This window comes from Stegastes partitus, unplaced genomic scaffold (assembly GCF_000690725.1).
Source record: "Stegastes partitus isolate 25-593 unplaced genomic scaffold, Stegastes_partitus-1.0.2 Scaffold131, whole genome shotgun sequence".
In the NCBI taxonomy this organism is placed as follows: Eukaryota; Metazoa; Chordata; class Actinopteri; family Pomacentridae; genus Stegastes; species Stegastes partitus.
In genome coordinates, this window is record NW_007577862.1 from 290,551 (window position 1) to 362,639 (window position 72,089).

At 38.5% G+C, this 72,089-nt stretch overlaps 2 protein-coding genes across 2 annotated transcripts in view; one reads left to right on the forward strand and one right to left on the reverse strand.

Moving 5' to 3' along the window:
• The first annotated feature begins 806 nt into the window (after positions 1–806).
• On the forward strand, positions 807–59,480 carry lmbrd1 (LMBR1 domain containing 1). Its single transcript, XM_008278741.1, has 16 exons — positions 807–879; positions 2,644–2,820; positions 3,877–3,940; positions 17,133–17,230; positions 18,519–18,586; positions 20,251–20,339; positions 25,917–25,990; positions 33,416–33,541; positions 34,498–34,650; positions 37,638–37,702; positions 37,860–37,962; positions 41,692–41,796; positions 41,880–42,029; positions 43,343–43,418; positions 57,592–57,683; positions 58,090–59,480. The coding sequence occupies exons 1-16, from the start codon at positions 814–816 to the stop codon at positions 58,198–58,200; spliced, it is 1,617 nt and encodes a 538-aa protein (XP_008276963.1). The 5' UTR covers positions 807–813; the 3' UTR covers positions 58,201–59,480.
• Positions 59,481–64,771: 5,291 nt separating this feature from the next.
• The window catches only part of adgrb3 (adhesion G protein-coupled receptor B3), a 110,694-nt gene continuing 103,376 nt past the window's right edge, over positions 64,772–72,089 (reverse strand). The window contains exons 25-31 of the mRNA XM_008278742.1: positions 71,671–71,842; positions 71,274–71,369; positions 70,378–70,417; positions 68,135–68,811; positions 67,952–67,987; positions 66,998–67,102; positions 64,772–65,687 (exon numbers count right to left, since the gene is read on the reverse strand). Of these exons, the coding sequence (XP_008276964.1) occupies positions 65,499–65,687; positions 66,998–67,102; positions 67,952–67,987; positions 68,135–68,811; positions 70,378–70,417; positions 71,274–71,369; positions 71,671–71,842 (1,315 nt within the window). The 3' untranslated portion in view covers positions 64,772–65,498. The remainder of the gene's footprint in view (positions 65,688–66,997; positions 67,103–67,951; positions 67,988–68,134; positions 68,812–70,377; positions 70,418–71,273; positions 71,370–71,670; positions 71,843–72,089) is intronic.

The following is a 72,089-nucleotide window of genomic DNA, read 5'->3' on the forward strand; positions in this document are numbered from 1 at the left end:
CTCGGCGAAGTTGGTGGACATTTTTGGGGAACAGTACTACCTTGTTGGACATGTCCATAAGAACAGAACTTGTGTCGGTCGTACTATGCCGTCTGAAACAATTTTCTCACGACAAATGGCGGCGATGTGAACATTTAAGTGCCTGACTAGGGCCCTATCTGACATGCCAGCATCCAGCATGCCAAAGGCCTCTCCTTGTCTTTGTCTTGTCATCTGTGACATTGTCTCATTTGAACAAAGCCACCATTTTAAGTTGGCCTTTTATAGTCACTGGTCAAAAGAGCGTCTGTGTGCTGGTCACGCAATCTGATCATTGTCCTCTAATGCCAAACCTGACTAGCATGTGGATTAACTCAATGGTTGGGAATGTGTCACCAGTTGAACAGCTTTTTTTTTAAAAGCATTTTTTCTTTGTGCCTAAATGGTTACATATAACCATTTTCTTACCATGTAGAAATCAGATCTTTAACTGTAGCTCTAAGTCATGAAAAAAAAGACCAGGTTCATATTTTTGTTCAGAGTATGTTTAGCCTAAATGTGCATTTTGCTAAAGCCACCATCACTATCCTGTTGCGTTGTTGGTGATACACCGTTTGTGTTCATTTCACCTCTTATCACAGTCGTCCTTTTCCCACCACCGGCGAGGATGTTCAATCCCTGATTCCCTGAGGATATCAGCTCACATATGGACACATTAACTACAGTCCACATGACATGATCATCAAGACGTCTGAACTTTGCGCAGACGCAGACGTCTTGGCCGCGTGGTGACGTCGACAGGACCACGTGGGTTTGTTATTGCAGGAAGTGAAGATGGCGGATCAGACGTTACTCTCCGAGTCTGTGCTCGGATGGTCTATTTTCACCATTATACTCTTGGTAAGCGAGCATAAAGTTGTGTTAGTATGTTCGTAAAGTAGTGTAGCGTTAGACGGTTGGTTTGAGACGCGTTAGCAGGCGGACAGGTGGCTTAAATACGGAGTTACCCGGTGCGACATGGCTGCGGCGTATTAACGTCAACACTGGCTTTGGATTGGTTTTAGCTAACATTAGCCGTGACACACTTACAGGCGGCTGTTCTGTGAGAAGCGCTCAGTGTCGTATTTAATACTTTTTAAAATATATATGTGTATTTCATACTGTTGAAACAGTGTCAATATAAACCACAACTCCGTTTTAGAATTGGGGACGTTGCATTATTAAACAAATGATCTCGATTTCGTTTTCTTTATGATAGCACGCAGCTGCACTGTGTCGTAGTTTGTTTGTTAGCTTTCACCACAAAATAATTTAAAGCTGCTGAGAAGGGGAATGGGCGCTATTCACCTTTTGACTCTGATGTGTAACCTTGTTTTTTTTTTCTTCAATTTGTGATCCATTTACCAGACTGATAGTTCAGTACCAGGCTGCTGTCTTCAAGTTGCTCAGCTCGGTAATCTGCGGCCCAATTTAGCCCTCATTATCTCAGCTGTCATTTATAGTCACATGGCTAAATAAGTCAGAAGCCTTCCAGAAGAATGCCTGGATGCCAATAAAGTGCTCTGGTTCTCTGCCCGCCACTAGCAACCCCTTTTATTTGAACAAACCTTTCAATAGATCTTATTTGGATGCAAAGCCCGCGTCATTACCTGGCAAAACAAGCAGCCAGAGGCTTAAAGCTGCGGGCCTTTAATTGATCCTGTCTGTGAATGGCAGCCCTTGATCTGAAGGGGCAAGTATTTGCAGTGTCCTCACTTCTTCCAGCTTGTGTGCCTGGAATATAACCTTGTCATTTTGGATTTTGGGGCCCCTTTTTTTGCATGTTTGTCAAAAAAGTTTCCTGTCCATTACAATGTCAGTCCCTCCATTTTGCCTTTTAGTGTCAAACAGCAACAAAATAGATTGCATTCATTAAATCAACAATAATAATAATAATAACTCAGCACTACATGTCTTTCCAGTAGACATGTTATTTCTACTCGTATAAAATGTCCACTTTATGTTATTTCTTCTCAGTTCTTAACTATCTAAATGAGAGTGTGATATAATCAGATCGGCGGCTCCATATCACCTGTAGTCAGGCTATTTTAAGTATATTCTAAGTATATAATCCCCTACTTGTTGCGTTAACACTTGGGTTTCAGTACTTTTTATATATATATTTTTTGCAGTCAGGAACACACACACACACACACACACACACACAGAGCAGTTTTGAACAAGCATAATATAACACAATACTGTGAACACAGTGTGGTAAAGTTCAATTAAATCTAAAACTGTGATAGGGATCAATGAAAGCTACTCAAAGGTATAATTTGTTGTATTATATCTATGTGTGTTGCTTGATTCTTTTGTGGTTTAAGGTGTTAATTCTGTAGTTATTTCTTTCTTTTGAATTCAGTTAGTCTCATTAGCTTTTCAGAGTGTATGTGGAGATGCAAAGTTAAAAATAACACTTTAATCTCCTCTATGTCATTTGCATCTCGTGTCCTGAATATAATCCCTTAGTTTTAATATTAATATCGCGGGCTTTACATTTGATAGATCTTCTCACTGTTAAATAAATTGTTTACCTACTCCTCGTTTTAGGACAGGAGGAGCAGGACATGATGATATTATTCACTGTTTGTTTTATCTTAATTACTGCTTGTTTTCGTTTAGGTAATCCTGGCTTTCTGTTGGATCTACATTCGGAAGTTTCAAAGTCGACAGGAGAGCGAAGTTGTCTCAACTATCACAGCAATATGTGCACTGGCCATTGCCTTGATAACTTCTGCACTTCTGCCAGTGGACATATTCCTCGTTTCATTCATGAAGTACCCCAATGGCACCTATAAGGTTAGTATATCTTCTGCTTCATCCCAAAATCAGTTTGTGAAAGTTGACAGTCTTTCCTGAGGGAGCCTTTGACTTTGCTTTGTAGTGTTCTTAGACATTGTTTTTGTGCGTTCTGAAAGCTGAACGCATATCTTGGTCTAACTTTTTTGGTGAAGTTGTTTCATTCGATTATATTGATTTGAAGATTTAGCAAAGTGTGTAATGATGTCTTCATTCGAACAGCAGGCAATTTTTCGCTTTGTGTGGGTCGTGAGCTGCTTTGATTGCTACGGGGTGTTTGTTTTTTGTACCATGTAGTCATGGTAGGCTGTGCATGTTAATTCATTAGGAACATAATCCTTCACTTACTTAATCAAACATTTCTTGGTGATTACACTATCCTAAAAAAAAAAAAAAAAAAAAGAACTCGCACAGAGGCACGAAAGGAAGTTTTGGCTGTCTGCCGAAATATTCATATTAGTTTTTAATGCGAAACAATCATTTGAGCTTTTCTCAGTGCTGTGAGAATTATGACACCGCACAAACTTATGAAAATCACACAAACATTTTCCTTTAGGCTGCTGATGTTGAAAAAAATCCACAGCTTTTAATCTCTTGCAGTTTTTCACAGTTTTTTTTTTCTTCTTTTGTCATTTGGAGCCTCATTGTTCAAGTTAAATGCAAACATTTGAGGGGAAGTTTCACACATCTACATATGAATAAAAACAGATTTAGAGAAAGGTCTGTCTGCTTTAAGCTATTCCCCTCAGTTTTGCATCATTCGCTGTTTATATCAGAATTCAGTTTGTGAACCTTGATAAACAAAGCTGTTAGAGCAGTACTATAGCCTACATACGTTACTAACCTGTTGGGCATGTCCTAACCCTGTCCACGGTATTGGACTTATTTATCAGTGGATTATGGTTTAATTTTTACACTGTAGTTTATGCTTATTATAGTTGTTTTAATGAACTTTCATCCACTTGATGCCTGTTTTTGTTAATTGTTCTAAATATGTCAATCCTTTCATTGATGAGCTTCATTTTTACAATGGACTTTTCTCTTGGTTACATCCAGGAATGGGCAGCAAACAATGTTACGAGAGGTCAAATTGAAGACACTGTGCTGTACGGATATTACAGTAAGTGCACTCTCTTAATGTTAGTTTATATGGATATTCATAGAACAAAGTGAGAAAAGTTATTAACTAGACACAATGATTTACTGCAGAACACTGAAGAAATTAATCTTTCTGTGAATTAGTTATTTAGTTTTAAATGTTGGTATTGAATTTGGCTGTTTTTCATAAATTATTATAAGTGTGCTACGTCATCCTCCTGAGATAATAACTATCTCCTCTTTGAATTGATGGTAGTGCCAGTTCAATTGTATTAACACCTGGGGCCTGACTCACCTGCCTAGAAATCCTCGAGGGTTAACAGTCTGACTCTGGGATTCACGCTGGCTCTTTGTTTCCCACAGTGGTGACTCATTCACACAGGATATCTCTATAGATCTTTGTTGCAACTTTGGCTGCACATCTTATCTGCTCCAGAGCAGTTTCATTCAGTATGTTCCGTATAAGTTTACGGTATATAGGAAGCCCATATAGGCTGATTTTAGAGATACTCCAGCTTTGATAAAAGACATTTCCCTCTAATCAAAAAACAAAAACAATGATTTGAAATGGATGGCACTAATGGTATATGTTCCACTTTACAATGTGTTTCTCTTTCACTCATTAACACACACACACACCGGTGGTGGCAGGAAACCATATAGGGACCTATTGATGACAGTTATGTTAAAAGTTAGAGTGAAAAGCCCTTTTCACAGGTTTATGTTGTTAGACAAAGCTGGTTGTTTTTCATAGTAACAACATAATAACATATCAAATATGTCAAACTGTGTTTCTGGGCAAATTGCCCACTTTGGTCAATAAATTAAGTTCAGTCTGCGAGCAGGTGCCTTACATTAGTCAACTATAGCAGTCAATGATAAATAACATTTCTTTCTGTTGCTTATTAATTGTGTTTTCATATGTTTGTTTACATAACCTTGTAATTCTTTTAAACCATATGATTTTAACATTTTAAGTGTTTTTGTTTTTTACTCAATTCAGATATTTGTTTATTGTCAGTGTGTTTACATTAATAATATATTTTCTTTGTTATGCTTTTGTATCTGTGCTGCTCTAATAGCAGCAATTTCCCCATGGGGACCAATGTTTCATCCTGTATTAAGTGTGCTGCTTTGCATCTGTTGACGTTGTATGAGGCTGCTTGTTTGTTACTAAGTCTTCTGCCTTCTTGTGAAGATGGGAAGGGCAGAAGAGGAAAATCCTGTGTGTACAAGTTAATAACCATGTTTCTAAAACTGGTTAGTTAGAGTAACACATAATAGTCTATCATTCTTACAGGTTGAAGTAGACAGTTGTGAGATTTTTGCAGCAGTAGCTGTGCACTGGGTGATATTTCCTTTCAGAACTTCTTACATTTGCCTTCTTGGCCTGTGATGAAGCAGGTAGAATAAGTTACAGTTGAAACCAGAAGTTTACATACACTGTATAAAAGGACACATAACTGTTTTTTTTTTTTCTCACTGTCTGACTTTAAATAAGACTAAGCTTTTCCTGTTTTAGATCAGTTAGGATTACCAATATTAGTTCTATTATTGAATTTCCCTTCTGGGATAAATAAAGTATTTTTCATTTCATTTCATTCATTAGCTAAACGTCAGAATAATGACAAAGAATTTTTTTAGAGATTTTTTTTTTTACTCAGTCGAAGTCAAAAGTGTGCATACACTAAGATTACTATGCGTTTAAACTATTTGGAAAAGCCCAGATGATGCTGTTACAGCTTTGGAAACTTTTGATAGGTTAATTGACAACATTTGAGTTAATTGGAGGCAAGCCTGTTGATGTATTTTAAGGCACTCCTCAAACACACTGCTTCCTTTTGTGACAACATGAGAAAATGTAAAGAAATCAGCCAAGATATCAGGAAGAGGATTGTGGACTTCTACAAGTCTGGTTCATCCTTGGGTACAATTTCCAGATGCCTGAAGGTTCCACGTTCATCTGTTCAAACAATTGTATGCAAGTATAAACACCATGAGAATGTCCATCCATCATACTGCTCGGGAAGGAGACGGAGAGATGAAGTGTTTTGGTGCGAAATGTACATAACAAGACCTTGTGAAGATGCTGCTAAAGCTGGTACGAGAGAGTCATTGTCCACAGTGAAACGAGTCCTGTACCGACATGGGCTGAAAGGCTACTCAGAGAGGAAGAAGACATTACCCCAAAAGCAACATGAATAAGCCAGATTACAGTTTGCAAAAGAACGCAGGGAAAAAGACCTTATTTTTTGGAGACATGTCTTGTGGTCTGATGTAACTAAAATTGAACTATTTGGCCATTATGGCCATTGTTATATTTGGAGGATAAAGGGGGAAGCTTGCAAGCCTCAGAACACCATCCCAACTGTGAAGTACGGGGGAGGTAGCATCATGTTTTGCTGCAGGAGGGACTGGTGCACTTCACTAAATAGATGGCACCATGTGGAAAGAACATTATGTGGAAATGTTGAAGGAACATCTCTCAAGACATCAGCCAGGAAGTTAAAGCTTGGGCGCAAATGGGTCTACCAAATGGACAATGACCGTAAACATACCGCCAAGTTAGTTACAAAGTGGCTTCAGGACAACAGAGTCAATGTTTGGGAGTGGCCATCACAAAGACCTGATCTCAGTCCTGAAGAAAATGTGTGGGCAGAGCTGGAAAGGTGTATGCAAGCAAGGCGGCCAATAAACCTGACTCAGTTATACCAGTTATGTCAGGAGGAATGGGCTGAATCCAGAAAACTGTTGTGAGAAGCTTGTGGAAGGAAACCCAAAACATTTGACCCAATTCATACAGTTTAAAGGCAATGCTACTAAATACTAAGGAAATGTACGTAAACTTCTGACTTGGATGAAAGTAATAATAAAAAAAAATCTCTAAAAAATTTCTCTGTCATTTTTCAGGTGTTTGGTAAATAGAACTAATTTTGGTAAACTGAGCTGACCTAAAACAGGAAAAGCTTAGTCTGATTTAATGTCAGACAGTGAGGAAAAAAAAGGTTGTGTCTTTTTATAGAGTGTATGTAAACTTCTGGTTTCAACTGGATATCTCTCCAATTTTGTGTATAAAGTAAAGGCAGTAACAGTAGTCATAAACAAAATGATATCATGGCATGGTTGTTCCTCATGAAAACTCTATCGTCATAGACAAAAACATAATAATTGTGGGCTTTTTGCCGACACATATATTGATCCTTAAAGTGCCTGCACACCCACAGTCTAACCTGCCTAATTATGTCTCATCTGATTGCTTGATGCGCAGACTGTGCTTGATTCATGTTTGTCCTAATCCACTCTTAGTTTTGTTTCTCACCTTTACTGTTTTAATAGATGAAGTTTGTTGGTTTGCCTTTATTTCGTCTTCCAAATACTACAAATTAGGGAAAACACACACAGTGTGCATAATAGGGAAATCTACAATGAAGAAAAATATGAATGCAGCATGCTCTGCTTTTCTGACTCCACACAATTCCATTGTTAATTGAAAAGGGTATCATTTAGCCAATTGTGTACAAACGTTTTTTGAGCTTTTCCTCTCGTGACAAATTCTCAACCACTGACTTAATCTATGCTCTCGCCAGGTGTGACGTTAAAGGGAAATGATCGGATACCGTGACCAGTAGACAGACACTCCTTTGACCAGTGACTGCAAAAGGCCACCTTAAAATGCAACTTTATTCAAATGACATGATGCCACAGATGCAAAGATAAAGACGAGAACGAGCTGTTTGTCACACTGCGAGCTGGCATGTTGGATAGGGCCGTAGCCAGGCGCTTGCATGTCCACAGTTCCACCAATTGTCATTTTAAGAAATAGTTTCAGACAGCATGATTCAGCAAACAATTTGCCACACGATGCTCTGGGTGTACGTGACAACACGAGCCTGTCCCCCAAAATGTTCGACAACTTCTCCAAGCCCCGCAGGAAGAGCGGGGCAGCGTTCCACCAGCCTGCCTCAGAAACATGATTAACTTTGTGTATTGCAGATGTGTTATTCGTTACTGACTCGTGATTTCTTGTCTATGACCTCACTCTCCATCTGCCCATTATCATTTCGAATACAGTGCGTACTTGGTTGTCTCAGAGCATCCATTCTGTTTTTATAGATGCTGTGTGTTGGAACAACAAAAACTCATTCCCCTATGTTAAAGCAAATGGATAGAATTTAATAAAATATCACATGCTGTGTTTATATTTTTTGCTCAGCGTAGTTTTCGCCGCAGAAATCCTTCCACAGTATTACTTTCCAAGACAATCACTCCCCACAGCTGTGCTTTTTCTTTCAGCAGACTAGTCTCGACTTGTTTTGCGTGTTGTAATCGCCACATTTAGCTTTTATTCAATATAATTAGAACACTTCACTGGCACTGACATTTGGTTTTAGGCTTGTAGCATACTGTGTTGCACCATTAGCAGGTTTTTCGAGCATTCAGTGAAGCATCTTGGACATATCCTGCCTGATTCTCTTGCTATGAGAGCAGGTCTAGTCCCGATGGATCCGTCCATAATTCCACTATCTGTATGTGGTTGCATTTCACGAGGACAGCATCCAGGCTATTTGGCAAATAAATTCTAAACTCAAAGCTGTTGGTCCCACCGAAATTTCTTCATGATTGTTATATTTAAGGATAACGCAACTTTGTTGTCTTTGTTGATAGCAAAATCAGTCATGCCAAAGACACTAGATCTTGGGTTTTCTAACAGATGCTGGCTTAAAGTGCCTGTCAGCAACACTGTTATGTACCGTCTGTTAAAAAATGCCAAATGCAAGGACGACAAGCTGTCTCCTTGCCTAGACAGCCCAATCAAAGAAACCACTTCCACTGGCATAATGACATCAGAAAATTGGCTTTCACAGAACATGAACACTGCACGTGCAATCAGCATTCAAGGGGCCACAGTATATTTACCTCTGGACGCACAAATATAATTTAATACGTAAGATTGATTTTCTATTTTGCTATCTATACGTTGTATTAGACATCCCCCTAAATGGAAACTTTGCTTTATAAGGATTTAAAAAATGAATAATTCAGGAGGCTTAGTCTATAGTGCAGGGCTGTGTTTTGTCGGTAATTTAATTCATTTAATGGCCAAACTCCCTGGCAACCGTGTACATGATGCAACAGTTACACTCAGGAAATTTGTCACACATCAAAGAAAAAGCACATACGGTTGGTTTCGCAATAGGTTTAGTAGGTATATCTCTGGTTGAAACGTTTGATGATGAAGCTTCAGGCACAATCTCTGTAATTGCATTGCACGACAGCTATAGATAGTGTGCGTAAGGTAGCACCTTTTACAGGATTGTCAGGTATAACAATCCAGTGTTTGCGTTCCATTCACAATAAAAAGAAATGGCATTATTTTGTTGTCTAGCTGGAAAAGCTTAGACATACCAATAGTATGCATTCTAGGAACCAGGGGAAAAGCTTGAAAGTTTGCTACTAGCTTCAAGCATGTACATGTGATCGTGGCTCCGGGAGTATGTGCTGCTGAAGAATCATCTACTTGCAAATTTGTTGTGCTTGTAACCTTTGGCTGTTGATAAGGAAGGATTTGTGCTTGTAAAACTGCCTAAAATACAGAAATACAGTTCTGATTGATAATGCGCTCTGTTCCTTGGAGCGTGTTTTTTGGAATAAAGTTGTCGTGCATTTTAAGCATTGCAGATGTATTCCAAGCTTAGTGATGCAGAGTATTGACCCATCATTTATTATGACACGTTCCTTAGTCCATTGTACTTGTTGTTGTGCTGGGTTTTTTGCTATGGCAAAATTAATATGACTGTAAGTCATATTGTGTGAGATTGTTTTGCTCTGCAGTGCTCTACAATTTATGATTTTTGTAAAAAGTGAAATGGGATTCATGATGTTTTTTTTATGTGACTATTTGTCTCTGTTGTGATGATTTTTTTGTGAAGATGACAGTGTAAGAGGGCTTTCTTATGTCTCTGAACAAAGTCACACTTTGTTGAAGGCTGCGTTCTTAGACGAAACAGGAAAAGAAGATGAATTTAACTTCACCTGCATCGTCCGTTTTACGACTGTGTTTGTGATGTTTATATAGAAGTCAACAGACTCATTCCTGGATTTTTTTAAGGGGCATTTCTGTATTATTTGCCAGTAGGTGGAGACCAAGCTCCATGTGTCTTGTATGCACAGCTTCTTTACAAATCTAACCTTTAAAGCCGAATTCCCTTTAAGGCCACATTTGACAGCAGTGTCCATTTGTCTCTTCACAAATGGTATAATTACAGGGTTGACATGGAGATTTCTATTTCCTGTGCTGAAGCATGTTTTTCCTCCAAAGTAGACTCTGATTTGTATTCAGCAGTGATCACAGTTAATAGGCATGTGCATGTCCAGTGATTCGAGGAACTCTGCATTGTATACTCGATCTTTGAAATCATTTGATGGCTTTATATAGTGAAACATCCATTGACAAGGATATTGCACCCGTTTGTTGACATTCTGTCACTCCAGATATACATGCGTTTTGCCTGGACACGTATACTTAAACAAAACCTATAGCTGGCATGGTCAGCATTTCTGCAGCAGGTGTGAACCCACTTGTTTGATGTATATTTAAACTTAGGAGTTTGCAAGTACAGTGTAGTCACTGTGGAGCCTTTATCATAAATCACAATTCTATTTTGTAACAAGATGCTATTCTTTATTTTTTATTAGGAATCAACATTGTTATGTGGAGTCAGTGGGAGTAAATGACATTGTGGCATTTATAGGTTATTTTGCTTCTTTTCCCTCTTTAATCTGCGAGTTTATGTTAAAGCTCACAGTTAATGCTGTGAAATCTCTGTTTCTCTTTTTCCTATAGTGGTGACACTGCATAAAGTTACCTCATAAGTAGGTCAAGTAAATGCAATTCAGTTATGTCACATCTTAAACAGATACAAAAACTTTCATTTATGAATGCACAAGTGTAGTTATTTGCATTCTGAGACATTTTAAGCTTAGACCCAAACAGGAGTGATGAAGAGATCACCGCTCTGTTAGAATACATCTGTAGTGCCAAAAAAAGCAGAGATTGAAACGTTATTTAATAATCCTGCAGTTGTTCCCAACTTTGACACGGTGTAATATGAGGTACAGTGCACCTTTCACTTGACAAAGGGGACGGATGTCTGTAGCAGAAACACCCACTTCCTTTTAAAGCCCAAATACATTTTTGTGATCTTTGATGAACCCTGAGTTTGAAAGCTTAGCCTTTCAATCTCAAGCCTCTGTCCATTTATACATTTCCTTGGACTGCTCAGTACTTCAAAGCAGTGGTGCATAAGACCCTTAAGCAACAGGGCAAAATACCCCTGGGCCCTTTGAATAAATCATTGGCTTTCTCCCTGCCTTTTTAATGCCATTTGTAGAAGAGAAGCTAGAGAGGAAGCCGTCCTCTTGTAAATACACTACAATCACTTTGTTTTGTTTTGTTTTTTTTTTCCTGTGATTTTCGTCCACCTACACGTGCTTACTGAATTTTATTGGAGAGTGGTAGTAGCCTCGTGCTTCTTTTAAGAGCATTTTTGAAAACATTGACAAATTGCAGTTTTATTTTTGAGGACAGCTTTATGTGATACAGGGGGCCTTCAACAATAAGAACATAGCCGAGCAAACACATGAAACGAAAAGCACTTTTTCTGCCTCTGTGTGCAAAAACCACAACCCATAGCTCTTTTACTTCTACCTTTGTCTGCTTTGAAACAGCTCCACATTTAGACCAATGGAAATTTAAAACCTGCATTTACCTATTCATGTTGTAAGCCTCTTTTTTGTGATATACCAAAGCCTGATACACTCAGTTTTGGACACTGATAATTCAAGACTATTACATTAAAACAAAGTGTTTCTTTCAATATTACAACTTAAAATTAAGTTATTGCTGCATTGTTTCTAAATCATCTTATTATTGGCATTTCTGCTTCAGTTGACAAGTACACTACTAATACCATTATAAATGAAGAAATTAAAAGTGGCTGATAATTTTGACTATTTCAGTGTAGTGGTCAGGCTCTTACCAGTGAATTGTTTTAATTTAATTGGCATTAATCCTAGAAGAAAGTAAGTGCTTTTGCTTAATGCAGATGCCTCAAGCGTAATCCTCAGTTTTCTATTTTTATTTCAAATAAAGCTGCACTCTACGTACGAAGCAAGCCAAAACATAAAGTCAGTAATATTAACTTAAATAGCACCTTTTCCACTGTTTTCTAAATATGTATATGCAATAATTAGGTAACACATTATGAATGCTTCGTTTACTGTTAGCCTTCCAGAAAGCAGACAAGGTTGATGAAAACTTATTCTGACTGCAGCCACTTTCTTTTGTCATGTGTATTCAGTTTCATAACATTCTCTTTCCTGATTTCTTTAAATCGGTTAATAGAAATATGTGATTTTCCCTGGAAAAGCTCTCTGAAGTAGCACCATGAAGTATCAACAACTTCTCACAAACTCCTTTGCATGCATGTATGTCTGCAGACACATGCTTTAAAGAAAGGAATGAATCTCCTCTTCTCACCTTACAGTTTTTTAAATATTTAAAATAGAGGTCAAACACATGTTCTACGTAACACCTGCAGGTTTCCAAAGACTCCATTTGAAGTTAGGCGTTGGGTTGTCTGCTTCCTGCCATTAGTTTGGAGTGGTAGTCAAAACTAGCGTCTGTCCCACAAACATCCCAGTTTATGCAAACATGCTGCAAATACACCACAGAAAATGGGAGTCAGCAGGAACACCTTCATATTGTATTTATTCTTAAAGCACAGTATAATTGACACACTTCGACATTGGAAGAAATGCAGTATGTGTCAGTGTCATAATAATTTCACTCTTTAATTAAAAAAACAAACAAAGAAAACTCTTAACCTTGTAGACATGGTAGGTAAACAAAGCTGTGTTCCTTTCCCTGCCACATTTATGTCTGAATAGGGTTGAGTTGTCTGAATGTTTGTGTTGCCACTGCTATACATTCCATGACAGTTATGTACAGAAAAAAATACTGCTAGACCTTGGATGAGCTGTGTTTGGTTTTGCTGTCAGCTAATTTAAATAAGGTATTTGCTAACAATCACTTAACCTATATCTCTATACTTACGGAACACATAGACATTGTTAAAACATTAATTTCCTACCATGGATGCAATGCAGACTGAACTATTCTGCTGTTGAGTGATTCTGAAAGCTGTTGTATTATTAAAGAAATGCACATTCAGTATAGAAACTGAATATATTTATATCTTCCATGAACATACCTCGCTTTTTCCTGAATTAAATGGGTAAAAGAACAAGTCCGATACCAGCTGACAGCAGTAAGCTCTGAGAGTCCATCAGCTAACAAACATCTGTTTGCTCGCATATCCAGCAGAAACAGAGCTGCACATGTACTGTATTGAGTCAGAGTCCTGCACATACCTGTCAAGTGCAAGTCTAATATTCATTAGTGTTGTATCTCATGTTTGGCCCTCCAATAAGGGAGCCTCCGTTGATGTTTTCCGGCAATGAGAGTGCAAGCTCGAACTGTCATAGCTTTCAGCAGGTGTCTGTACTGACAGATATTTTCATCTGTCTCAGGAGTCCTTTGTCCGAGACAGTGTTTCTGTGAGAAATCTCCCCTGGCATTTAATTTTCACAAAAATGTAATACATTTTACTTCTCTGAAAGGTACAAGAGTCCAGGTGTTAATGCCCCTGTAAACAGCCACAGTAAGGTAAGGACGTGGCTCTAATGTTCCTCGTAAAGCCTTAGATGGTGCTTAATGAATGATAGCAGGTAATGGCGAAAACTACAAATAACCATGGAAACACTGAGAGGTAAATAACTATTACTTGCGCTGATGACCTCACATTCTCTCCCCAGCTGGCACTCTGGCTTTTATAACTATCGATCCTTGAATATAAGGTTTTTTTTATTTTATTTCATGCTTGCCCTATGAGTAAACTGGAGTCTATTGTGTACTATATATATGAACACTACAACTATACAAAGGGTTAAGGACGTTTAATTATTTAGTCCTCTACTCTGTCACAGGGATGAATGCGCTAAACTTTTATCCCTGGTCAGGCGTTCTTCCCAGTAAAAGATCTGCATAGAGAGTAATGGATGATTCATGGTAATGCAGTATGACCTATTCTCTCAGTATGTTAATATTCATGGTGTTATGATTAATTTTACCCATTGCTTTAACCTGCAAGCATATGCCAGCGGCTGCATACTGTGCATGGCTTGCATTTATTGGCTCCTGGCATCATCCTAAACTCAGTTTGTCTGGCTGTAAATGAGTGTAAATGGATACCTTAGTGGAGCAATGAGCATGTGTTTATTGAAAGTAATGCCCTGTCACAAACACAGCTGGCTAAAAGCAAACCTCTGTAACAGTGACATTCATTTGTCTGCAGCAGAGAGAGCCTTTTGTGAAATATAGTTCATTTCACAGGGGGGCATGTTTGTACTTGCTCGGGGCCATGCATTCTTGACTGATATGGAACACTTGTTTTCCACATGTACATTGAAGCCGAAGTGTGCTACTGGTGTTATGGATTAAGTGGTATCAGGAGCAAGTTTTCCGTTGTATTTATTTTTTAAATTATTTTTCATTCAACATCCACAGTTGTGTAGTTTATCATGCTATAAAGGCACTGCTTAGGGCTCTTGTTTAGTTGTTTCTTACTTATGAGTAGACCCGACTCCTTTCCATTAAAGATTTACACTCTCATGTTTCATTTTGTTTGATTTTGGTGACTTTAAACTGAGATTTCACTCATGAATATAAAACCTGTGCAGTCATGAAAATTCTTTCTAAATGCAGGGAAACTGTGAAATTGATGTGGTTTTGGTAACCTGCTTGCCTTCTTGGACATTTCTTTTAGTTGCAACTTGTTCTGATGATTCACATTATCACCTCAAGGTGGTATTCAGCAATGGCAGCTACGTTGCTGAGCACATCTTTGTGACATGCTTTTCTATGAGTTATTTTGTGGTTGTCTGGGCTGTCTGCACCGACATCCATTTGCCGCAGAAAGAAAAGCCCCCAGCTTGAAATAGCATCTTTCTATTTAAGTGTTTTTGCCTCACCTCCGCTCTATGAATTCCTAATGCATTTGAGTGTTGGTCTTTTCTCTAAAAAAAAAAAAAAAACTGATGGTACAGGAAGAAACAAACAAACAGACAGAAAGGCTTGGATCAGAGAAGAGTGAGGTCTTTCTCCAGGGACAGGTGTATTGCATCTACCTCATAGAAAAGGTCACCAGCTTGAGTTGATGAAACCATTTTCTGATGCAGATTACTTTTTTTTTTTCTATTTCAGCGGTCAGCATTCAAATGGAACTGATTATTTTCTGCTTTGTAAGAGAAACTCTAAGCAATATTAATGACAACAATGGCAAGAGGATAACGTGTTTCCTGTCTAATTGAACCAATTGTTCAGCGCTCTGGATCATAATCTGAGCAGAAACAACACAGTCCTTAGTTCACTGAGAACACACCCGGTGGTATTATCAACAGACTTCTACATGTGGTACACATGATAAATAAAGTCTGTATAGAGACTAGATATACTCCTTAATTGTTAACAGTTGTTACTGCCCTATTTACACCGAACATATGATCTGTAACTGAATATGTTGTGTGGATGCTGACATCTGACCCAGAGATTTTTGAATGTACATCTGGTATCAAAATGCGTTCTCATTATCTTAATTGTGCTCACAATGTGATCCAGACTAAATATGCAAATTATTTATAATGGGCTAACAAACTTGTTAACAAACATGGCACATCATAGATCAAGGCAAACAATGCTGCTCTGTAGACTCTTATTTTGTTTTTCATTGCTCAGCTAATGATAATTAAACTACCTGTAGCTTTTGTCAGGCTTGCTTGAGTTGCCAGCAAGAAGCAGAGTTATTTCCGTCCATACTGGGGAGATAGAGATCACATGTCAATGGCAGGTATAAACGGGGTAATCATGTGGTTTTGGTCTTGTCAATCATAAATAGATGTTGTTAACTGGTTAACAAATGCATAGTAAAATTACCACTGACTTCTTTCTGTCTTTCTTGAGATTGTTTTTCTTTAAAACATAGTTGTTTCCTGTCACAAATCCACAAACATGCTCGAGTTATTGGTCTAATACAATTAGAAACATTGCTCTCCAAACCCATGACCCATTTGCTAGATATGTCAGTGCCGTAAAAGATGAATTATCTGGACCACTACACTGCAATAATTACACATAATGACCAGACAGAAGTTGGTTTCAGAATATACTGCTCCATCTGACTATATGTGCGCTCTGTCCTGATCGCCTACATGTGCATACTTTTTCTCTCTTCTTCTCTGCACTCCCTCTCATCTCTCTCTCTCTCTCTCCATCTTCCTCGCTTTTTTCAGCCAGTCGCTTGAATGACACTTAAATGTCAGTATCTTTTACCGAAAGCAACGCCAAATCACCGAAGCCAGGCAGCATTCAGCCTGCGTCGAGCCCTGGTTATGAGGCAACTAGTGAGGACGGTTTGGTTGACATGGGTTAACCAGTACAGATGTGGGTTCAACTCAGGTCACTGTGTCCGTCTAAGTAGGATGTAACACAGTTACATTCAACCAGCTAAAGCGTTAAACTGGCAGCTTAAAAAAATGGAAACATACTACTACTAATACCATTCTACTTTATCTTAAACTGACAACCATAAACTCTGTGCAGTATGCTGTCAAGAGACAAAACAGGGAGTATCCAGTAAAAAACGAGATAAGTGTGACTGAAACAAAGAATTAGACAAGTTTGTGGACGTTGTATAAACTGGTGAGGGGAGTTAGAGCATATTCTTTACATAAATCAGTTGTGATGTGTACTCTACAATGCCTTTAGCCTGCCAAGAGAAATTCAGCATAATTCCAAGTGGATGACCAGAGGACATCCTACAGTTATATCAAATCTGCTTCAGAGGAATCATGTTTATTGACACTATCTCAAAAATACAGGAAATGACTTTTAATAAAACTGAACATTGCATGCTCTGCGCTTGGCAGAAATGCACTGCAGTGTTTTAATATTTTATATTGCCATGATAGAATATGACATCGTCTGTGCTGGGAGGAAGTAATGGATGTTCAGTTTTGACCATATATGTGGCACAAAAAAAAAAGATATTTTTGACTAGTTTTAAGATGTGTCTTCTTCTTCTTTTGTATCCATACAGCTCTTTACTCCATCATACTGTTCTGCGTCTTCCTGTGGATCCCCTTTGTTTACTTCTACTATGAAGAAAGGGATGACAACAACGTGAATAGGTGTTCGGTAAGAACGCACCTTTCTTCTTCCACACACAGCGCTGTAGCCTGCTTAGATGTGCTGCTGAGAAATTCAAATTTTATTCAGGTGATTCAGGTGCTTCTGACCAATATGTAAATGCCAAAAAATATCCTCAAGTAATTCCAGTTGAACTTTCCAGCCAGCTCGAGGCAACACAAACCTATTTGGTTGCACATTTTACATGACAAAATATGAAAGCAAACGCCCTTCCTTTTTATATTTGTTTTGCTTTAATCTTCTTTTCTGTTTTTTTTTTGTGCCCTGGTGCTGAAAGGCAGAAAGAAATATTTTAATGGATGAAATAACAAATAAATATTCATTTGAAGCTGGAAATAAGTCAATCAATTTTTCCTTGTATAATTAAACTAAGTACGCTAGACTTTGTCCTATTACTCTTACGATACATTAATGTTTGTTCATTTGACTGCATCTTCTTTTTGTAAATATTGTCCTTACTCACTGTTAAGAGAGAAATTGTTTTTGTTTTTTTTACATAATTGCAGGTAAGTGATTTGAAAATTACTGGCTGGGTTTTCTTTTTCTAATTCTGTCATGAATTTGCAGTGCTTTCTCTACTTAAAACTGACGCATTTCCTCTTGAAAATAATTGACCAGTAAAGATGTGGTGCAGACTTTTCTAATACTTCTGGTGCCGTCGAGCAGTGTTTTGTGTTCTGCCATCATGCGCTCACACAACACGTGCACACCCCTGAATTACACGGTGATACGATACACTTTTCTGCTGCACAATGTTAACAAAGGTTAGGAAAAATAATTCAAAACAAGCTAATAGTTGTATCTTTATGAATATTATTAGTTCTTAATCACATTGTGAAAACTTTGAAACACTGCATTCGTAGTGAGGTCTTTATTGTCACCTTGAATGTGGCAACATTTGAAATCTCTGTCTTTTGAAGCTGTTTTAGTGAGTGATTACACCTTTGTGCAATTACTGTAGTGAGCGCCAAACACAAGGTCTCGCATAGTGCCTTTTCTCCCTTCCGTGTGTCAGTTTTGAGCTGACAGAGGCACTTTCTCTCACAGATAGGGAGGTCTTTTGTATTGTTACTTTAAAAGCACCTTGAATAGCACTAAGACTGACATGTTATCTCTACCAGGTCAGACTAGATCTACATTGACTGTGTATAGCTCTCGCTCACTATAGTCCTCAGCTAAATGGAGTATGACCCCCTTTTCCCCTTGTTCACAATGAATATTAATATTTCACTTCATGGCCGTGATTGACCAGTTTAATTTTTTTCTTTTATTACAGCAAGTGAAAAATGCTCTGAAGTACACAATTGGATTTGTCATTGTCTGCGTGGTGCTCCTTTTAATTGGGTGAGTTGGAGACATGGATGGCTTCTTCTGCTTCAGTACACGACAGGTAAAGGGGGTGTGGATATATCATTGTGTTGAGTTAATGAGAGGAAGACCCCTTCAAACAGCTACAGTGCCATTTGTCTGGCCATGATAAGCCATTCAGGAGAAAAAGCTGCGTACCTCTCTCTAAATATAGGTTTTATTCTCGCACGCATGAGTCGAAACTCGATTCAGTCAATTTTCTCTGTGTAGCAAAACACATTCGGAGGGAATATTGTATTCTTTTTGTGACATTTTATATATATCTGCAAACACTGTATGTACTAATGAATATACTCAGCCAGGTTCCATTTATCTACAGATTTCATACTGGTCGTGTTTCGTCTCAACAGCAGAACATAATAGATTTCCTTTGCAGTTGTGACAGCAACATGCCTGGAGTTCGGCCTATACAATTGAATGAGCTCTCTCAACCATTAAATGGTACGCGGGGAGAAGGTTTATCTGGTTTTGGAAAATAAAGGACACATGACTATACTTTCTCTTAAAGTTTGAAAGTTAGGACATTTTATAGACAGAAGCAATTTAGCCCATCTTTCACCTCATGAACTGGAACTATTGTCGCTTTGTTCTGGCAATTGTTGGTTTGGTCCTTTGATTTCCAACAACATGATAGCTTTTATCCTGGACAGCTTTTCTGATACCTGGAGACATAGGGCTTTGTTTGGCGACTGTTCACTCCATAGGCCTTTGCTTGATGTTACAAGGTTTGTTGTTTGTTGTCTTTATACCTGGAACGATGTCTGACTTCTTAAATGGCACTTGATCTTTTGCTGCTTAAGGTTTTTGATTTTGTTTTTTTTACTTTAAAGTTCCACTGCAAATAACATTGCTTTTAGTCCTCTAGCTTTATGTCTAGCCTTATAGTGCTTATTTTGTTGTGCTGATTAACAATATAACTTTCACACTTTAAAAAGGTTGGCTGGCACCTGCATAGTCCTGGTGCCTTCAAAGAAAAATCCCCCATCAGCTTTTATGTGATTTTTATTTGAGACTCAGACAACACAGTTCGAGCTCTGTCAGAGAACTGGACTCGTATTTGAAAACTATGGCACTTTTGATCATTGCGTTGAAGATGACCAGCGGAATTTTAAAAACTCTGCATTTTAATTGGTGGCCAGGGAAGCACATACACATTAAAAAGATTAGGGTCTGTCTGTCTGATTGATATTATGAACAGCATCTTTTCCCATTTTACAACATTAAGCATTATTCTATTAGGGACAAAGTTTTGTGTAAAAGGATGGTAAATGTAGTGAATTTCTATCCACGTTTTGTTAAAATAGGGTGTAAGCTGTGTTGTCACTCTGTCTCACCAGCTTCTGCAATAGTCTTTTTCTGTGTTTTTTCTGTTTCTCTTGTATTTCTCTTTAAGCATCAGTAATGACACTGGCAGCTTTTTATATGTTGTCTGTGGTGGAATGATTTAAAAAATATATCAACATTGATTTCTTCTCTGTTTTTCTTTATATGTGAAAATCTCTGTGTGGCTCGTAGAGAAAATGCACCAGCTGCTGAAACTATCAGTGCCAGTACAAAGACTAAACTTGATAATGTTCTGTACTAGAAGCATCTAAATGCATTTTTTATCTTATTTCGAATTATTGTGCCATTGCTTTCAGAGCGTTTGTTCCACTCGAGGCCCCACCTGGCCAGAATTCCACTCAGTGGGAGAAGGTACAATACCTTTTTGAGGAGCTTGGAAGCAGTCGTAAGTACAGCCTATTTAGAAAATATCTTCTGTTGTTTTCAATTTGGATGTTGTTTTTCTATTAGTTCTCTACGTGACTTAGATTTTCTTTCTTCCATGTTACGTTTTATGTTATTCTGCTTGATTCATTCTACCCTTTCATCTGTCGTAACCCTGAGTCTTCTGAACGACAAATGTCTAAGTCAAAGTCAAAGTTACTTTATTGTCAGCTCCGCTACACGTGTACACATACAGAGAACTGAAATTGCGTTTCTCTGGAACCCTCATTTAAAAAGAAGAAAAACACAGTTGAAAAATATACATACTAAAAAATATTTAAGCTACACATCCATCCATCCATTATCTATACGCCGCTTAATCCTCACTAGGGAGGCTGGTGCCTATCCCAGCCGACTTAGGGCAAAGGCAGGGGACACCCTGAACAGGTCGCCAGTCTATCACAGGGCCACACTTAGAGACAACACATATAATAAGCTGGAAAATATACAAATTAAACATATAATAGGCTAAAAAATATACAATCTAAACATAAAAATAGGCTAAAAATATACAATCTAAACATATAATAGGCTAAAAAATATACTTTCTAACCATAATAAGCTAGAAATATAAGTAAACACAAAGGAGAACAAAAGACTCTGCGTAAGGCACATATCAAGTCTTTGCTTCCCAATATAGCCATATCCATCATTCTTCTTACTGTATACTTTCTTTTTATTATCTGCCTATTGTTCAACTATTATTGTGTTGCATTAATCAGTATGAAATTTGGTTTTTTTTTCACACAGATTGAGGACATTTTGATGTGATGCAGATGCTAGCAAAGCAAAAGTACACGTGTTGTTTTTAAGATAGCACTAACTGAGGCCATACCAAGTTTTGCACAAGTTAAATTTGGTTCAACTGGGTGAAAAAAAATATGAGTTTCTCCCTATTAAGTGCCTAGAAAACTAGGTAATAGTAACGGTTGATGTGTTTAAACAGATGCAGTGCTTCATGGAGTCAGTGTTGATTAAAGTATGTAAATGTTTGGACGTTTAGTTGCTAAATGATAAGTATCCACTGTTTTAGTCAGACACGATCAGTTCATGAGATCCTAATTACACTAAGATGAAGTAAGTTACAATTATGTTGGAAATTTGACTATTGTACACAAATACCTCTGTACAGGAGTGTCCACGGTCAAGTTTATTGATTGTTCCTACATGCAGCTCGTATAGTCGTTGTTTTGTGCATGTAACATGTACGATAATGGAAAAATGTTATACCATGCCTTTATTTTTAGTTCACCACTTGGCCCTAGTAGTTATGTTGATTTGTATAGATTTCATCCTTCATATTTCATTATTCAGTTTAATAAGAATTACAGCAGGGCAGCTTGGTGATCACTCATTGACAGTCGATGTATTGACATCATGGAAAAAGCTAAGATGGATAACTCACAGTCCAAGACATTACATTTTAATATATAATATTTACAGATCCATTTGTTTTTCCAGCAATACGTGACTTAATTACTCAATAGTTGTATGTACCAGAATTTCTGAAACAGTGACTTTGTAGCCTTAAAGGCAGTGTAAAACGCAATTAGAAATCACATTTTCCCATGAAAAAAAAATCCAGTGTTGACGGTTGACCACACTGTAAAAACACCCTCCTTGGGCATCTTTACTTGTTGAACGGAACAATGCCTGTGATTATGCTCATGCTAATGCAGAAAGGAACATTGCCAAATGTGGACTCCTAACAGTCCTCTGGCCTTTTGCCACGTGGGGATCAAGGAGGAAGTCGAACCATCTGCCTCTCTGCATAATAGTGGACCCCTACATGCTCTCCCTAACCTTCCTCCTTTGGCACGGGGGGAAATTGCTCGGCTGCTGAGGAAATGTGAGGATCATCCCTTTTCTAATTCCCCATCTCTTCTCTCTCCAGATGGGAGGTTAATTGTGTAAAGAAAAGGCACTTTTGCCACGTAACACTCCTGACTGCTTTGCAACAACTGTTCATTAAGGCCACTACATCTTCAGTGATTCCAGCATCACTTTGGTTACAGTGTTCCAGCTATGCCTGAATGTTCTCCAGATCAGTAGCTCCTAATGTTGTTATTCAAGACCATACAGCACAATCTTGTATTTTTGGCCATGCCTCAAGGGGGAGTGAAGTGGGCGGTAGTCCAGCTTTAACTACTAAGAGTACTTGGGCAAGACTCCTAGTACTTAACTTTTCCTGCCTCTTTTCCTTCTTCAGCAGCGAGGAAGGAAAAAAAAATAAATAAAAAAATCTCAAGCTGACTACACATACACACGCATATATCCTATGTGTACGCTTAAATGTAAACCACAGCAGTTATTACTGAAGCTTTTACCATGCCCTACATTGGTTTTAAGGCGAAATCTATGAATAAATAAATGGTTAACATGAGAAAAAGGTTATACATTTTAAGAGATTAAATAGTTGGGTTTTTTTCCCCACTTACAACAGTATCTATTCATTTTACTATAATTTAGCAATTACCTTCCTAAGGGTTGAGCTTCCATAGGATATAATTGTATTTTCATGGACAAACCAAGCGGTCTTAATATAGTCATCAGCACTAGACTTAGCTTTAAAGCATTGTCATGCCACAAGAGTTTACCTTTGAAAAACTAAAAGAGATGTTTACTTTCCAGTTAATTGTTCCTGCACAAAACAGTATTTCAGAGCACACAGCTTTCAGAGTTTATTAGTGAGGTTCTAAACAGGTCACAACCAAAGGAATCCATAGAAGTGCGAGGGGGTGTCAACACAATAAGGATTTAGTTTGCCTTTAATTGCATAAACCTAAATGGATCTGTATCTGGTTTCAGTACCAGTTTGCAGAAAATATGTCTAACTCTGCTAAATGAGATACCACTTTAAGCACATGAATACATTTACAAAACTATGCTGTGAGGTTTTTATTTGGTCTTTAAAGCAATTTTACACAGTATTTATGTTTATTTGGTCTTGTTTTTCCGGAATCTGCCATCAAAATACATAGTTATTTCTGAAATCAAAGCCACTAGAGAAAGAAGTCCCACGTACCCAGCTTTACATTCTCTTGCATGCTTTTAATTAAACAATAATCTATACATATAGATTGCATTTTCAAATGTTTGTGTTTTGCTGACTGAGTTATAAAATGGCATGGGTTGAACAAGATTAAATAAAGGCAGTTGTTTTTCTAAAATACGTTTCAGGCTCTAGATGACAGATTTCTGGTGAGGGCGTTGAAATGATGATGTCGATCTCATCTTGATTGATCTTTTGACACTTTTCTTCTGTTCAGGTTCCTGGTCATCTTTCCTCTGTACTAGAATGCTCTCCCTAAACTATGACATTAAAGTTACAGTACGCCCAAAAGATGCTGATAAACCCAAGCTATTATTCAACCTCATTTCACAAATTATGTACCTCTTTCATCCACACAGTGAGGAAAAAACTACAATGACATCTGAAACTTTTGCAATGTTAAAATCCTCTGCATGCTTTTGGACAGCAGCATGTGGGTAATCTGGCTATTATAGAGTATTCTATGTGCCATACCTTGAACATGCTGCTGTGTCCCTGCTTGATTCTGTCATTCCGCAGATTTAGGAAGCTGGGGCTCAAGGAGCTCCTTAATAAACACCTTTCTGTACAAGTCTCATGCATGAACACAAGCCTGAAGGGCTATATGCAGGGTGAGATAAGAGCTACCTTATTCCATTGCTGGTGGAATCGAAGCTGTACAGATGTGGAAGCGCCACTGATAATAGACAATATTCCCTATGTTTAATCCCCGGAAAATCTGCTCAGGAAACCCAAGAACACTGGCTGCAAACATCTATCCTTCGCTTTGTGTAGGGTTCATGAACAGAATGTTCGCTATGCAGAACATGAAGCTATTGTCTATTTTACCAAGCTCACCACTAAACAAAGGCAGCGAAATCGCAATAAAACACTCGGGAATAAGAAACACGTATTCAAATGTTAATGTTCAGCCCAGCTGTCAGACTTCAAAGTTTTCTTTTTGCATACAATACAATAGGGAGCAGGTATATAATTTATCTCCATTTTCCACCTCTTTGTCCTGCTGCTTGTGAAATGCCTCTAAAAGAAAGTGATAAATGATATAAACAGCACAAATTATACATGCCCTGAATACTGACTTAATATTCCCAATCAAATGCCATTGTCAAGGAGAAAGTCAAGCAGAGAGCCACCTATGCCCGCGCTGACAGGTGGGCTGGGCATTATGAAGTTGCCGGTGAGAGGACGTAGGATACCTGTAAGGGGACAAATGTGTCGCTTTTTGCGTAGAACCCTATGACAGGTGGGATCTTGACAGGGGAGTGAGGCAATCAGTCTCTTCATCAATCCCTGTCGTCTAACTCCAACTCTGACAGCTGGTGTGACACCTACTGTTGCCCTTGCCTGATGGGTGGTCGCCTTTCTGCCTCAATCAAAGGTTACACACATCAAGTCAACCTACAGACGTTGAAAGACCCAGCTGTTTAAACACTGATCGTGATCGACTTGCAAAATGACAATGATGACGAAAAATGTCCACCAGAAGAGTCTCTAGAGGAGGATGGCGCATTCATTAAAAGCAGATATTAAATCCAAGATACCAACATGATGTATTGTCCTTGTCCAAGTAAATAACATTGGTCCTCATTGCTTTCAAGGGAATTCATTTCCTCAGTATTCCCATTAAGAACATTGATACAGCAGTTGAAGATGAGCTGTGTTGTTGGTGTCAGGTGTTCATTCAGTTACGATGCGAGTGTGATCAGTTTTTTAATTTCGTTCAATTGGACACTGTTGGATGTTGTGCATTGTCCCTTATAAACATTGACATTGAAAGGTTCATTGCAACCAAATCACTTAAAACAAAACAAACTCCAGTGTACTGTAGAAACGTAGTGGTTCTTATCTATACTTGAAGGGACTCTCAAAAGACAGAATGCGGAAAGAATGATCTGTGGAAGTAGCAAAACATATTTTGGCTTTTAGGTCCTAGTATTGATCTGGCTCCTACCAAAAATGCTGCATCCTCTATTTGTCATAATGCTCCCAACAGGGTCTTTATGTTGCACCTTCCCCACATCTTCCAAATGCATGTCCCCTTTTGTAATGCATGCTTTCTATGTGAAATCTTTGGTTTCATGTTTGTTTGTTAAAAATAACCCTAATGAGGTCACCCTTAATGAGTTGTACTTGCCATGAAGGGTAAACCAAGGGGAGGCGTTTACAACAAAATTATGTTAAACTTTATCAAATGTTTTAGTTGGATATATAGTCACAAAGTCTCTTTGTTACTGTATTTCGAAAGTTCAAAGAAATTTAGCTGCAGCATTACTCATTTCATGCAGTCACCAGTATAGGTTTGAATGCTCAAAACATTTCAGCCTTCAACGTTCCGTCTGAAAAACAACCAGATGACGGAAATACCATCAAAATCCATCATAGAAAGTAGGCTTTTGATTGTTTGTACTTGTGGCAAAGAGCACATTGATGCTTCTTTCAGAGGTCAAAGCTAAGTCTCTAATTGCTTTCCTGACTTTCCACCTGCAGATGGTCTACCGGCCTTGTCTTTCTCCATCAGCTCCTTGACCTTGATTGGCATGTTGGCGGTGATCACTTACACGGTGAGTTGAGACCAGAGACAAGTGGTTGTTGTGTGTGCTGATTGGAGAAACAGATATGCATGTTAATTAAGTAATTATGTTTTGATGATTTTAATTTTGATTAGACTTGTTTATGTAAAATATTTTTTGAGCTGCTGTTTCTTAAAGTTTTTTTTTGTGCGTGCACGCAAATGTCTTCCTGTCTTATTGGTTAAGATGTACCGAGTGATGGAGTGGCCTTTCAGTATTAGTAATGCCTTGTGATTTTAAACCTCTGGCATTCAATTGCTCAAATTGCTCAGACTGCTGTCTTTTCACCTGAGCAACTGGGACTTTTGCATGATGTATGGCTGCTCCTCACAGTCTTATCAACCACTTATCTGCTGTCTATTTATATATATAGATCTACCTCAGTGTCCATTAATATATGCCTGTATTTTGATTCCCTCAGCATTCTGCAGTTTTTCATTTTTTCCCAGATCAGAAAAAAATTGACTTGTTAATGCCGTCCATTTTTCATAGCCGTTATCTTGGTAACTAGACTGTGAATATTCCCTGGAGGTGGTGCTGCTGGTATCAGGGTGGAGTAACACAGAAAAGTGCCTACTATAATATAAGGAAGAAGAAGGAAAAAACTACTCGGGTATCAACCCAGGGAGTGAGAGTTAAAGTGACAGCCAACCCCAATCTATCCAGTTTCTGTTGAGCTCAAAGAGTCCTATTTGACAAATTACACAACAATTGAATGTGGAGCTCTTAATGAATAATACACAACCTAGTCAAGTAAGTTGTAGAACCAATCTCCCTTTAGGACATATAATCCATCTCAGCTGGGATTTTATCCACTGTTCCCTCACTTTCCTCTCACAGTTCTCTAATACATTTGAGTACATTCGGAGTACTCAAATACATCAAATACATTTTAAAGATGGAACTGTGCTCAAATTTGCACTGGCCCATGTTGTTATGGACTGTGAATGCCCTGTGGAAATCAAAACTCCCACTGTGTCTTTGTTTTTGATGTTCCTTGTTTTGATGAAGTCAATCAAAGAAATAAGGCCTTTGGGCAACAACAGCAGCTGCCCCTCCCTCTTTTATCGTCTCAGACTCAATGCAGAAGCTCTTTTTATCTCTCGCTGTGTACTTTCATCTACTGTATTTGCTTTCTCCTACAAATGGGTAAGCTGTTCCTGGTGGCAACCTACCCATATTTGCAACGATCTGTGTGATTTATCATCTCTTGCGATGTGTTACTACTAAGCTCGATTGACTTAATGGAATCAAAGTGACGGGTTCCATAAGCAGCGGAAACGTTGTCCATGACCCCCGTGTTAATTTATCACTACCCCTTTGTGCAGAACTAGCCATCTACCCTTAATGCAAACAACTCTGTGATGTAGACAGTATATAACACTGCAGCCTGGTGCACTTACATTTAACACCAAGTAAATCAAGTTTAGACTGCTTTTTTTTTTGGTGCACACAGGTTTGTTTTAAATAGAGGCTTCTTCTCTGAGCAAATGCTGTCTTGCAGTTTAACTGTGTTTGGTGTCCATCTGTCCAATTTTTTGCTAAACTAAACCATTGTGTTTAACAGTTAATAGTCACCAATTTTAAATGCAGCTTCTTGTCTTAACTGTCCTGCTGCAGGTGGCACATGCAACAACAGTATATCAAATAGAGCTCAACCTCAGAAAAGATTATACTTAAAATTCATACATAATCTATTTCACTGACTGTAGGTGTACTTGTCATGCTACTAACTCAACTTTTCAAACCTGTGTTTACATCTCTACCCCGTTAATTAGGAAATAAATAAGTAATGAAAGTGATTTAAGTACATAACAAAATTAATTTCGTGTCTCGCTCATCTGCTAATGATTGAAAATATATGCCTATTTACTCTTTACTATGCACATGCATATTCCTTCTGTGTTATCGCCCACTCTGCTTGATTGTACCAAATAGTAATGAGATGAGACTGATCAGGACCATCTCAGAGATCGTGCATCATGCGACGTCCTTTTGCATCTTTGGCTTCATTTAAAACTTGTTTATATTTTAATCTGATTTATATAATGTGTATTTCACTCAGACCACACATCACTTTAACTTACATTCGAAGTTTAGAACTCTGCAGTCCAACTTTGAATAAAACAGGGTATGTAAGTATAATCAATGCTGTCAACAAAAAGGGAAGAACTTCATTAAAAGAACATTTTCAGGACACAAAGTGTGCTTTCTATTAGTTTGTATATGCTTCTTTTGCACAATAGAAATCCCAGATGGTAATACCTAATTCAACAGCAGATACTGAAATACGCTTACCAGGCATAATCGTAGCAGCATCTGCACTGTACACATGTGGTCAAATTTAAGTTCATTAACACTGCAGCAGACTTACCTCAGTTACTTTAATGACATTGGAGTGATAAGTCAAACTTGCTGCAATATGTTAAGAAACCCAAAGAACACTCCAGTGATTGGAGACAGCCTGGGGAGCCTGTCAGTCAACCACAGCAGGTCTTTTCATAACAGGGCATTTGGATGTATACGTATATAATTTTAATTAGTATTGTGCCAAAGGATCAGCGTAGGGCAAGTGTTGCTGTTTCGCCTCCTATAAGAAGACAATTATCAAAAGCTAGCTTTAAAAAAAAAAAAAAAAATGATTCAAGGGTTCTTCTTGCTTCAATTAGTAATGTGTACTAACTATAAGCTATCAAGTTCAAACTTTATGACAACAAATATATATCAGCGAGATCAGCAGCAAGTAAAGAAGCTCCTAGACAAAATCAAAACATAGAAGAAGCTCACCTTTTTTGCGGAGCAGCTGGAAGGGTGCTGCAGGAAATCATGATTTTGATGCACAGTTATACATTTCTAATTTCTCAAGCTATTGCTGTACAATATAGCAAGCCTGCTTTTTAAAAAAATAGATGGATATTTATCAACAGTGAGGACCTTCCTGAAACACTGGTTATGTCTGCTGCACTGTCTAATCTGAGATGTACAAAGCAACTGTCAAGCCCTTAAATGCATACATTTGGTCGATAGTGACCCAGACTAGTGCACTCTGTATAATTGATTTTTTTCCCCCCATTTAGGCCCTTAACTCTCCTTGACTGTTTGTTTTTAACAGTCCACAAGTACCAAAATGTCAATACATTGGTTTCTTATGGTATAAAAACTGAAGTTTAACCATATTATTTTTGTAATTTCAACACAACATGAAGAGGCAGGAATTAAAAAAAGATTTTTTTTGTTCAGAAGATTAGAGCAATGTGTCTTCTTCAGGTAATTACTGCGCATCTGACGAGGAAAGTCCACATATCGGCTTAACCTGAGTCAAACCCGCTGTTAAACAGGTTGGCTCAAGCAATCTAGCCATTATTCAAATTACACATTGAATTATTTATGCTCCATGTGCACCTCTGGGGTATAATCAAATTCCCTAAAAGAACGGTCATCTAAATATAGTGATGTAGATGGCAAATATAACCATTACAGTAGACCCTACATTATGTTTCACCAGAGGGAATGGATGCATTTGTGCAATAAGTGGGTACCACCCACTGTTCTATCAACAAATTCAGAAAAGAATTTATATTTATGAAGTCATGAAAGACATCAGAAAGCAATGGTACACAGGCATTCTAAGTATCTAGATGCTGTGTGAAATACCCAACCCCATGGTCAGAATTTCACAAAAGCATCAGTAAATACTGGCACATCGTCCAGTGTGATCAAAAACGGAGATCTTGTTTTTAAGTCTTTCCAAAATTTCAAAAGACCTTCTTATTTGCATGACATCAAAGCTGAATCAGAGTTATGTGTCCATCTGATCTCTACGTCTTCACTCACTGTCAAGGTCGGGAATTACAAATGTGGCAACTGAACTCGATGCATCTACTCCCATCGTTGTAAGATATTCATCCACACAGTGGCCATGACATTAACATATGAGGTGTGATTACTTGGGGTATATTGCATATGGTATATCCAATTAGAAGTCACTGTGACCTTGCCTAAACTGGCTAATTGTCCCACTCTGTGCAGATGCACATCAGTGAACACAGATATTATGACTGTTGTTGCATTACTCTGATGATTATCATTTGCAATATTTTCATTCTTATGTATGCAATATTTTGCTTGTCTTTCCTGATTTTACAAATATCTATTTTTTGTTACTTTTTTGGTAAAATTGTTTATGATTCACCTTTATTGCCTAAAAATGTGTATTTCTACTGATTAAACATAATGTAGGCTATTATAGTTGTTACATTTGCAAGCTACCTGTCCAATGCTACAATTAAATGGTCCTTCTTTTGGGATATTTGATTGTAGAGGTAGACGCAGAGTTAATAACTCTCATCTCAGTGTTGCAAATATCTAAAATATATTGATATGTGACATGCATTATGATGTGACTGATTGGCTCAAGCTAGTATCCACACTTGGGTTCAATTAGGTTTAGATGAAGACCTTCTTGGTCACATTGTGAATTTTACCTGATGAGGACATGAAGTCAAGATGCTTTATTTGTGCTCAGTAAATCAGCTGTCTTGGCAGCTGTTATGTGTCTTGGCATTCTTTGTTTTTGAGATCATCTGTGGACTATAGAAAAAAAACAAAAAAAAACAAAAGCATCTGTATTTTGTAGATATGCTGTTTTTCTCTAGTGCCCCAGTATGTACAGCAGCCTAGTAAATGTTGACTAAGCCCTTCACCCTGTCTGCGTCACTGCATATCATATTGTGATTTGCATAAACTAAATACATAAGTATGTTAAAATAATACCTAAATATTTGCGATTGGAGTGGCCTCTTCAAAATACCACTTTGCCAGGTCACTCTTCTATTGTACTAACAGTTGAGACATTCAGAATTAAGGTTGGAGCCACTCCAATCTTGGGTGGAAAGGATTAGGGGACCAAAAATACTTCTAGTATTTGCTACATCTCGCAACAAGTTACTTTCAACTTTATACACTTAGCCCCTTTAGACTCGACTTTACTTATAACTATATATACATGACAATATGTTTAAGATGGTGTTATAGTCTCTGTGAGAGAGGGACCAGATGAATCCATAATAAACTGTAAAGTGTTCTTGAAACAGCGTGTCTGATTTCCTGAAGATTTAATGAGCCTGACCACGAAGCAGATTGATAGTGTTCAATGCTACCACCATTCTAAGATGGCTATGGTGCACCTGTCAGTACTGATTAGATAAACTAAACAAAATCTGGGAGAAGTCTATCTTATGCTCGTTAACATCACATTAATCATGATTTACAGCCTAGTTAGTCATCCATTTCTTAAATCGTGATTTGAGGACTAAAGCCGAGGAGTGACATATGCTTGGAACCTCCTCTCTAATGCGGAGTATAAAAGAAACATGCTAGAGGGTACAAAGCTTAGATTGTTTTCTATTGCCTTTTAGCTCTCAGTGTAAACTACATATTTAGGAAGTTCCTAATGAAATGCCTAAATTAAGTGCTAAAACGCAGTGTGCAAATGCAGAGGAAACAATTAGCACTCGTCTCTTTAGTTGTCAACAAGTCGATATTGTCTTCCGTTGTCACTATTCTGGGTTTATGTAAAAAAACGGAAGGCACCATTTATGACCCCTAATTATTTCTAGTATAGCCAAACACACTAACAAGACTGCATCAGGCTTGTAGCGCTTATCTTGTTCAACCCCTGAAACAGCGAAAACCATCTTATTAATCAAATGGCAGGGGACCCAGATAGTATAACACACTGCCAGATTTGCAGGATTAATATAAATGTATATATGTTCAACTTAGCTTCATTGTTTTAAATTAGCGAAATGATCTATAACAACTCATATAATGAGTAGTCGTTGTTGGATATGTTATACTTGATTATCTCTTTATCAGTAGGTATTGAGAATGTAGGGGGAAACTGCACTCCCTCCTCCTTTTTTTGCACATCACGTGGCAACAAAGAGGAGGCTTGTGTAGGAGACCTATGTCCAACTAGTTTCTCTCTTCTTCTCTTCTTACTCGGCAGACACATGACTCCCTCTGAATGACTCGTAACTCCCCCCTTGACCAACACACATGGAGTCACGCATACGCTCTCATCTACCTCACTAAACAATTTATGTTTATTATTGACCATGGGTGGTTTTAAAATAACTTTAATGAGCATGCACCTTTATGTGTGAACTAAAACTGTATACTCCGGTAGGGAGGACACCTGTGTTATATATATATATATATTTTTTTTTTTTTTTCCTTTTATATTTCTCTCATGTAGTTGCACATTTGAGGGGAAGGGAATGTTTCTCTTGGGATCTGGGACAGGTTTTCCTTTTATGAGTGTGTTTGATATTCGGGACATGCTCCGGCCTTAAGAGCTCCATGATTCATTGCAGGAGGCGACATTCGCCCGTAGCAGATATCCACAGCAGAGACTAATAATAGTGTAGCCTGACTTAGTATCCCATGCGGCTCTCTTAATGCTACCTAACACTCAGAAACTAGTAAAAGTTGTTTTAGAGAAATATGGACTCTGACGTTTTCCCCACTTGAAAAATTGAAGAAAGAGGGCAGCATCTTTTGACAGTGCTGAAAGTATCTTCGCACAGAAGGCCCCTTTGTTTTATTATGAACCCATAAAATGGCACTCGTCCAAGTTGGTAAAAGAAAGACAGCACAGTGAAAGCATTGGCCTGTTGCTCTTACTTTCATTTGTATTGATTGGTCGGTTTTCTGGTATTAAAGATGTCCTTCATTTTTAATTAAAGTTCAGACATCTCTTGGGTGATTGAAGCCACTGATAGCTCAAAGTGCCTCTTGATTTTTTTTTTTTCTACATATTCTCTCACTGTCTCTTTTTTGCTGTCCCTGAATGTGTTTATCTCAGTCTTTCTGTATTTGTGTCTGCCATCTTTTGTTTATACACTTTATCAACCACTAATATAAAGAAAAGTTAACGTATGTTCATTAAAATCCAGGTCATACAGAATTGATGGCACCTTAATGCCCCCACCCCAAATCCAGATTTTTCTCCCTAAAATTATACTTGTAAAAAATTCATCAAATTCTGGATAGAGGATAGTGCTGTCACATGGGGGCACTGTTAAGCTGTAAATGCATCAGGATGATATAAGGCAGTGATATCCACACAAAATGGTTGCAGCAAATTCTCCAATAAACCTCAGCACAATTATAGATTCCACCATTTTAATCTTTTTTCCACTACCAAAAATGACATAGCCTGGGAGGCCAGGAACTATATGATTTGCTGTGTGTGTTTGCTTACCCTCATTTGACTGTTGACATGTTCCACATTGTGATGAGTTTGCCATCAGGCAGGAGTGGTTATGTGTGGGTGGGTGCACGTGCCATATGTGCCTTCCCACTCTGACAATAATGTGCGATTATAATGGTGTTTTTCGCTCTGTCTTTCAGGCATATGGTATGTCTGTTCTGCCTTTGAATCTGATAAAAGGCACAAGGAGTGTGCTGTATGAACGCCTGGAGAACACAGAGGACATCGATGATGTTGAGCACCAGATAGAAAAGCTGAAATCCAAGGTGAGTCGTACCGAAGGAACACACAATGTGCATGTTACATAAACACACACATGTAGTGCAAACAAACTACAAGTCATGGAGTAACATGAAACAAAACCTAGAAGTCAAAGGACATATAGTGTAGCAATACATTTACAATACCTGGATCAATACACATATTAGATCATTTGAAGACAGTTTTTTATGCTTCAGTTTCGACACAGTGTGCACAATCATGCATTCATGAAGACATCCACATGCATAGCCTCCAGCTGATCAGTCCCTCCTCCTTATCTTTTTTGTTGCCCTTCTTAGTTTGCATGCTGTTATTTATGGTTAGCATTGTCCTTATCAACCAGCCTCTCAAATACAGGCAGTACAAACAGGGAGGCACAAGTAAAGACATCTATTAGTTGCTATTTGTTGCCAGTAGCTACACCAAGTGAAGCACAAAAGACCAGCACATTTGTCATTGCTTCTTTGTCTCTTGCCTCGCTGTATTTACTGACAACCAGGTGTGGCTACGTTAAATGTTATATACAACAGAGGTAGCAAGAAAACCTCAACTGCCACACACACAAAAGAGTTAATAGTTGAACAGCAGCACTTATTAGAGACTTGAGATGGACAAATAGCAACTTTATAGCTGAGTATGTAATACTACTGATTATTTACTGTCAGAAAAATGTCACCATAATCTTTTGACCAAAGTGTTTTAATGCTGCATATATCCATCCACTGGCATAAATAACTATAAATGTTGAGGTAAATGTCAAGCAATTTTTCTTAATGGATATTTTTGGCAATCACTGGGAAGGTCAATTACATATTTTTCTTTTCCAGGATTTTGCAGTTTAAGTACCCTCATAAAGTTTCCTTACAGGTCATATCAGAAGTGAGCTTGCATAGAACATACATGCACATGTGTGGTTTAGTGGTTTAATTAGTTCCATTGTTTTGCTTTTTTCTCTTTCCAGTGTAAAGATGGACGTCCTCTGTCCTCAAGGGACAGAAACAACCTGCAGGAGTTGGAGGGCAAACTACAGGTCCTCCGGCGCAGGGGGAGACACCTGGAAATTGCAGAGAGAAACTGCTGCACTAAAGTGGGCAGTGCTCTCAGACCTTTCAAGGTGAGTCTCCATTATGGAATTGGCTCCCATTGACAGAAGTAAAGCATATGTTCGATGTGGACGACATTCTATACAAAGACAAATCATGTCAATGTCTATATATTGGATATGAGCTAACGGTTATTTAGCATACAAGTGGTCTGACCTTGTCACTGCTTTTTCAATTCATGTTTGAGGTCAGAAGGTTAGGCGGCACAACATGCTGTTGCTAATTGTCAGATTCTTTAATAATAGTTGTGTAATTAAAAAAAAACTTGAGTTTGAGCCCCAACTACTTCCTCCTGAACTGCTGCTTTGTGCTCAAGTTCTAATCCGGACTGCTCTAGATTTACTTTTAGTTCTACTTTATACAACCGCATATTTACATGATTCCCATGGGTAGTCTCTTCACCTAATTTACTCTGAAGTCTCTCAGGGAGTCTCACATTTTTCAGGCAGGATCTCATGGTTCCCAAGGGGCAGACCAAAGCAACCATAAACTTGTCTGTAATTTTACTTTTTTTGGGTTGGGCAACAAATACCTCGACCTTGTATATATGCAAGTTTAACGTCATTGTCCCCATATTCAGGTTTATCTGAGGGGGTTCAGAGAGGAGGGGGATTATAGCACCACTTGTTTAAGACCTAAAAACAGTGATGCTTTTGGACATGTTGGTTCCAACAATTGCATTGGCATGTAACAGGCAAACATCTGCAAATGATGCACTGATGAGTGCAGCACACTTCTGTGCCTCTGATCAATTTCAAATTAGATGCTTTTGGACATATCACATTGATTGGTTATAAATTGTGCTGCACAAATCATCAGGACTTGAGAAAAGTACATCACAGGGAATCCTTTGTCCTTATAATCTCATTTATCCTTGTCTCAAACCATTTGGCTCCAAGTTGCAACAGATGTGAACATAAGTATCTCTGCATTGCATTTCTAATTTTCAAGAAAAAAACCCACTTCATTTGAATTTGAGATATCTCAGAGGCTGTTATGAAAATGGCTTTAAGTAACAGATTTAAGGTTGTAATTTTCTGCTTAAATGTCATGGTAGCGGGTCAGAAAATAGATGATTATTTTCCTAAGCCTGAAACAAAATTTTTTACTTGAACTCATGCTAACCAGAATGTCTCTAAAATGTAACTTCCAATTGAAAAGGTGCATCATCTCTAAGCCTTTAGAAACAAACTTGTGGTGCCATGCATTTGCATCTTACCTCTTCACACCTTCCAGACACCAGAATTACTTTTCTCCTCACACACTTTCTGCTTTAGCTGCAGAGCTGATATGAGAAGACTAATGTGGCTGGCCAAAGTGCTACTGTGATGATTCACTGGAATAATCTCCACACCCTCCTATTCATATTTTACTTTACACAAACATCTCTATAGGTGCACACAGACATTACATTAGGCTTACATGAACATAATGCTATGTATGCTTGAGCTGTCTTTATTGCTCCATTTATATGACTTATCAGTGGTAAAGCACATTTAAAACAGATCCCACTGGTTTAATCACAACTTTCGTGTTATGGAAAGGTCACGTTCTAAACATTATTTCACATTTTATTTCTCACTCCTATTCATTTTCCAGTATACTTTTTACATTTTACTGCACTGCAGGCTCTTGCAAACATCTCAAACCAGTGTCTATAATAGTTTTTCTTTAACCAAGGGGGGCTGCCGCTAATGGCAGTCCCCAGACTCAAATTTAAACAGTAATGAGTTGGGAGATTATTTACTGTATGCTGAGACACTGGTGTAGAGTGAGACGCCAAATGATTGTGACACATGCTGTCCTTTTTTATATCAACAGTGGTAGTGAGTGAAAACGGCTTACTAAACATGCTTACCATTGGCAGCTAAAAAGTGCTCAGACCTCACAAAATTGTTGCAGCATTTTTAAGTGATCATAAAACAAATGTAGAAACATTTTCAGACAGAGCTGGTTGAATAAGGAGTATGCAGTATTATGCAATACTCTTCTTTTTATTAAAGACAAAACTGTGCCACCTGTTCATTTAAGATATAAAACTCAATGCCACCTTTTCATGAAATGTTTTTTGTTTCATGTATGACAGCTTTCTGATTTTTTGACTTTTTAATAACTAAAAAGTTTACATAACACAGTTAAACAATTTATTCTCCTGTCAGTTTTTTTGGTTGGATTAAGAAATAAGGGCAGCTTCATCAGTAGATTAGAACCACTGTGTTTCTTCTCTATCTGGCCGCCCCACTTTTTAAGTTGTTGCTCACATCAAAACAATATAAACGATAGTGACAAAAGTGTTGTGATCATCATCTTCTTGATTGTAATTGATGCTTTGCTACAATCACTGAGAAATTACATCAAGGGATGTTTTGTCAAAGAAAATTTGGTATAATTTGGTGTAGATATTGATGTGTATATGTCAGCTGTCCTCACATATTAGATCAATACGCTTTTTACTTTACATGCATCTGATGACTCTTTTTTTTCACGGCCCTTCGTGTACGTGTTTTGTAATTTGTGGGTCAGGGGCCAGTTTTTCAATACACACACACACACGGTGCTATATATATCTACTGTATTCTTCCATACGCGTTCATTTGCCTTTTTCTTTCCTGCAGCAGGTATGAGATATTTTAGCTATAAAGGCCCCCTCGGAGCCTAGCAGTTGATTGGTTTATTGCCTTTTTGGCCGCCACCCACCTTTTACCTCCCTGGTTGCAACCTCCCTACTCTGTCTGGGCTGTGCCATTGCTTCCCCCTGTCACCGTAGGCAACAGTGCCAAATTGTGGCTGGCCATGCCATATGGTCTCTCCTTGACAAAAGACATGACAGAGAGGTGTATTTGCTCGCCCGGTAGATGCCTTTGAAAGTATACATTTTCATTTGCAAGGGTTCAAAAATGGGGTCTTATCCCTCACATCCTTCCTGTGGTTGTTGGTGCATATCACGTTTTTTGATATGATGTTGCATTTATGACCTGTTTTTTTTTTTCTTTTTCAGATATTACTGGGTATTTTCTTCATCCTGGTTGCACTGCTGTTCACTATTGCCCTGTTTATTTCAAAGTAAGTCACGATATGTCTTGTAACACATTTAAACTTACATCATACTTACATCACTTACACCAAACACATATTGTAATTGTTTCTTTGTACTGTTTTTATTAATGTTCTGGAGATATATACACATATTGAGGTTTTTTTTTTCCTCTGTGCTTTTCAGTTTGGATAAAGCTCTCCACTCTGCTGGCATCAGCTCCGGGTTCATAATCTTTGGCACCAACCTAACCAATCCCCTGAATGAACTTCTTTTGGCCTTACAACCTGTGAGTATCCTCTCATCCCTCATGTCGAAAAGATGATTATCCTCAATTATGATATGCTTAAAGCCACATTTTTTTTGTTGCTATCATCATTAACCTAAATGAAGCATAATTTACAAGCTTTACCGCTGGCCTTTCTTAAATTGACTTGTAATACTGTTTTTAAAGTTGAAGTGAACGTGCTTCAGTGTGCTGCAGCTAAACTCTGAAATACCTAAATCTCAATTACAAAAGCAGCTACACACATTCAATGAGTTATTGCCTGAAACGCCAATTAGCAGTTTCTCACTTTCAAATACGGTCTGGCAGGCACCACTGATACTTTAACAAACAACAAACACAAAGATAACAAAATTTAAAAAATATATACACATGAATCATTCTCACTAGGACTCTTTGTATTCAGCTCTAATTTCAGAATAATTTAATGTTCCAAGGGAGCAGGGCTGAGAGAAATTCTAACATGACAAGCACAGTTGGCACAGGTATAAGTGGGAGCACAATGGACGTTAAATGGCGAGGATAAAGGATAGTTATTACTCTCTACCAAATTATGACCTCAGAAATTAACATTGAAATTAATCAACATGTTTATAATACAGTCTTTCAAAAAATATGAATTGTATAGTCGTCACAGTGTTTTTCTTTTTTTTTTTTTATGGCCCAGCTGTTGATCTGGTTCTGAAACCACTCATTTAAAAGGTCGTGATGTAAAAGTTATCATTGTACAAAACTTGTAATCTGTGAAATAGGATCAAGTGAAAACCACACAAGGTGAAATACAGTAGAAATATACAATAGAAAGTGTTGTCTGCCATCTTTGTAGTTAGTGATGATTATTACCAGGCTATCTGTAGCATACTCAACTGAATCGTGTTTTCAGGACATAGAGCAAGGTGTAGTTTTAGTAGGACTCACTATATGATTAATTTCTCTTTCCTGGAGGTGCTTGCGTCTTTAGTCAAATTCTATTATATATGATTACTAACCACTTTTAGGAAAACCTGACAAAGAAATTTCAAAAGTAAAGGGAAGAATTATTAATTGTTACTTAAAAAAATCTGCATTATCCACAAATCCAAGTGCCAATAATTGAGTATTGTGAGTGATTAAAAACAGAAAATGGCAACATGTTATTTAAAGATTTGGTCGATGTTTTGCTAAATTCTTTGATGCAAGAGAATTCTGTTATCCAAAAAATGATCCAAAGAAATCTTGGTAAGAAATGCAGGAATGCTGGGTAATGAATCCAAACATTTTTTTTCTTTCCTTTTCTTACCTCTTGAATTATAATTTAATTCTGTTTGTTTATACTACTTGCACACTTGAAGCCTAAGAAGACTGGTTGCTATTCAATCTGATTTAAAATGAAAAAAAAACAACAACATTTTATCTGATGATGATGCAGTGATAATTTAGTCGGGTAATATTCAAGCAATGAGTAATGCAAACATTCATATTATTGTTTTTGTGCAACAATAAGTCATTGAATTCTGGAAGCCTAATGCAACAACTATACTTGTTTATCAGGACAACACAAGATCTTTTATCTGGAAATGAATTCATAACATTTCAGACTGAATATTAATAAATTATCAAATCGAATTATATTGATCATGCTTTTAGCTGAAGTCGTAAATTGTGATTCCATTGACCTCCAGCTAATAAAGACAAATAAATACACGGCCGCACTGATAATAATCATGTACACAATTTATTAATACCTGCTACTAGCTAATAATACCAACAAAACAACACAGCACACAATGAATAAATGACTGCAGGTTTGGTAATGACAGTATGCAACCGATAAACAAACTTAATAATAGCAGTGCTCGTCACTGGAAGCAGTTGGTAAGACTGATGATAAATTTAGAAACGCTTTAGAATTGCCAATTACAATTTATAAATTTACCCATTTAGCAGAAAGAAAGTGATACTTGCGGCGCTTTAGTAATTGTTGTTCAATCAGCACGGAGAAGGCGAGAGAGAAAAAGTTGCAGCTGCGCAGGAAGTGTTGTATTAAAGATGTGCTGAATGAGTTGGTTCAGAAATACAGAGACAGGATTGGACGTTTTGTATAGTTGCATAAAAGTAAAAATGTCTTGTTCCATTGAAAAAAGCCCCACATTAAAGAAAAAGTCAAAAGCTTGCAGAGTTAACAGAAAAAAAGTTTTTGCTGTTACACTGGAAAAGCCCCAAATCAACAAATTTAAAGGTAAAAGAAAACTCAAAAAGGTTATGTTGCATTCCAGTGACTCTATTATACAGATCAGCATCTAACCAATGGAGGTTGTTGACGTTAATACTGTCCAGGAAAAGTTAGAGGTCAAATATCATTAGAGATGACACTGAAATGATTTCTGAAGCATACAGGGATCAGAGATCGTGTTGCTCAGGTGACTAAATGAGCTCAAACGTGATATGTTTATCTTATACAGTTAATGAAATAATAACAAATAGCATAGATATAAATTGTGAAATGTCATTATACATGTCAGCAGACTGCTTGCATATACACTTATGCATTGAGAAAAAAATAAGACTTTTGCAATATCTATATTTACGGATAAAAGTCTCTTTGTGTCTTAAGTGAAATTGAGAGAGAAAAGCGGAGTGTTTGTGTGAGTGCATCCTCCACACACCATCAGATTCCAAAGTGTTCTCTCCAGTACTGATCCTAATGACATAGTGTCTCGGATTACTGAGTCCAGTATGGGACATCACTCGTCACATCACATCATTAATATTAGAGTTTTGTAATTTCCGGCTGTAAAACTGCACTTTATTCTTTTGTCTAAAAGTTCTAATTGTTAGGAGGTAAAGAGGGTCAGGAAGTCGCAGCAAGAGATGCCACATCCTGCTGCGTAGAGGTCTGGGCAGACTCAGAATTGACATTCTGAGACCGTTATCAGTTGCTTTGGAAAGTAGGAGACGTCCTGTTGTCTCCAAGAGAGCATTAAATTGTTTTTTGGTTGTAAACATCCGCTACCTGATGCAGGGAAGCGATGTTTCATATGGATTGCCTTCCCAAATGGCCTCATCCAGATTTACAACTGTGAGAAAGGGTCCTTTAAATTTAGGAGTGCTACTCTGGCGTGCCTCATGCAATAAACTGTTGTTCTGCTCCTTGGTGTAATCCGCTAATTATAGCATATATAGAGTGTTGTTAAATGGCTAGAGCCTTAATAAGTAAGTTTTTAAAATGTGCAATGTTAAGATTGACAGAATATCAAATCAGTGCTATCGCTGTGTGTCTCTAGGTCACTGACGCTGGCTGTGGACATGAAATAGAATATCGGCTGATGAGTTTAGTATTCTACAGCAGATTTTTGAGGAAAAAAAGTGATTGAAAGCTCAGACTATTAAATAATTACTTCACAGATAATAGCATTGATTAAATGTCTAAGGCCAGTGTTTAGAAGTATGACCTTGGTATTTAAGAAATTAAGTGCATCACACCAAAAGCGGGATACTAACTACGTAAGGATTTGCTGCATCTTCTGGAACAAACTTGAGGTTTTAGATGAAATCAGAATGTTTCAGCTTTTTAGTCTTCGTACAGTTTGTGTTGATAAAACAAATAGCATGAGTAATTCCGTTTACTTGACACCAATTGCTCATTAACGACTGTAAGCATCCCTGAAAGGCAGCCGGCTTCAATGTTTGGACCTGAAAGCAATAATTACTGCATTTGAGACATGTAGTTAACCTCTGTCCTTGGTATCACAGGTTTTTCCACTGGATTATATCCTGATCACTGTCATCACCATGTACTTTGTACTCACATCCATGGCCGGCATTCGCAACATGGGCATCTGGTTCTTCTGGATAAGGGTAAGAAGAGGCCCCTTTTTCTGTAATACCTTACAAACTTCTCAGATGTATAATTAACTGCATGTTAATGTGTTCTTTTTAAGCTGTACAAAATAAGACCGAAGAGAACTCGTCCCCAGGCTCTTCTCTTCCTCTGCATGATTCTTCTCTTGATTGTTCTGCACACCAGCTACATGATCTACAGTCTGGCCCCCCAATATGTCATGTACGGCAGCCAGAAATACCTTGTGCAGGTGAGGAAAAACTCATGTACATTTCCGTGTATTTCTAGGTTTTCCTCTGACGAGAGCTAGCTCTAAGGATGTGTTTCTAACGATGGCAGTGTCGGTTAGTCAGCAGGTTCAAACCACTTTGGTCCAGCTTGGTGTAGGCAGGAGAACGGTCTCTATGGGCTGGCAGAGGGGCTTTTAGACTCTTGTTCGTTTTGAATTCTGTCTATCCGTATTAGACTGTGTGGCTTTTTGCTGTGTGGATCTGTTGTTTGACAGTCTACCCTCCCTGTGATCTGCTGTAGCTCTGCTCTCTCTTTCTCTGTGTGTGGGTGTGTGCATGTGGTTTAGATGGACCCTCGTGTCTACGCTTCGTCTTTTAAACAACATAATTTAAATGAACCACAGTGTTGTTTTGCTGAAACATCCTCTTGTTAAATGAGAGGAAAAAAACCTTTTTAAAACCTGCTCTATATGACTCATAGGGTAAACATGGCACATACCTATCTGCTGCTATCGTTTCACCTACAGTATTTGTATACATTTCCTCTCCTTCTATAAGCATATACAGTCTATACCTGGCAGTACCATAATGTATTGTCACATTTATCTCTGTTATGAGTAAAATTTGAATACTTTTTTTTTTTTAAATGCGATTGGATTGCTTTAATAGTGGGTAGAGCTTAGCAAATACAGACATGTGACATGAATTGAGGAAACATACTAAACTAAGGAGTTGCTAAAGACTCCTTGTTAGCCTCCATTTGACGAAGAGGAGGATAACAGTCATACAAATAAATCAGATCTCAGTCACATTCTTTGTTTTCGGTCTTACCAAATGAAATCCAAACAGGCTGCTTTGTTTGTTACCTATAACAGACGATCAAGTACGCTTTTATATGTTGGAAGGAGTTTCTTACCCCAGATTACATTGATTCTAATCATACAATTGGTGATGATTATAATGCATTCATCTCACCTATCCGGACTGCAAGATGACCTAAGAATACTTAAAAAAACTGACACTCCACTTCCCCGTGGTTATAGGTTGAAAGTAAAAAGCTTATATACATATTGCTTTGTTCGGATCCAAATGATGTTTATTCAGTTCAGCCAAGGCAAAACTCGCAGCATTTTTTGGAACTAACCGTCTTGAGATTACTTTGCAAAACTTAGTCACTCTATAATTTATGAGTGAAAAGCTGTTGTTGTTGATATTGTTCTGGTAATATAGATTTCCAGAGATTATGGCTATATTCCTACTTCTGGTACTGCATAAAGTGGTTTGTCATGTTCCTGCGCTCAACACTTACATGGCTCTTGTGTTTTTCGATCAGACTCAGATGCCCTCACCAGGTCCTGGGAATGTTACTTTTGGCACCACAAGGATATGTGATGCAGACGCGCCTGAGGGTGAGTCATCTCTGCTCCCACAGTAAGGTAGCACAGGTAGTACCGTGAGATGTTGGAAGAACTTACAACACAGCATCAAATATTTATTCTGCACAAGTCGAGACTATACTGGAAGAAAGTAAGGACAGTGTAAAACCCAGCCATTTAATGTAGAACACTGCTCAGCAATCTTTAGCACTATTTATTATTCATTACAGCTAATAATACCAAGGACAAACATTTAGTGATGGAGTATGTGGCCTCTTGCTGTCGCCATGCCAACGCTTATTACATTAAATCAGCCATGGAAACACAAATGTGTGAATGTACATCATACCATCATTTATTAATTTGGTTAATGCTCAAGTCAAGCGCTTGTTGCTGTTGGAGGGGATACTATTAATCGAGTATAAAGTCAGAGATTTAAAATAGAGATGTTCTATCAAGTGTAGTCATGAAACGTGACCACTGATTTCACTAGTCAGCTACTCTGTTAGTAGCATCTATTAAGTGATTTAACTATGCTGAAGACTTGACATAAACAGGCATCAAATGTGTTTTTGTCCTTCCTTTAAAGGTTTAAGGAAAACACACACATGCGTGTATATATACACACACACACACACACACATGTGTGTGCGCGTGCGCCTGTGTGTGTGTAGATAGTGTATCTTAGCAGTATGTAAGACCACTCTTCTGGACTGAGACCTCAGATGTTGTACCTGGAGTCTGATTGATGTCACACTCACAGTTTGGAGTTCACAGCCCGTATATCTCTGATTACTACTGGGATCACCTTCCACATCTGTTCTAATTGTTTTTGAAGCCACTGGTACCACTCGCTCTTTCCACCTGATATTACTGTCCGCTGGGATTGCCGCAGTCCACCACAACTGCCCTCCTCTGCCCCTTGTCGACCACCTCTATGTCTGGTTGGTTAGCCAACAGCTGCTTGTCAGTCTGGAACTTGAAGTCCCACAGGATCTCAGCTCTGTTGTTCTCAGCCACTTTCGGTGGTGTGTCCCATCGGGACTTGGGGACTTGTAGTCAATACACGGCACAGATGTTCCTGTACACTATCCCGGCCACTTGGTTGTGCCTCTCGTTCTACCGTGTCCCAGCTTGTATCTTGCATCCTGCTACTATGTTCTGGACTGTCTCAGGGGCCTCTTTGCACGCACATGCATGCACGCATACATACGTATATATATATATATATATATGTGTGTGTGTATATGGGCCAGTGATGATAAGGCAGCTTTGTCAAATATGTGATCAAAAAATTCACGTCTTATCTAAGTATTTTGAGTTAAACAGTCTTCAGAGTCTAATACAGAGGCCCCAAGAACAAACATGAGCAAAATCTCGACATTTTAACTAGCGAACAAAGTGATACATTTCCTTACAAAGTTATGCAACTTCTCACAACTCTCCTACCCATGAAAACCCAACCCATTTTCTTTGGTTCCAGTTAAAAACATTAGTCAGCATTAATGTATACTTGACAGTGTAATCCAACCCTCATAACTGGGGTGCTCTTCTTTCCCGTCCCAGCAACTGGGAAGTTACACCCACCCTGGAAACCCCCTCTCTGCCAGGCCCTGGTGACCTTGATTTCACCTCACCCACACATACAGAAAGCTGGGGGTCCTGTTGTATGGAGAGCTTAGGCGTCCAAAATGCAGGGAGAACTTGGGCTACTAATGTGCAGACAGCTTGGGCTTCCAGTCTTCATTGGGTTGAGTTTTACACAAGATTGTTCAGCATATTCATGAATTCAGTTTACACATCATATTTTCTAGTCTCATTAGTGAAGCTTAAATCAGATTTAACCATCCTAATCATATCCCCAGTTTTGCCATTTGTTCAATTTTGAAAATCCCACAACAATACTCTCCCAATTGACACAGAATTGGAATGCAATTAGAATAGTTAATGAGGATCGGTGAATTTTAATGTCAAGTATGAAAAAGAAAATTTCACTTTCACAGTTAAGTAGATGTGATTAATTCTTAAAGTTAAGCATATTTCATGTTTCCAAATACTATATTCCTTAATAAATCTGTCTCTGTCATAAATTACGTTAGTATTTTTATTCTTACTCATAAGAAGACTGCATATTTGAAAAGTAATTTCAAAAAAAAGTTTTGTTGGTATGGCATCAAATTCATTTTTATCTCCAGAGGAAGTGCACTTGAAGAGAGCAGACGTCCACCAAGGTCAATGCCCTATCTCGCACTTTTAAATAAACTGATCCGGATTCGCATCGAAATTTAATGGATTTTTTTTTTTTCTTTTTTTGCCCATGTACCACCTCTCCACTAAGTTTCATGACATTCAGATCGGTAGGTTGTGTGTAATCCTGCTGACAGGCAAAGGACACTGAACACATAACCTCCACAGAGGCTCCATGTCATTGGCAGAGGTGATAAGGCGCACAATGCTATATAATCAATAATTTGAAATCTCAAAAGAAGAAAACAGATGCATAATAGACTCTTAAATAGCATTAAACCGCACCTACATTTTATAGTGGAGCATGTTCTGCTCTCTATTGGAGCTTCTAAACAATTGGAGAAGGAAATCTTCTGAAACAATCTTCAAAAGTTTTGTTATGCAGTGAAAATGAAAAACCTTGTTATACGTTACTTTGTTTATTGTGTGTAGATATATTGATATTATCATCTACGGAATGAAAAAAAGCATGTGAGTCTGGACCTGTTGCAGGAAAGTTTGAGTTTGACAATAAGGTATATGCGTGAGTACAGCCAAGATGTTAGAGATAGCCATTATTGACTTGGTTTTCATGAATAATTTTCACTTTATCCAACAGCACTGAAAATGCATTGAGACAGGGTAAGACAGGCAGAAAATAGAAAGATAAGGCAGAGGCAGGAGAGTCTGTGCAGAGATTTAGAGCAAGATATTTTTTGTTTGCAATAATCTGATATGTAGATGCATACATTTGGCCTCTCTCCTACATATTTTACATGCATTTTACACATGGTAACGTATAGGCTTCGCCCAGATTAAATCATTAATCTAGCTGGTTTTAATACATTTTAATGATGAACTGCCACAGATGTCCACAAAATAGTTACTACTGCTTGATTAGGTGTCGGTTAAATTATAGTTATAGCAGAAGAAGAGATGACGTACTGTTAGTAGTAGATGTGGATAAGAAATAGCTGTACTGGTTTGCAGATTCTTCAAGGTTGAAAAGTTATGTAATGTAAAAAAAAAAGAAAAAAAAAAAAGAAAAAGATTCCACACCATATGCTTCTTTTCAGAGAACTGCAGTGCCAAATCAGTCACATTTCTTTTCACAAATTGTTCGTTATTGAGCGCACGCTATTTTACATCCCACACTGTCCCATTGAAGTAGTATTTTCATATCTACAGAACCTATGCAGATGTAGATTATAGTAGAAATAGACAGTATGAGTTTACACAATGTTATTTTGTCTTTTAATTGTAAAATATTGGTCTTCTGCTCAGTACACAAACAAAATTACACTTCAGTCGTCATTCAGTTGGTCTGGATATTATTTATATTGTTCTGTTTAGGATATTGCTTGTGACAAAAATGGCCGTTTAGGTTCATGGTTTTGATGAATTAACCAGAAACAACAGTTTTCTGTTTTTCTGTATAACTGTACCTCAGTGCATTTATGAGTGAAACTGGATCCGGTCTCTACTGGACGCATGTCGTTGGCACAAACTTGGCATGAGTCACAAATGAAGTGACCTTACTCATCTAAATGCAGACAGGTTAAGAGTGATCTGCTGAATTCCAAACTAAATCGAGAAAGAACCAAAAGTGATAACCGTTTTTGTCAAGGCTTTCAGCAGTGGGTTTAGTTCATGGTTGGTGCCTATGTCTGGGGTGTCTGAACAGCATGGAGGCACAAATAGAGTTATGTCTTTGACAAGTGAAAGAGACGATCACACATCTCATCTTATCAACTATAAAAGCAGCGGTGTGGTGTATTTGCAATGCGTAGATGGACTGGGGTGACTCTTTATAGAGGGAAACTTGTACTCTAAGTGTTCGTGGTCGTGCATATTTTGAAATACACAGTAGACCAAAATACTTGTAAACACTGTACTGTCTATCTAGTATAATAAATAAATGAATATGCAGTTGAAGCTTGAAGCATGCAGTTAAAGATTTTAGTATAGATATTTAAACCTTTTTTGTTTTTGTTTACAATGATTGAGGAGTAGTGTTCTATTAAAAGCCAACAATTTAGTCAATCACCACAGTTTCAATTAAAATATAATGCAATAGTTTGGTTGCCTTCATCACTTTTACTGTTTGATAAGGTTGCATTCAATTAATCTGGTTATGTTTACGCATAACAATATTGCCAACGTAAAGTAATTACATAAACTGATCCCCCAGTAATACTTCTGTTTACATGACTATTCCGACAGTATTGTGGAAATTAATTGGCTTTTGTTGTTTGATTGTTTGTTTTTCTCAAACAAATAATTTGTTTACTGTCCCACAACTATCACAATTAACTCAAACAGATTTAAAAATTATTCTGCACCATTTTTTGCCAGACTGTTTACCGCAGCCTAGAAACTGTATTGTGTCTGACTACATGGGATGTTACAGATAGCTGTTTGCGAACCTCTAAAATCAATTTGTGCCCAAGTAATGTTAATTGTGGGATCCGTTCATTCACACAGACAATTTTGATCTCTTTAGCACTGCTATAATAGAGGCAGTACGGTGCCAGAGTCACTTGACCAGCAGGTTTCTACTTTCTCATTTGACCAGCTTAGCGAAACAGATCCTATTTTGGCCATCTTGGAAATGGCTCCTGCTTTCACAACAGCCGTTGTACCACCTACCATGAGGGGGAGGAAGTGTCAAGCAGAGACAACACATGCGACCGAGAGGGAATACAATCAGACACATATCAAGCGATACAGTGTAAAAGTAACAGGTGAAAGATTTCATTCGTGCGGTGAAAGAAAATAAGCCTATCTGTCTTAATTTACATAAAGCTGCTTTTTCATAAGGAGAGAGTCCTCAGTCACTCCATGATATGCAGTGTTATCTGGAGCTGTGAAAAGACTGATGTGAGCGGTAGAGAGACTAGACCGTGAAACAACCGACCCATCTAATTGTTTGATAATTTGCACAATTTCTGTTGCTTGCTAGTGTGTAGCAAAGTATCCCCAAGATAAAATAGATCCAGTAATAAAGGCAACAACTGAAAATATTCGAACAAAGGAAGCAAAATATACAACAGTACATTGGAGAATGTGTACAGTGGGTGCAACCAGTTACATATAATCTCATTTACAGCAACAAAATTAGGTTTTTTAAAATATTTATGAGTCTTTTAAAACCAATAACTTTACTTTTACTTAAGAATTTATTTTTTCTCGAGTACTGTGTTTTGCTATATTTCAAGTCGCAATAAAAAGTCAGTCACATGAATGAGTCTGTGGAAAATCATCAGTCAGCAACTACTAATGGTTTGCCTACATGCAGGAAGGCAGTGCTCCATGTCAGAGTCGAGAAACACTCGGCCGATCAGTTCTGGTTCTGTAAAAGATGCGATCTTTGAGTGCTGAGAGCATGCGGCAGCAGAGGCATAAAACCATAAAACTATATGCAAGATGGGCCGTTTCCAAAAGACTAATTGGTCTGTACAGAAAGTCACAGAAACACATTTTTATTAACACTGGTCCTGTTTTAACAGATTGCGCCAGTTGTTTTACCTTGTAGCCTTTTCAGTTTCCCCATAAGCATTGTGTTTATGATGTATTTCTGGATGACAGAGCCCATCGGTATATAGAGGTGGTCTGATCGTCGTGGCAGAGTTTTGTTCAATCTCCATGTTTTATTTCATATGCAAGTTTAGCTTGGCTTCAATCCTCATGTTAGGCACCATCATATCTCAGACGCTGTATATAAATCAGCTGCCCATGCTTGATTGCTGAGCCCGCTGCTCTCAAAGCTCACAAAACATGAATCAGTTCTCAGAAGACACAGGGAGAGTAGAACAGAAATGCAGGACAATATTGATTCTCGTTATTGATCTTTTAAATAGGCTATTTAGGCTGTCATGACTTATCATCAGATATTTTAGAAGCTCACATCCTAGTTGTTGGCAAAAGGTTGTGTTGCTTCATGACACTTCGAAAATTAAATTGGTGATACATAATGAACTGGCACGATAAGACGTTGTGTTGTGCAGTCTATGCTATTTAAATGGTGGATTTATTCTGCATGTCTGACTGCTGGTAAAATATTTATTCTGTTAACTTTATAGTGCAAAATTTCACAGACTGAACTATGTATATATACACTTTATATGCACTTTATGTTCTGGTCTAAAGGTGACCTTTATTTAATAGGTCATCCATAACACATTATTATCACCCTATATTCAGAAATGTTACCACACGATGAACACAGACATGGATGTGAACTCACATTCATTTATTCTCTGTATTTCAAGCGTCTCTCTGTGAATGTAAAAAATAAGAATGGCAATACTCTTAGGTAGAAAATTGCATCAACCCCTGGACAGGCTCAGGAAGGGCATCACTTTGTAATAACCCCTAGTATGACACTGGATCAAAAGACAGCTTAGGCAAAAAAAGGGTAGAAGTCAAGCTGGTGACTGATTGGCCAATTGGTCACAGTGGGGTAATGACACTAACATCTTGGTGAGCAGGTGCTCAGTGCCAAGCTCTCCATTATCTACTCTAAGGTCATTACCATGCCATTACTCATTTACTCAGCAAAATGGAAATGAATCCTCAGGAATTAGCTGCCGTGGCCTCAGACAACCTGAACCTTAAAGTCCTCTTCAGTATCTCATTTAACACAGAGTATAAAGGTGTTGCTGGGAGTTAAAGCCTCTGAGTGTTGCTTCTGTTTGAGCATTATTGTACGTTCTGCACAGTGCTGATGCTGCTTTCATCTTTCTCCATTTATTTTTACATCCACACTGTCGCTCAAGCCAATGACATAAACTTGAACTCTTGCTGCACTAAATTTCTCCCAAGTTTGGGTTTAGGATATTATGGCTTCACAAGGCCTGGATGATATGGCAGAAATCTCAGAATATGAGGAGGCTGCTCTGTCAAATTATTCTTAAAACTGTGATGCTCATGCTGCTGCTTCTGGTGGGGGGAGTTGCTTTGATCATAAACTCTGACTTGCATTTAAGATCGTCCTCATCTACTGTCTGCTCTTGTCAGTATAAATGTTAATTTTTTTGTTATGTCTCTGCACCGGGGACAGCTGTGGCCAGAGGCATTATGTTTTTTTGGGTTGTTCATCCATCCCATTCTCGGGAATGCCTCGAGGGAATCTCTTCAAGTTCGACACGAATGTTCGCTCGGACTTGAGGATAAACTGAAACAAAGGTCAAGGTCACTGTGACCTCCCAAAACATTTATTGGCCATAACTCAAGAATTCATGCACTTATTATGACAAAATTCTGCACAAGTATTTAATAAGATAAATTATGAAAGGATGACATTTGTTATCCAAAAGGTCAAAGTTCAGTAAGTTCACTATTTATCGCTATAACTCTGAGGCCAAAGCTGAAATCATTACCATATTTAACATTTGATCAGATACTGGATCGGTGATACTAATCCTGGTTGCCCACCTTGAAACTATGGTGATTGTATCGATCTTCTACACTGCCGGATTGAAGCTGTGTGCAAAGAGAATGTGTAGCTCCTTTGCAGTAACGTCCAAGCATGTAAGTACATGCAAGGATTTAGACTTTAGGTTTCTGTCCATTAGCCTACACATTTACAAGTCATCCCTACATACAATATATGAGTCTGGAAAGACTCATAGACTAGCTGTTTTTGTGTTTTTGTATACCCTACCTTCGTGGATGATATTTATGTGTTTTATACTCTTTGTTTTCTGACCTAGTAGTAATGTCGTTGTTAGGAATCTAACAATGCCAGTAATCTGTCAGTCAGTATACTTATATAGACCTCCATCTCACTTATTGATTTGGATTTTATTTAATTTTGACTGCTCTCATCCTGGATTTATCAGTCTTCAAGTCTGTCTTTAATGACCACAGCCTCATCTAAGTAACTAAAGGTCCAGCATGGAGGATTTATAGGATATACTGGCAGGTATGAAATCTAATGTTTAGATTTCAGTTTTCATTAGTGTATATTACCTGAAAACAAGAATCGTCGTGTTTCGATTGTTGTAGACTTAGCCCTTTACATCTACAGAGGTCCTCTTTCATGATGCACCGCCATCTTCCTATAGTATCCCAGAACACCAAACCAAACACTGGCTCCAAGAGGAAGCCTTTTGTGTTTGAGCGGCTTTGTAGGTTTTCCTATACATTTAAAACAAGAAGCTGAAGCGAGACGTATTCAGTTGGTTACAGTCCGAAGTCTGACCGCTATATACCACTAAATCCTATACACGGGTCCTTTAACTGTCCTTAATTCTTTTTTGTTGCCATCATGTTAATGCTTTAAGTCAATTCAGCATCTACTGTTATTGGTAACAGTATTTTCCTAGGCAGTCTAACCACTAGTTGCATTCTATCCTACACACCAGAATCCCTTCTTACCAAAACCAAAAGCTTTTCTTGACTGTCTATTAGATTCTCTGAAAACCATCATGAATTGTACACGTATGAATTGTATGCGTAGATATGGCAACAGCAGTATCTTCTTGTAACTCAGAACTCACATTAAAGCACCTTTTTGTAGCTCTTACTTCACACTTTGTATCAATAAATAAATCACATGCTTTGCTTTTGACCCAGTAGCTCAATCTACCAACAAACTCCCTCTTAGACATTTGCTGATGATTTTCTTGTTTTTTTTTTTCATCAGTAAAGTTGACATTATCCAAAAGCAAAAATTCTAGCACTTTGACTTAAATGATATCAACGATTTGAAGTCCTATTTTTACCTTAGAAGACATACTGTCATTGCTATATTGAAACCCAGTGACTGACGTTGTGGTACAGTGGAGGGCTTTCACACTATAGACTGTCTGTTTCCTAGCAACTTGCCAGTTTCCACGGCATTGTTTTAAAGAGCTTCAGGGGGAAAGATGGTCACAATTTTATGTGTTACCTTTGAGATGTCAGGTGCCCAAGCAATTTCCAACAGGAGACTCCCTCAACCCCAACACAAATTAATAGTAATTTTCTTTGCATCAAGGGGATCATCATCGTTTTGCATTACAATAGAATATGTCAATCAAAAAGTTACTCTCCTGAAAGAAAAATGTCCATCGTGAGTCCACAGACACCCCTGCCTTTTATAAGAACATTCAGTTTCAAGAAATGTATGTTTGCTTGGTATTGTGCCAAAAGATTTCCTTTGTTAACTCTTGGAACCTGACATACATACTTCCTTATCTCGTCATCCTAACTGAATTGTTCTTACAGTATTTGTTGCAGTGAGTTGTCATGCATATCAAATAAAAACACACACCTCGACCTTTCCAACAATGGAAAGGTCCCGGTATTCCAGTTTTGGAATTACAGCAGATCTCGGGGCTGACATTACATTCCACTCTGTATGCATTGATGCAAACTATTTGGTCAGAAGATGAGTATAGGTCATCCATGCACAAGTGGATATTTCTTAGTCTGTGAAATGTTTGAGCCATAGAGTATGTTTATGGGAAGATCTCTGCTGCCAGCATTGTATAGTTAAATATACATATATATCTTTGTAAAATATAAATATTTTAAGATCTAGATAGCTTAGGCTGCTTAAAAAAAAAAAAGATAACCAAGATATACGACCAGCTCTAATAATGACCAAGGTAAGAGCTTGAAAGTAAAGGTAGTGGAATTACCCTGAACAGCCTAGGGCTCAGGGGGTTAATTGATAAAATTAAAATTACTGATGACTGAACTCTAAATTAAAATTAAATTAAAACACCCCTCTTTGCTTAAAGCTGTCTAATCGCTATTTTTAAATAAACCCACTGTGCAGTATCTGCCCAGCAGATATGCTGAGCGCATTTAGCGGCTTCTCTGAGGAGTAGGCAGAGACTGAAAAAAATGGGAAAAAAAACGAGGGTGAACGTTGCGTGAACTGTCAGGACACCTGAAACCTGACTTCAGATAAAATGCTAAAATTGCTCCGTAGCTTCTGAATGTGTAACTACACAGTTGTTTGGTGCTTACGTGTTTGTTTAACAACTGTATGAAATGAAAATATGTCAGTGTTGTGTTTACAGCAAAAAAAATGTGTTTCTGAGGAAAGTAATTCACTTGTGTAACCAACAGTAATAGAAAAGAAGACCCACATTGTGGATTGGTGCAGTTTTCTTTCTTGGCTTCCTGTTGGCATGACCAGTGGTTTTGGTTAGTCAAGTTAGGTTGGGTTACCTCTATGTGTGCTGTTTTTTTACATCTGCTCCAAGAGGTCTTGAGCTCTCCTCAAATGGATTTTTGCACTGTGAAAAGATGCTTTTGGTGAACATTCATGAGCAACACTAATACAAGAAGCCAAAGATTTGAAAATAGTTCTGCCGAAGGAACATCGGCATCCTCAAAGGACATCGGAATGAAAGTGCTCCACTGCTTTTTAGATGGGGGAGAAAGTAAAAGCATACAGTGTTTGGTACAAGAGCGCTTGCTGATAGAGAGGCTTTCAGAAGAACACAATGCGTGTATACGTGTGCGCGGGGTTCCATGCACGTGTTTGTGTTCGAATGCAGAGATGAAAGTTATACATAATGCATCATGCTACAAAGGGCAGCACTCACTCGGATATCATGAGTCAAAGTGAAATTACCTGCACTCACACACTGCCCCCCGCTCTTATCAGAGAACGGTAATGATTTCAAGGTGAAGCTGGTCAGTGGTGTACATGATAATATATTTAGGCAGACCACTGTTGTGAACCATCTGTAGGTCCCACTCAGATCCCCGCAATTCAGGTAAGCAGCTGGAGAGCTACAGATGGCTGCGGTACCGGAGGAAAAGTGCGGGGTCACGGGGATGAAGAAAGACTTGCTTCTTCTATTATCTGTTGATCCTTGTGAAGTAAAAAGCTGATTGTTGCTGCACCTTTGGAACTCCCATGGGTGCGCTGCATCTAATCTTTATTATAGATGAAACGGCACAGACCTGGATATTCCTTCTTTTAAAATTCAGCACTCTGGCGAAGAAAGCTTTTGAAAGTATTGGCTTTAATGAATACATTCTAAACCACACTGAGTTATTGCTGTGAACCTTGATGTCATGTTGCTTTGTATAAGTCTGATTGCGCTGTTCATAGGGTTCAAGCCAGTGTGAAGAGCTGTGTATGAAACAGTGTGATAGGAGCAGCTCAGCAGGGTTAGCGTTAATGCTCCAGATGGCTCTCTAACATAGCCAGACAGCGCATTTCGTCTTCACTTTGGCTTTGTGGACTTTCTCTCTTGCCTTGTTCTGTTGAAACTGGAAAAGTCTCATTAGGAGTGTATTTACATATTTTTTTTTCTTCTTTTTATTGCTTCACTGTGCACGGCTAAGCTAATGAATAAATGTGATCTGAAGGGAAGCTTTTTTTTTTTTTTCTTCCCTTTCTTCCTGTTTTTTTTTTTCACACAAAAACAATCGGAGTACTGAGGAGAGACCCAGACACTACACCCTTATCATTGGCACTTGCCACTTTTGACGTCATCAGCATTTCCCATGCCTGCCAATACTCATTCATGCACATAAAGGAGAATGACTCAGCTTAAAAATTTGTATATTATTCCTGCCGTCCCCCCGCCAGTCAGATCAATAGCAGTATCAGTTCTCTCAGAAACTGGAGAGCTAATGCTTAAAGGTGATGTCACCAGCATAAAGCACAGAGCTGCTCAGCAGACAAAGAAAGAAATTGGATTTTATGAGCAGTAAGTGAGTTTCTTTCCTCAGATTTTTGACTATAATGTGTTTTATATTCCTGATCACAGCACTCCGTCAGTAATGACTGAGCGGTCTTTGGTCACTGCTGCAAAATGTCAGTGGAGGAACACCGCATAGTTGAGTTTCGCTTACCTCTACGGAAACTAAAGGTGCTCCCAGAAAACACTTACATTAAAAGTGTTCAGATTAGTTCATTAGATGGCTGCAACACATTTACCTTCTTGCTCATTTTACCTTTGAATGTTCATAATTGATATACTCTCGGACTTGCTTTAAATCTAAGCTAAAGTATGTACAGTTGTCCTCAAATTTATTCATACCCTCACATTAAAGAAATAACTTGAAATTGACCAAAGTAATAATAAATAAAAAATTTAATGAAAATTATGACATTGCTTTTGAATTGTGGTTCAACAAAAAAAATACATAAATACAAATAATAACAAAAAAAGGAAATATATATATATAAAATAAAATGAAAAAAGAAGCATGATGGGACCTGTGAACTAATATTTAGTTGAACAGCCCTTTGAGTCAATCACTGCAATCAAGTGTTTTCTGTAACTCTCAACCAGACTTCTGCACCTGTTGACAGGTATTTTGATTTTGGCCCACTGCTCATCAGCAAAGTGCTCTAATTTGTCTGGGACAGTTTTGTTTTTTTTGTTTTTTTAAATTATTCTTTTCAACCACAATTCAAAAGCAATTGTCGTATTTCATTAATTATAATTTTGCAAATTTTTATTTATTATTACTTTTTTCAGTTTCTAGTTATTTGAGGGACTTTTGTGAATTTTGCCTTTTCTTTAATGGGAGGGTATGAATACATTTGAGGACGACTGTATGCTATGCACTGCCTTTCAACCTTAAACACTCAACCGCCCTACCCTCATTCATGTATTTCTTTAGTTGTCATTTAACTTGTTTTTATCCCTATTCTTTACTAAACACCTTCATATTTTTTTGTGCATTTTCTTCTTTGTTTTTAATGCATTGTGTGAAGCACCATAAATTGCCCTTCCATATAAAGTGCACTTTGAGAACGTGCTTGAAAGTTATGCAGCAGAGTGATCATTTTGCACTCCGTTGCATAGTGCATGTATGTAATGAATTTCATGTGAAACTCTTTTGAGAATTGCACTTCATATAATAATGTGGAGAACCTGTGAGGGTCCTTCATGAGATTGCACCCTTTTTACCTCATCAGAGCACCGGGGCGACACGCGTAACCCATAACCTATGGTTCACTGTCTTCACAATTTGTCGGCGTCTTCAGCGGGGCCTGTGCCTTTACCTTCTGCCGTTTCAGTATGTGTTACTGGATATATTTGATGCTAAGCTCCATTAAGTCTTACACCATTCCAGCTTTATTCATTGGTTAAGCCATATTCACATTGACAGTGACACAGCTTTCCTCTTTCCAGGCGACTGGTTGTCTTTTTTAGTTTACAATAACAAAACTTGCTCGAGGCATTGCTCTGTGTAGTAGCAGCAGCCTGTGGTTTTTTGTGCACTTAAGTGTATACTGACCCCTTTTAAACATAAATGTATAACAAGCGCTACACTTGTGCAATTATAAAGACCACGTATCAACGGACGTGTCCCCTTTCGTTGCACCCCTGTTGTTATTTTGGAAGGTAGTCCAGACGACAGAGAAGTTATCTGTGTCACACATAAACATGTCACCTGAAAGGCACTAGTGGAAGTAGCCTGCCTCTCCACTTCATCCCACATGAGTGAAATAATAATTTGAGCCCTTGTAGGTGAAGATAAGTGCGACTGGTATCAAAATACTAGAAAATTCCTTGTGAAGAATGTTGTTGGGTCGAACAAAAAATAAGAAAGTGCCGGCTTTGTTTTCATTGATCCTACTCTCGTCTTTAATATTACATGTATTTTTTTCAACTTGTAAACGCAAGTAACAGCCAGATTTCGAGGTATAGTCAATGGGATTACTTCAGCACACATTTTGTGAAATGTAATGCCTATCCCCTCACAGTGTGCTAGCTGTCCATTCTTTGTGTGCTGAAAAAATATCTGGCGTTCATACACAGCCCTGGCTCTGTAAATAGGAAACAAACAGTGACTCGCACTGATCCACACAGCACTATTTCAGAGTGTCCTGTGCATGTTTGAGGTCATGCAGGCTTGTGCTTGTGCAGAGGACAGGGGCAAAGATAGGGGGGATGGGAGAGAAGGATGGGAAGTCTTGCACATGCTAACTATCCAAATGAAGTAGCTCAATGCTAACAATCTTCCTTCCACCTTTATTTAAGAAGACATTTTTCTCTTTTCCTTTCAGACCAGTGCACTGTGACCAGATCCTATCTGTTCCTCCACAAGTTCTGGTTCTTCAGCACCATCTACTACTTTGGTAACTGGGCCTTTATTGGGGTAAGTTCAAGGATCTCGATTTCAAGTAGAGTGAGAATTGGAATGTTGATTGCAGAATTTGGAGGAAGATAACTGAAACGGGTTAAATTTAGCTCTCTCTTTTTTTTTTTGGCAAAGATTATAGATAACCGGTGCCTTTAGTTATTCTGTGTCTCTTCAACCATGAAACATTTACAGCAACAACATCTATAAAACATTTGATTGAGTTCAAAAGCATTTTAAGAGAATCTTCTTCAGTGGGAGAGCTTTCTACTCTGAAGAGGCTACTGAGAGCTGCACATGCCGCACATCTCCCTCAGCAAAATATTTAATAGCCTTCCTCTCCGGTTGCTCTTCCTGCATTCTATCGATCAAATGGTCCTCATGAAATATTTCCTAATGAGGGTTTTTTACTTATTATTTTCAGGCCTTCCTCATTGGCCTGGTGGTGTCCTGCTGCCGAGGGAAGAAGTCTGTGATTGAAGGTGAGGTGGAGGCCGATGACTCAGACCTGAGCGATGACGAATACGTGCACTGAAAAATCACTTTGGATGAGTTTGTAGATACTGTAACCATAACTTGAAGGGACTAGAAAGTACAACGTCGTCAACAAATGAACACCTGTCAGTGATTTGTCTTAATTTAATGTATTTGTTTTGAGGAGTTACTGTCGTGGACTCCAGCCTCTTTTTTTTTCTTTTTTTTTTGGAGACCTCCCTCTAATGAAAGCCCACAGACTGATTGTTGTGTCTTTCTCAGTCAATACTGCTGATAACTTTGGGATTGTGGGAGTGTCCTTCAACTCAATTCTACATGGAGAATTCACTTCTCAACACTTTAAAACTGACAGAAATTGGTCATTTTTCAGGAGGCACACTTATTGCGGCAGACAGAGTCATATCCTGTTCCAGAACTTTACATCCTCTACGGACTTTCTAGACCCTTTAACTTCATGGCAACACCTAGACTTGGCTTTAGTATACCTTTTTAAGATACGGTACCAATTAAGCATACACAAAATGTTCCTGACAAGCTAATTGGTATGAAAATAATGATTCCTAAATGCTGACAGCAGTGACACTTTAAACGTCTGTTTTTGCTTGTTTTTGTCTGAGGTTAAATATAGTGCTAGTGGTTTTGCTGCATCTTTCCCTACATTTTTGCTATTTGCGGTCGTAACTGTTACTGAACTTACATACCTGCACTGTTGGTGAAATGTAAAAGGACCAGTTGTGTTTGCAAGTCTTCAGTTGTTCATGGTTTTTAATAATGTGTTCAACAGCTTTTCTCCTTCTGTGTTGGAAGAAAAAAACGAGAAAAGACAGAAATAATCCAACATATGGATGTGATTTTCGTTTTAATTTAAGATTACTTCTCATTTTTTTGTCTGTGCTCTAGGGTTTATCTACAGCAGGCTTGTGACATAGAACTGCTAATGGCACACTTTCATTTTATTTCAGCGTATTTTGCTGTTTGTGTCAAATGAATACAAACTGACCATTTAATTTGGAAACCAAATGTTTGTGCCTCATGAATGTACAATACCATGACGGGCACACGCCCCTGTATATGCTAGCCTAAATTACCCTGACAGAAATCAGTTTGACTCTCTGGAGTTTTGTTTTTGCTTTGAAATGTCGGTCTGGTTACCTTAATTGAGAATCAGTGAAGGAAGCAGCTGCAAATGCAGTGAGGTGACGATGATGATGACGGAAGCGTCGTCACGTGCAGTTTGTTTGACAAATTTGCTGTTGTGAAAGTTGTGTCAGTATTGAATGATACCTGTATTTAAAGAAATAAAATCATTTTAAACACAAAGACACAATATTTTCAACCTTTCTTTTTAGTTTACTTGCAAAATTTGCATTCTGCAACCTCTTGTTTCTACAGTGCGATGCCCTCTACAATACTTTTGTACATCCAGTAGTTTCGGTTTTGTCTTTTAGGAATTTGGATCAAACCTGGCAACATGTAATGGTGCATCAATTGTTCGTCATTTCAGGTGTTCAAAGCTTGAGGATGGGTCAAATTTACAATTCTAATTTCTGTTCAAAGCCTTGCGTTTGAGTCAGACGACTTTTCTTTTTTTGTCAAAACCACTACAAGTCCAATGTAACAGTTGCCACACATCATACAGGTGGCTTTGAAGATGTTTTTTAGCCCTTTCTTTCTTACTTTCTCTTCAACAACTAAAAAAAAATAAACTTCCAAAAAAAAGACATAAGGTTCATAACATACATCTTTCATGAGCAGTTCCAAACACATGAACACAACATAAATGCAATAAAATTATGAGAAATGCAACATGTTGTCCAAAGAAAGGCACATCAGCAAACATTTGAACAAGAAATGAAAGACACCTATTATGTGTGACTTTTTTCAGAATCAGGGTGTTTCAGGCTGTATGTCTTTCACCTCCATTCATGTAACTAACCTTTGACCACTATATGAACATGTTTGATCAACGTAACTCTTTTAACATCTTATTTACTGCATTTTAAATAGTCTGTAATGACCGTATAGTATCAGATAACAATACATTTATGAAATAAACATGAACAGCCAAATGAATCATGTCTTAGGCAGCACAGTATGGCCCCTGAGAAATACTTTCCCTTGCTGTTGTCTTTAAAATTAACTGATTGTAACATCTATGACTTATTTTTTGTGAAGTATCTGTTTCTAGCAATGGAAGATATAATTTGTATTGCATTTAATTCTGACACAGTATGATATTTTTCTGTAATTATGCACTATAATTAGAGCTTTGACAAAATTACAACAACATGGTCAGATTTTACTAAATCCGTTGGGAGGCTGTGAAGTACGTGATCACAGTCGGTAGTTTTAAGAATACGACGGTGTATTCTGCTGTCCAATGCTGAGTTTTTCCACACTTAAATGTAAAAAAAACTGTGAAACATGTTAGAGCCTAATAAAGACACGTATCAAATATATTTAATACATTCATCCTCGGATTAGCTTATAACTGCTCAGTGCCTTCTTTGGATGGATTTGCATGAAATTTTGTGTGCATGTCCAATTAGAGCTTGAGGTATGCATACCTTGTCATAACTATTGTGCCAGCCTGCTTTGAGGTAAGTCATTTTGTGCTATGCCACCCCCACATTCACTAATAAACCAAATAAGCCTTGAGCCAAAAACATGAGCCTCAGGTCTCTTGCAGAGAGGATTGTGTGATCAACATGTCAGATCAGAGGATTTTTTTCGCAGCTCCGAGTGCAACTTTCCTTGTTATCCTTCATATTCAAAAAGCCAGGCTCGTTTCATCTCTTATTTCCTCCCTGCGCTGCTTTTTAGGCTCTTCTTGCAAGTTTGTTTGGGAACAGTGAACACATTTTAATGAATAAATGAATGAATCCGTTCAGGAAAATAAAACCATTTTTTTGCAGAGAGCTGCACTATTAGATCTGCCTGAGGGCCATACATAACAAATGCTTTTGTTTTCTTTTTTTGCAGTTTATCTCATAAATGCATACATTAGAATGCAATATTTTATGCAAATCCAGTTGGCTGCACAATAACAATGACGATAATAATAATAATTACTATTATGATTATTATTATTATTACGCTTTGTGTGTGTCAGTGCCGTCTAGGCCAAGTGATGTGTTAAATGTTCAAGGACATCCCATTATTTAAACAGGGAAGCTTTTTAACTTGCAAATCCCACGGCTTCAAAACTCATGTTTTTAGATCTAATCATTCTAATAATTTCAAACCTCCAAGTTGTCAAGAAAGCAGTGACATTTTAGACTTGCATTGATTAGAATCCTTAAAGAACCGCATGGCCTCGTCACTTCCCAGTTTGCATGACTGTCGAATATCACAAGACAGGAAACAACAACAACAAAATACTAACCAAAACAAAGCGGCCACCGTTTGGGTACCTGACAGGAGAGCCATGAGAGGTCGGCCTTCTTTTTTTTTTTGTGGTTGTTTTTTTCTGAGGGAGGTTTGGAATAAGGCAAATATGATTGTGTGGACCGCTGTAGATACCAAGAGGAATTACAGAACACTATAGCCATTGTCAGGGGCCTCTGTACCGATCATCTATCTTGCTGCTCCACAGGATAAGAGACCTTAATGCATTATACAGCGCATGGCAAGTAACTTGCTGTGGAGTCTTCCAAAGTTTCTTTTTTACCAAGGCTTTGCAAACTTTTTGTTCTTTTCTTGTGCAAATATCCTGGAAAGTTTAGTTATAGCGGAAAACTTCTGAGCTATAGGGACAAAACCCGAGTAAATCTGATATCATTGTGCATTACCATCTCGACACATTCATTGGCACATAATACAGTAAAAACACTTGAAATTAAACCTTCAATCACACTGATTAAAATCCTAGCAACAGCCCAGTTCAGGAATCACTAGAACAGTGCATAAACACCCCAAACCCATTCACAATCAACTAAAAGAAAAACAAAAATGGGGTGAATGTGCAGCTACCCCCTATGTGAAAGGAACAAAAGGGGGCCGATGCCTTTCAGCTCTCACACTCAGGATTGAACTCAAATCATAAGTGTTGCTAAACATCACGACATTTCCCCCCCTCTCTTTCACAGTGTCCTTCCCCAACTTTTGTCGATATGGTTTCTGTGATTTTTGAGTGGCCCCGAGTCTCCCCTCTGAGCTTTAACTCCTCTGACAGGCCCTTGATAGACGAGCAGTTTGCCTTACCCCTCAGCTGCACCCCCAGGGAGGAGAGTGACGCAGGATCAATGTAATTATGGTGATTCAGTGTTTGCAGCCCCACAGCAGGTTAACCTCTCTGCTCTTATGGGCCTGTGGGACCTGCCACTCACTACCGAATGAAGACTTGTCCAGCAGGCTTGTCAACACGTCCCGGCTCCAATTACAAACAACTAAATAACGCCGCTTTCCATTTTCAGACACAACGGGGTGTCTGCGGCAATAAATCTGTGTACAAAATCAAAAATATTCTGCAGGATTTCTGTCAAGTGACAGTTCAAGTGGGAAATATTCAATTATTAAACGTCGTCATCATAATCTTAGGAGCGTTTCTTTCGTTAACTGAGCCACAGAGAGACTAAGTGAGACTTCACGGAGGGTAAAGTGATTCCATATTAAATGATGTTTGAATTTGTTTTTAGTTTGTTTTTTTTTGCATTTTAATGCTTTAAGTATTTAAAAGCTTTCAGGAAGTGTGGCACAGACAGAATGTGATAGCACTAATTTTGTCTGGGGACTTGAGCGGATAAAGTGCTTTTCCTATTAAAATAAAGAGGTTCTTAAAATAAAGGTCAGAGTGTGTTTCCCCTCACTACAGTGAACAATATTGTTAAAGGAATCTAAAACACTCCTAATGGAGGAAACAATGAACTCATCTGCATTAAGGCGGCAGTGTTTTGTTCACCCACATACTTTTAAACCTCCTCTTGAGCTGGTGAAGAACTTTGATCCCACACACCTTTAAAGCTCCACATCTGAATACCATTAAGACAAATAAGCACGTAAATGATCTCCGGAGACATTGAAACTTCCTATTTCTTTCTCTGAATATTATTCAGCCTGTTGCAACGCAACACAGGCTGTGATGCACTGATTGAGTAACTGCTTACGACTTTCAGGGATTCATAAACAACAACAAAACATTTGCAAAAGAAATAAAATAAATGCATTTACTAGTTGTGTTCTTTCCTAAGATGACCTTGCAAGCCTGGTTGCTTTGCTTTAGATCTTCATGTGTACAGTACAGTCTGTTCTCAAACATTACTGTGTCTTTTAAACACAATAAAATTCTTTGTCTTTTATTTTAGACAATGCCAGTAGTTTTAATACAGCGTGCCTTTTTGCTGACTAATAAATGCACTCTGCCTGCTAGAATGTGTCATGAGACACTCTCCAGATAAACTAGGCACTTCTATGCAAACAGGATTTTGCATATGAAAAAAAAAAAGACAGCTTTCAGCATGAAACATATAACCGGAGCCTGTGGGGAGATGACAGTGTTTTTCAAGGCACTTCACTCTATTGGACGTTGGCACATTAATGAAAAAAAAAACCCTCTCACAGAGCCTGTAACAAGCAGCAGTAGCCTGCTGTATGTAATTAACCTAATTATGTCTGGTAGACTAAATTGAAATTCACTGTTAAAAAAAAAAAAATCAGACATTAACGTCTAGACTGAGACCCTGCATTCAATCATCTTGATTTATGTTGTGATGACGTCATTGCACAGCTGAGTCCTCATTCATGCGAGCCTCTGTTTCTTGTCTGGCTCGATCTTTTTCCCCCGCTCGTCCTTGGTCTTCACTGATGTAGAAGATCTAAGTCACACCTCCTCCTCTTCGTCCTCCTCTTCCGGCTCTTTCCCCTTTTCTTGCTCGGGGACCCTTGGCTTCCCAGAAGGGGGTTTGTGCGGGGGAGGCACATGCTGGTGCTCTCATTGCCGGATGTCAGCCGCCGTACCACACAGACCACCAGCAGACAGACCAAACAAGATCTTTTTTCCCCGAGCCCTGCCAGCCTCCTCCCATTAGTGCTCTGTATGTCTGTCTTAGAAAACTGATCTTGTCAGGTGGACCTTCTGGAGGCAGAGAGACTTATTAAGAGTTTCAGTGTTTCCTATCCATACTCAGAAATTAAATGTGAGGGTGGATTTATGAGGTGAGGCAGGAAACTTTACAGAACAAACCTTCAGCTACAGTTAAAGGGAAGAGTTTAAATCACTAACTTGGGCTAAAAATCACCAGAGCGGACAGTATGTGAAGATCTTTTCTGACACTCCGGTTTGTTCTAAATGAAAGTGGAGGAAGCTTTATACAGTAATCAATCCTGAGCTAACTTCGAAGTCCAGCTTTCCTGAATTGCAATAGATCTATCCCACATGCAATCACACATTCATCATCCGAGTTTCCTAAATTCAAACGCCTCCTCCATCGAGCAACGCGAGTGACGCCTTTCACAACCAGCAAACAACATAAACTTGACACAACCTCTGAAGCAGTACGAACATATTTCCTCTTTTATTTACATTCCTTTTTCAAATGTTAACATTTTTCGCTATAACTTTTGATCAGGTTGGCATTTTTTTCTCATTAAAATAAATTGGCACAAGTAAAACATATGTAGACAAAAGTTTATTTACACCATACAACATTTTGTTTTTAAATATTTTATACAGAGCTGCAGATGAGAGAGCTTGCTGGGATCCTTCAAGCAGATTCTGCAGTATTAAAGTTGTGAAATATATTATTTATATAAAAGTGAGTATTATCTTTATTGCATTTAAAGCAATGAAGAATGTAGCTTGACAAACATTCATTTTAATATGACAGAAAAAATCCTCTTTGCCTCCCATGTTTTATATTATAAAGTAAAAAGTGTAGTAATGGCCAAACAGACTGTTATAAACTTTTTAAAAACCTGCATAAATATATACATTGTGCTCCCGGGTCCAGTTTTATGAAATCAAAACTAGACCCGATGAAGCTGGGACGACATGGCATGTCATTTTGCTTTGTGAGGTTTCATCTAGAGAGATTACCTTTTTTAGCCAATTCCTCAACAGATAATTTGAAACACATGATGGTAAATATTGTACACCAGGCTGCCCCACACTAAGTACACTAGTGAGAATACAAAAAGTAACACTGATGTTTTTATCCCTTTTTTTTTCTTTTTTCTCTCTCACCAGTCCTTATATTGTATTGGCACATAATGTCCCTGCCACACTCGTATTATCCAGATATGTATGCCAAGGCTGTTAGAAAAGTCTGTTGCTTTATTCAGTGCAAAATACATCCCTTTCTCCTCCTTTTTCTAGTTTGCATTTTCTCCTTTCTTCATCCTCTAGACTTCTGTTTGGAAGTCTCCCTCCTGGACATCTAAGGGTAAGTTGACACACTTTTCCCACTCTGCAGGCGTCATCTCCAGTGAGTCCTTGGTGTCAGATTCTAGTACATTCATAGTGGCGTAGTTCTGGTACTCACAGGCTGGATTGTAGCTCTCCCATGGGTTCTTGTTTGGCATTGCCTTGTCCTGTGAACATGGCCAGTGGGGTGTGATATTAGTGGCATGACATCCTCTGCAGCTCAACCGTTATTCTTTTACAAAATTGACTTTTCCAGTCAAGTCAGATCATTCAAAAGGGCATTATATGAACTCCTACCCGTTGCTAATTGAAAATAATGGATTAATGCTGTGGAAAGCATCAAATAACAAAAGATAATGGTAGTGTATTAAATGTGAACATGCTTATTCTATTGTCATGGAGTCGTAGCAGAACTGTGTTTTCCCCAAGCTCAGAAACTGGTAGACTGTATGGGCTGCATGTGTGAGCCATTCATCTGAATGTGCTCTCATTGACAGTCCCAAAGACACTATTGCAAATAAGGGAGAGAAGCTGCTCCCAGTCAGGGAATATAAAATGGATACTAATGTCTGCAGCCAGCTCTGCAGTAGATTCATTTAGGGGAGGGAAAAAAAAGAAAAAAGAGGGGAGTGAGAATGTACTGTAGTTATCATTTTCTATACAAAAGAACTTGCACTGGTAACTAAGCAACGGGCCTTGAATTGCATTGAACTGTAAGGGTGATTGAAATGTGAACGATAAAGGATTATATGTAACCAAAAGGCTACTGCATAACTGATATCGTCTGATTGTCTGGCTGTGTTTGGTCACCAGCTCAACTTCTATTTGTTTCAGTCAACAGAGAAAATAAAGCTGCTCATCTGAGACAGATGGATAAAGTTTCGACATCGTTTGCAGCTCCAGCCAGGTGTTGGAGGCAGATGGTAAGACTTCAGATTTTGCAGCAAGGTCAGGAAGAATTCTCACAATTAGCCTGACTTGGAGTGTGACAATGAAAAGTCCACCTTTCCCCCCCTTCCCCCCTCTTCACACAGTTGCCGTAAGAGAACATCGAGGTAATATTTGTATAGATGTTGATAGATTAAATAATCTGCCATGCATTAATGGAAAAATGATGGGGTTGCTAAGTAGATAAATGTGCATGTAAATAAAAGTGCATTCATGGCCTTGCATTGGAATGGATGCACTCTATTGCAACAAGATTACCAAAGGTCCTTCTTCCCCTGAGACTGGCCTTGTGGAGAAAAATGCTTCAGTGGTTTTTAAGGGGCAGCCCCCTTCGCTCGCCTCTCACCATCTGCTGGCAGGCCCACTATGCATAGGAAGGTTCACCTCTGCATGTATACTTTAACTACATTACTCACTCATTTGCACAATCACACATTAAGTGTCCTGCACCCGACATCTAAAATAGGGTATTTGGATGTTGATCTTTTTAACTGGCTGACAGCCACCCCCCTGGTTTCCTGTTACTCACCATGCTGCCCATATTTGGTATGTCTCGAAATCGGTCCAGGGTTTGAAATTTCTGATTCAGTTCCTGGAACAGCTCCATGTGTCTTTTCCTGGTGTGCATGACTTTCTGCAATGGCAAGGGTTTTTTCTTTGGTATTGACAGCCAATAATGGAAATGCATCTTCCTCTCCACCCCCTCCAACTCTGATCAATTTGTTAGTGTCATGGTAGTTTACTTATAGGCCAGGTTTAAAACAAATCTTCTTGTGTCTGCATATATACAAGTGACTGCCAAAATAAAGGAAACACCAATATAATTAAAGTTAGGGTTATAGGACACGTAAAGCCTAAACATAATTCCTTAGTGATGAATTGCCTCATTTAGAGTTTTCTTGGACTAAGGGAAATACGTATAATCAAACCTTGGCACAACCCTCCCGTTTTAAAGAGGTTGGTGTCCATCTAAGCTAAAATAAAATGCACCCCAAGCCAAAATAGCTGCCAGAGGGCTCATGTTGCCTTTATTTTGACAGGGTTTACAATGTATATGCAGTAAAGCCTAATTTAACAATGCAAAGGAAATGCTAAAACTTGCCAAAGGGGGTTTGAATATGTGTTTGCAAGCCAATATAATCATTGTTGAAACCAGTGGTAAAATCAGATGTGAAATGTGCAAATGACTTTAAAAGCATACATTTTGAAAATCAACATATAGCTAATGGATGTAGGAGATGGAGGAGGACAAAATGTAGATGAGAACTGTTGCCCTGTTTGTCAGTTGACAGCCTTGCTTTTACCTTAACTACACAGCATGTCAATAAATCTTGTTGAGTCAAGGCTGTGTAACTCCAATAAGCTTAAGAGGCACAACAAGTACTAGTAAATCAAATGACAAACACAACTGCAAAAATGGCCTTTCTCTGCATTAAAAAAACTAGATGCATGTACTAAGAAAAGAAACATTCTTTTTACGTACCTCAAAGTCCAGATCCGAATACCGTGACTTCCTTCTCTGTGAATATAAAACACAAAGGTTTTAAGTTATTAAGTCATCAGTTTAAGAGGATGTGTACATTAAACATATGTGGCATATTTAAGGGCGTGTGGTGAAGTGTTTATTGCAGCTCCCTCTGTGTTTCATTAATGCGAGCATATGTACCTCTAGAGAACTCATAGATATTGTAGACCCTGTCTCACTCCTAGAAAGCCCCGCACTTTCCTCCATCTCGGCGAGGAAGTTCTTAACAGCGGTGCGAGGTTCAAAGGGCAGGTTTTGCATCTGCTCTGGAGCGCTAGGATACTGCTGCTCCAGGTTCACATTCATGTGGTCCATGCCTGACGGGCTGATATTGAAGTCAGGGCTCATCTTGTAATGCATTAGCCTCTCGTGTGGCAGCGTATCCATAGTGATGTTCATCTTGGTGTCCTCTTTCAGGAGGGTGGGCATGTTACCCGACCCTGACACTGCTGCAGAGGCACGGGGCATGACTATGTAGTCTGTCTCCATCATCTGGCCCTGTGCCGAATGGCCCTCCATGTCATGACCGCCCATGTCTTGGTCACTCTGGCGCATGGCGTCGTCGGTGCACAGGTAAACAGTGCGGCGCATGTCGGCGGCGCTCTCAGCCATGCACTGCTCTTTCAGATCACCCACTCCCATCGGCATGTGCAAAGCTGAAGGCTGCTGGATAATCACTTTGGAGATGATGTTGCCTGGCAACGTGGAGTAGTTGAGGCCCTCGGGGGCCTTCTCATCCTCCTCATCATTGAGGGAAATGCGGGAAAGGGTGCCTGTTATGGTGGCGGCGCGACAAGAGCCCATGTCTTTGTGGAGAGCTGCAGGGCAGGGTGATACAAGGATTAGTTTCTCAGTAATGAAAGTAGTGTCACTTTGTCTGAGATTATCCAGCATATGACCAAAAGAACAAGAGAATTCAAATCAATATGAAGGGATTCTCAAAGGAATCTGCAGAGGGGGAACTGCAAATGACAGGATAAATAACTGTGAATATGCACCGAGTGTGATATCACACCTAAACACAAAGGGACACAACAGCAGTGTCTCTCGAGGCTGTTACTGTAAATAAGCTAGTATGGTTGTATCCTCTCCCTGTACTCCCTCCTCTGCCATCCAGCGGGTGATATCGTAGGTCTAACTCAGTGATCTCAGATGACCTTGTAATGCACCAAATACTCTACCAACAAACAACAGTTATCTGTTTAGAAATACCTTCTAGTTATAAGAACACCGTATCCTCCCCGATGAGCATTTTAATCTTTGCCTCATGAATCACTCGGAATTATGTGGTCGGTTCACAAAGCCCTGCAAGGGCATTACAAGAACAACAAACAAGATCGAATACTCCCTTTTCTGTTTGAGGCTAATTTAATGCTCAGTGTGGACACGAGGAAAACAGTCTGAGTCTGGTATTCATACAGGAGAAATGCTGTGATCAAAGTTTACTCTTGTATTCTGTAGGGTGACACCACAGAATATTACTTCTGCCGCTGACAATAATCCCTGCTTGTAAACAACAAACTTAAACTCTGCAAGCCCGCAGAGTAATCTGTAAAGTGCACTTCTCTCTGGCTGCAGCGCTACTTTGGTCCGAATCTGGTCATGATTTATAAATGACACCTGTCTGCTCTGCCTTTTTGTAACGGCTATGTCCACTTTAGCTTTACAAGACCGCACAGCGTGAAGTAACGTGGGTCAGAAGAACTAGACAGCCCTTTTTTTTGTCTCTTAACAAGCTGTGTTTTTGAGAGCTCCGAATAATGGTCAGCTTGGCTATTCCCTGCAGATCCATTTAGGATGTGTTTTTCATTGGTTTGGAAAGTATTGGACAAAGACCAGACTTTGGGCTTATGCAAGTTTCCACCACTAGTTACATGCTGGGTAACTTGCGCAGTCTCTTTCTAGCATTTATTCCCGATTGTTTTATTCATTATTTTCATCATACACAGCAGACACTGTGGCTCAAAAGTACAAAAGAACCAGACACAGAAATCAGAAAGAATATTATCTTCCCACTGGTATAAGTTGAGGAAGAAAATCCTCCCAAAATTAGACACACTGCACCTACACGCCTAATCTGTGACAGCATCAACATATTAATGAAAAACATAATTACAAAGCACAACTGCCAGGGATGAGAAAGAACTACTGCGATTCCTGTTTATTGCAGTAAAGCTGAAAGATAAAGTGAATATCCAACAGCTCTCTTTATAGTGTTTTGTTCTCAGATTAAAGTCAGTGTTGTGGTAACTGTGAAAAAACTCCTGTGGGGACTGTTGGTTGTTATATAACCTGAGCTATTTTTTACTGTCTAACCTCATTTCGGGTTTTTTTACATGCAAGGAAGGAGGAATCCTGCTAATAAGAGTCCATCTGTTCTTTACCTGATCGACAGGCGATGTCCACATCTTTCTCAAAGTCCGTCTGTAGATAGAAGACAGTCAAATGTTCAGCGTTGCTAAAAATGTCCAGCCTTTTTACTGTACACACAAAAAAACGCAACTCATCTGCAATACCCAGCTGCAAAATGAAGATCAATATATGTATTTTTTTTAGAATATTTTCCAAGTGCTTGAGTAAAATGATAAGAAGCAATTTCTTTCTCTGCTCCATCCCAACAATATAACAACAAAACGTGGGGGGAAAAAATGATGCCGCAGCAGCAGCTGGGAAGCATTTTGCGCTCACTGTTAATGACTGTATTGAACCAGGGGGCCCTGACACCATTCTGCTATCGTGAAAACTATTTCACTCTGAGGGGTATTAGAATACTAATGGCAGATCATTGCTATGATGTGCCAGTGGCGTCGTAGTGCTAGATGAAGAGACTGGTGTCCCATTTCAAAGGTCAGGCAGGGAACAGTCCTCCATTACCCAGTGAGAGGAAATGAGAGGGATGCATGGCAAACATGGACAGTAAGTTCAATCAAACAGAAATAAAGGATTGGGCTTAGGGGCTAAGAAAACCAAAGGGAACTAATACCATTTATCAAAGGGCCAAGTGTCTACCCTGCATGTAATTATAGCTTCACAAAAGCGTTTTGTGGAAAATTATAAACCTATGGGAAACAATGCCTCATGGTTTAGAGGCCATATAAATAAAAAAATAATAACAATAAAAAAGTGCACGATGTGCAGAAGTTAAAGCACACAAGTTAAATTAAGGTTAGTAGAGAACAAGGGGGTGTGCGTATGTATTATAAATAGCCAGGGAACATTGGGTCTACTTAAATTATAGAGGATCTAATGGGTGCAGATAACAGGGGGTAACTGTGCCTACCATTATCTGAGCATGCCCATTAGGGAAGGTTCCTGTTGCATCACCACTGATTGGATCTTGGCAGTTTCTGAGCCGACATCTGAACGCATCTTGGACCTGAGTGCAACGGGATCAGTTCATTATCATGCCAACAATGTCACATATTAGCCACTGACTATGTAATTGTTGCTTTTGTTGTTCGCGCTTGTCTTCTTGTCAAGTTTTAAAATGGATTGTCTTTAAATGTAAAACTTGAGACTTTTTTTTTTAGTTGTAAATACCAAATAAAGACAGAAAATCAAATGTTCTGCATCTAACCTGCTCGACTTTCAATAAAAAAACATGTATAGTTTGTTTTCCCAAGTCGCTAATAGAGATCATAGGTGAAAAGAAGAGGGAATCTAAAGTCATCCTCTACCTCTCTCCGTAGGATACAGTGCACCATCACAATGACAAAACCCTGCAGTGAGTCAAAGACAGCAAAGAGGATCTGAAAGAGGATGGAGCGCTTGTCTGTCATGGCGAGGACTGCAGACATCCAGGTCAGAGCCAGCAGAGGTAGGACGACACAGGAGCTCCACAGGGACGCCCTGAGAGAACAGAGGAGGGGTCGTGTAGAGGAATAAACATAAGCAAGCTGGTGTCGATAAACACGGTCAGGTCTGGGAATAAAAATCTCCATCACAGCCTATTTTCTCCATAATAAAAGCAGGGCATTCAAATGTACTGTGATTCTGATGTACTGTGAACTGGATATTAAATTTGCATTGAAGTGGATTGCAAGTTGGTCAGAATTGTATAGGTGGACACGCCGTACATACAGAATCTTCCTCGTAG

Bases quoted from the DNA above. Each gene is read 5' to 3' on its own strand.
- lmbrd1 (XM_008278741.1), top strand. From the start codon at position 814: ATGGCGGATCAGACGTTACTCTCCGAGTCTGTGCTCGGATGGTCTATT. The intron at 18,587-20,250 runs GTGAGTTGGAGA...CATTGCTTTCAG, and splicing joins GTGGTGCTCCTTTTAATTGG to AGCGTTTGTTCCACTCGAGG. The intron at 25,991-33,415 runs GTGAGTTGAGAC...TCTGTCTTTCAG, and splicing joins TGGCGGTGATCACTTACACG to GCATATGGTATGTCTGTTCT.